The sequence below is a fragment of the Bos javanicus genome, chromosome 19, assembly GCF_032452875.1.
Source record: "Bos javanicus breed banteng chromosome 19, ARS-OSU_banteng_1.0, whole genome shotgun sequence".
Classification (NCBI taxonomy): domain Eukaryota; kingdom Metazoa; phylum Chordata; class Mammalia; order Artiodactyla; family Bovidae; genus Bos; species Bos javanicus.
The window spans coordinates 52069877-52131421 of record NC_083886.1 but is presented as its reverse complement, the minus strand read 5'-3'; the positions used below and the strand labels follow the sequence as shown (position 1 = coordinate 52131421).

The 61545-nt window shown below is 53.6% G+C and overlaps 2 protein-coding genes across 12 annotated transcripts; one reads left to right on the top strand and one right to left on the bottom strand.

Annotated features, from left to right (window-relative positions):
- The first annotated feature begins 6868 nt into the window (after positions 1 to 6868).
- On the top strand, positions 6869 to 18922 carry SLC16A3 (solute carrier family 16 member 3). 6 transcript variants are annotated; one of them, XM_061392479.1, is made up of 6 exons: positions 6870 to 7019; positions 13994 to 14130; positions 15155 to 15401; positions 15834 to 15977; positions 16255 to 17019; positions 17871 to 18922. In XM_061392479.1, the coding sequence occupies exons 3-6, from the start codon at positions 15179 to 15181 to the stop codon at positions 18122 to 18124; spliced, it is 1386 nt and encodes a 461-aa protein (XP_061248463.1). In that variant the 5' UTR covers positions 6870 to 7019; positions 13994 to 14130; positions 15155 to 15178; the 3' UTR covers positions 18125 to 18922. The 6 variants fall into 6 exon arrangements, with proteins under 6 accessions (XP_061248465.1, XP_061248463.1, XP_061248461.1 ...); XM_061392477.1 differs by lacking the exon at positions 6870 to 7019 and adding an exon at positions 7412 to 7515; XM_061392478.1 differs by lacking the exon at positions 6870 to 7019 and adding an exon at positions 7439 to 7515 and having other exon boundaries at positions 13936 to 14130.
- Positions 18164 to 55880, bottom strand: CSNK1D (casein kinase 1 delta). Of its 6 annotated transcripts, none has more exons than XM_061392484.1 (10): positions 55487 to 55870; positions 48597 to 48707; positions 32493 to 32641; positions 31995 to 32223; positions 31494 to 31664; positions 30889 to 31037; positions 28827 to 28998; positions 28156 to 28295; positions 19035 to 19188; positions 18164 to 18313 (listed from the first exon to the last, which is right to left on the bottom strand). In XM_061392484.1, exons 1-9 carry the CDS (start codon positions 55560 to 55562, stop codon positions 19099 to 19101), a joined length of 1287 nt encoding a protein of 428 aa, XP_061248468.1. In that variant the 5' UTR covers positions 55563 to 55870; the 3' UTR covers positions 18164 to 18313; positions 19035 to 19098. The 6 variants fall into 6 exon arrangements, with proteins under 6 accessions (XP_061248468.1, XP_061248469.1, XP_061248470.1 ...); XM_061392486.1 differs by lacking the exons at positions 18164 to 18313; positions 19035 to 19188 and adding exons at positions 23948 to 23982; positions 25102 to 25166 and having other exon boundaries at positions 55487 to 55868; XM_061392485.1 differs by lacking the exons at positions 18164 to 18313; positions 19035 to 19188 and adding an exon at positions 21837 to 23982 and having other exon boundaries at positions 55487 to 55880.
- Positions 55881 to 61545: the final 5665 nt, after the last annotated feature.

Genomic DNA, 61545 nt, shown 5'->3' with positions numbered 1-61545 from the left:
GAAGTTATGGGACCTGATGTCATGATCTTAGTTTTTTAATGTTGAGTTTGAAGCCAGCTTTTTCACCCTCCTCTTTCACTTTCATCAAGAGGCTCTTTAGTTCCTCTTGGTTTTCTGCCATTAGAATGGTGTCATCTACATATCTGAGGTTATTGATATTTCTCCTGGAAATCTTGATTCCAGCTTGTGTTTCATCCAGCCCAGCATTTCGCATGATGTCATTAGTCATAGGGAAATGCAAATCAAAACAATATGACACCACTTCCATAAGACACCACTTCACACTTACTAAGATGACTTTGATTTTTTAAAAATGAAAACTAATAAGAGTTGTCAAGGATGTAGAAACATAAGAACTCTTATACATTGCTGGTGGGAATGTAGAATGGTAGGGTCAGAAAACAATTTGGCAGCTCCTTAAATAGTTAAACACAGAATTATCATATGATCCAGCAACTCCACTCCTAGGTATATGCCCAGGAGAAACGAAAACATAGGTCCACACAGAAACTTTATAGGAAAGTTCATAGTGGCATGACTCACAACCTCCAAAAGCTGGAAGTGACTCAAATGTCCATTGACAGATGAATGAGCAACCAAATGCAGGTTATTATTCACTCATAAACGGGAATGAAGGTATAAAGACAACAATGTGGATGGACCTTGAAAACACTGTGCCGAATGAAAGAAACCAGACACAAAGGCCACATACCGTGTGATGCTTTTTATGTGATAGATGTGAGACAGGCAAATTCACAGAGACACAATGCAGGTTAGCAGTTCCCAGGAGATGGAGGAGGAAGAAAATAGGAAATGATGACTTAATGAGTACTGGATAGGCTTTTTATGGGGTTTTATGGGTTGATGACCCCTAGAGTAGGCAATGGCACCCCACTCCAGTATTCTTGCCTGGAAAATTCCATGGGCAGAGGAGCCTGGCAGGCTACAGTCCATGGGGTTGCAAAGAGTTGGACACGACTGAGTGACTAACAGACAGATGAGCCACAGAATTAAAAGACACCTGCTGCTTGGAAGAAAAGCTATGACCAACCTGCTGCTGCTAAGCCGCTTCAGTCGTGTCTGACTCTGTGAGACCCCAGAGACGGCAGCCCACCAGGCTCCTCCGTCCCTGGGATTCTCCAGGCAACAACACTGGAGTGGGTTGCCACTTCCTTCTCCAATGCATGAAAGGGAAAAGTGAAAGTGAAGTCGCTCAGTCGTATCCGACTCTTCGAGACCCCATGGACTGCAGCCTACCAGGCTCCTCCGTCCATGACCAACCTAGACAGTGTACTAACAAGTAGAGACATTATTTTGCCAACAAAGATCTGTATAGTCAAAGTTATGGTTTTTCCAGTAGTCATGTACGGATGTGAGAGTTGGGACTATAAAGAAGGCTGAGTGCCAAAGAATTGATGTCTTCGAACTGTGGGGCTGGAGAAGACTCTTAAGAGTGTCCTTGGATGGCAAGGAGATCAAACTAGTTGATCCTAAAGGAAATCAACCCTGAATATTCATTGGAAGGACTGATGTTAAAACTGAATGTCCAAATACTTTGGCCCCCTGATTTGAAGAGCCAACTCATTGGAAAAGACCCTGATGCTGGGAAAGATTGAGGGTAGAAGAGGGTGACAGAGGATGAGATGGTTGGATGGCATCCTCGACTCAATGGACATGAGTTTGAGCAAACTCTGGGAGATAGTGAAGGACAGGGATGCCTGGCATGCTGCAGACCATGGGGTCACAAGGAGTCAGATGCAACTTAGCAATGCAACAATGACAATAACAACATCTCTCACCTATGGGTACAGAGGGGACCTCAACACCAGGCTCCTTGTCTTCTCTTGTTGAGATCTACCCCGGAGCTGAGTCTCCACATATATATATAGATAGATAGATATAGATACAGATGTGGGAAGAGGGAGGCAGGGCATTTTGACACCAGTGTTTTGACAGAGTCCTGCAGAAGGGAAGGCATGGCTAAGTACCGGGCACTTTGGGACAGCTCAGACCTGCCTCCCCCTGGCCAGGATCCTCCCGAACTCACCTGGCCCCTGAGCTCTGGCCCCAGTTCCACCTGGGGAGGAGCCACATTCCAGGTAACAGATCCACAGCAGGCTCACTGATCTCCCCTGGGAAGAGGGCACAAACAACACACGCAAAGGTACAGAGGCCTGGACAGAAGAGTCCCGGGAGCCTCTCAATCTGGCAGGGTCAGGGCGGGCGCTGCTCTGCCACATCCCTGGTCTCTACCTCTCACAGACATGCCATCCATACCTGGCCAGGCCAGTGGCCTTGTGCCCACTCCCCATGCCCTGCCTCTGCCTGCGCTGCTTCCTCTCTTCTACATCCGGGCTCAGGTCTGCACTTGAGTCCTTCCTCCCCCAGGGCCAAGCCCGTTTCCTCATCTATGATGGGGGAAGGGCAGAGGAGAGCTCCTGAGAGCATCACAGGGTACCACAGGGTGTGGCAGTGGCCTCAAGGCTGAGGCTACTGTCCTCAGAGCCCATGGCCTTAAGAATTCCCCTGTTTGTCTGCTGCGGATGCCCCAACCTCGATGCCCTCACTGGCCACCCAAGGCAGAGCTCAGTTGAGATGGGGGTGGGCATCAGGGATGCAGGGTGATGGGCGGCTTTGGGAAGAATGGAGGGAGATGCCAGGCTGGGACAGGGCTCGATCTGAAAGCCAGCAGATAGATGTTGGTGCAGGAGTGGGTGGGGAAGGCTTGTCCCCATGGAAGCCCCAGCCTGGAGCCAACCAGTCCCGCTGGACGACAAGGCAGGAGGGTGATGTCCCCGACAGGTGAACTGGGTGAGCTTTCAAGCCCTCCTAAGAGTGGTCACTTTACAGGCAGGACACTGAGGCCAGAGTGTGTCAGGGTTGACCTGGGCCACCTGCACGGCTCCCTCTCTGCTGGGCCCCTTCACCCCACGAGAAGAGTCTTGGGCACCACCCACCCAGTGGCCCCACTGACCTTGGGTTCTGAATGCTCTGGGAGCAGCATCCACCCCATCTCAGTCCTGTCTCTTAATGGCATGGGCACTGTGGCCACCGAAGAGAGGGGCCATTGGCCCGCCTGAGCCTGCTACCCCTGCCTGGACCCAGCCCCCCATGATGTGCTGCTGTTCCTCACCTCTCAGGTGATACCCTCCCTTCCAGGCCGTTGAAGGGTCAGGAGGAGTAGGCAACTGGGCAGCCCCTCTTGGGACTGAGCTTGGCCCAAGGAACAGCAACCAGCCAGGTCTGCAGGAGAAAGTCAATGGCTGTCAGGGGGATCACCCACCAGGACCCAAGGCAGAGCCCACCTGACCCCCAGTCACATCCCGACCTCAAATTCCTGCTACGGACACCCCAATTTTCCTATAGAACCCCACTTCAGACATCCCCACCCTGTTTGTTGTGGTTCAGTCGCTAAGTCATGTCTGACTGTTTGCAACACATGGACTGCAGCATGCCAGGCTGCCCTGTCCTTCACTATTTCCCAGAGTTTGCCCGAGTTCATGTCCATTGAGTTGGTGACACTATCCAACCATCTCATCCTCTGTTGCCCTCTTTTCCTTTTGCCTTCTGTCTTTTCCGGCATCAGGGTCTTTTCCAGTAAGTTGGCTGTTCCCACCCCCACAGACACCTCCAAACCCTACCCATACCCTCACCCCTCATTCCCAACACTGGGTGGGGAGGGCAGGTGAATCTGGCTGGACTGGGCAGGGGTCTGGCCTCTGTAGCCTGTTTCTATCTCTGCCCACAGCCTGGGCCAGCCAAGTGGTCAACAGGTTAATTTTTCAGGGCTCTTGTTCTGAGATAAAGCTGAGGGGCAAGCAAGGAGGAAGGGGAATGGCCTGCCTCAAGGAGGGGCCCGTGCACCGCTGGCCTCGAGTCTTCTGGAAAGGTGGGCTCCCCACCCTGCATCGTGGAAGGTGTGGCCCAGGGGCGCTCTGAGTGAGGACCGGCTGTGACAGTCCTGTCTCCAGGTCCCTAAGAACGGTGGGGTACAGGAGCTAGACCCCACAGCAGGGGGCCCCGGCTCAGCCATCAAGCCTGTCCCGTGACTTGGCTTTCTTCAACTGACCCAGCCTGTGCTGGCCCCGATCCTGACCACAGGGTGGTGGCAGCCAGTGCTGGGTGGCACAGGCAGGCCTGGGGCAGGACGAATGGACTGGGTGGGGCCTGGAGTCGGGTGGGGTGCACCCAGGGCTCAAGAATGGGCCATCTGCATGGCCCCATCAGGCTCAGGAAGGCTTCCCCTCACCTACAATCAGGCTCTGTGTAGGAGCAGCAGGCCTGTCCCACACTCTCCCTGGGGGTGCTGCTGCTAGGACCCTCAGAAGTCTCTCCAGGTTTCAAAGATCATTTTCGGAGATAGTGGCACAGTGGAGCCTGGTTCCCACCCACATAGTGGGTGGGAACTGGAGCTCAGACACCGGGATGAGGATGGGCCGGGTAGACTTCTTCTCCCCTTGGGGACGGTGGAGCACAGCCCACCCCCAAGGAGCTGCAGCAGCTGGGGAGGGGGTGCAGGCAGCCTTGGATGCTCCTCGGTACATGTTCCAGGGCCTGATGGGACCTGCAGCTGTGATTTGGAACAACTGGAAGAATTAGAATCCAGGAGATGGAGCAGGTGGGGGCACTGGCAGGGGCGTGGTGGGCCGCTGGGGAGGGCACAGGTTGGGTCATGAGTGACAGCGTCCCCCCACCTCGCCAGGAGTGGCTGCACCTCCTCGGGTCACCTACTCACTTCCCTTTCCACCCACTCCTTTTTCAGAAAGGGGCAGCCTGGGGTCGGGGGCTAGCCCAGGGTGACTGTGGGGGACCAGGCACTGGAGCCAGGCCTAGGGTGGGTTGCCACTGGCCTTTTCTGCTCCTCCACTGCACTGCAGAATGGCACCCATTCCTTCCCTCCTGTGCTCAGGGCTCCCGGTCCTGGAAAGAAGACTGAAGCACCATGGGGGAGGTTGGGGCTTGGAAGGCCGAGGGTCTCAGGTGGCGGAGGTTCCTGGCCCTCCGTTCCAGGGCCCCGGTCCAGGGGAGGGCCGGGGAGGAGTCTGCTCTGCCCTTCCACTGACTGGCAGCAGGTTGGTTTCCCATGCAGAGCCACACACAGCAGCCATCACTCTGCCACCCCACTTTGGTCTTCCTTCGCATCCCCAGTCAAAGCCAGGGGGGCTTCCAACCTCTGGGTGAGACAGTCCCTCTACTGCTAGAGGGTAGGGGGCAGGGGCTGGTAAGCAGGTGCCTGATCAGCCTGCCCCCTCTCTCCCCTCTGGTCTTCCATGGGAGACCATGTCTGAGGGGCCCTGGGTCTGGGAAACTGTTCTCTCCCTCCTTGGGGCTCCTGCAGGACCACAGCGTCCCTGGATAACCATCCCCAGCCCTCCCAGATGGACCCTTGGGGTCTCTCTCCTTCTGCAGGAGCAAGGGTGGACCCCAGGAACTCTCTCAGAGCACTGGGTAGGGGACTCAGAGTCCAGAGAAGACCCAGTCTTCTCTGAGTTCTCTGAGAACTCCCCGGTCTCATAGTTCAGAGAAGACCCAGCCCTAGTCTAAGGGGAGCTGGGAGAAGTCAAGAAGACCCCAGCCACCCCACATCTGTCTTCCTCGTTGGCCACTCTGAGCTCTTTCATTTGGGGGCAGGAGTCGGGGGTTGGAGGCTGTAGGCCTGGGGCTCTGGTTCCTGTGGTGGTGGGGCACCAGCTCCCAAGTCTTATGAAGATGGGGTAGGGCATCCAGGTGATGGCAGGAGGGGCCCACGCAGGGCAGGGTGTGGGTCTAAATGATCTGAGGCAGAGCAGGGAGATGCCCCACCCCAGAGGTTGGAAGTCTCAGTACAGGGGTGGGATTCTCTTCTGTAGCTCTGCGCTGCACCCCCACAGATGCCCTCCCAGGTTGGTGTACCTTCTACCTCCAGCTGTGAGGAAGCCAGTAATCGTTGTTGGTTGGTGCAGGCAAGTGGGGGTATCACCTGAGACCCTATGGGGACCCTCTTCCTTCCCAAGGGCCCCTACAGACACCCAGGGTCCAGGCCAACTCAGTGGGTCTTCGCCTGGAAGGGCTAGGCAGAGCTGCTGTGGGAGGGCTTGGGCTGGGCTGCCTGCTGTCTTGTATATGCATGCCTATGTGGCAACCTCTCTAGCATGTGGGGGTGAGGGTGGTTGGGCCCCAGGCCAGGGTGGCAGCAACACCTGGCCCAGCCTCTGTGATTGCCAGGGCTCTTTGGACAGGGGATGGTGGTGGGTGGTCTCCCAGCATTCAGAAAAAAAAAAAGATCAGAAGTCCTCAGTGGACTTGGTGTCTCCAAAGGAGTGGTTGGATGGTGAACTCTGGACTAGAAGGCCCACACCACCCTCTGCCCACCCCTCTTTACTGTGCCAAGGCAGGTGAGCCACCCCACTGGCCTCTGGAGAGGGTAATCCTCCAGAGGATGCACCCAGGGATGCTCACCCTGTCACCCTGTCTGGGATGAACAGGAATCTTTGAGATAAACCCAGAGACACCATTGCTTGGCCTCCTGAAGTCCCTGACAACTTGGGTGTCTCGGTGGAAAGTGTCCTGTGACTTGAGACCAGTCACCAAGAGGTGTCCTGGGCCCAGGCCACTCTGTGGTTTCTCTTTAAACCTTAGTTCTTTCCATGTTGCAGATGAGAAAACCCAGGTTTGAAGCACCTTGCCTAGGACCAGCTGCGATTAAATCTCCCCTTAGGTGAGGGTCTGCGGAGTATGGGGATGGGGAACACGCCTTGGGGCCCCACCATCCCCCAGCACAGCCAGGTTCTGGGAGCTCGAGAGGAGGAGCAGCGGTTGTATTTGGCTCCACAGGGGAAACGGAAGTCAGAGAGGATGACATCTTTGACCAAGATCACTCAGGCGGGGTCGGGGGACGGGCGATGTTCGCCTTCTCCCTCCTCCCGAGCCCAGGAAAAGGGGCGCCGGCCGCCCTGGAGAGAGCAGAGGTTTGGGTGGGGGCGCAGATTCCAGGGCGCTTGGCTAGGGTGACCTGCAAAGTCCCAGAGCTGAGTTGAGAGGTGAGAGTCCCACGGGTTCCGCGTGCCCTTGGTGGCGTGGGGTGTGGCGGGGTGCGCGCGCTCACTTGTCAGAGCGAGCGGCCCCCGGGCGCGGGGGGCGACAGGGGTCGGTGCCTCGGAGAACGCGGGACCCAGTCGCGCTGGGTACCAGCCCCGGCAGAGAGAGGCGAGAGCGTACAGAGTGGGAGACGAAGGGGCGGGAGGGGGCTGCGGGCCAGGGCTCCCAACTCAGCGCCAGGGGTTGGCGAGGTTGGGGGGCCGGTCTGAGGGCGCGGGGCAGCGGGACTGATCCGGCGAGAAGGCTCAGCCCGCGCCGCTGTCTGCGCCGTCGGGGAGCACTGGGTCGCCCCTCCCGCGGGGTCCCGGCGGGGCGGCGCCAGGCAGCGGTGACGTGCACTGGGGAAGTGCCGCGCGAGCGGCCGGAGCACTGAGTCGCCCCCGGCGCGGCGCCTGGCAGCGAGGCGGGCAGAGGCGCGCGGCGACCGAGCGGCAGCAGGTAGGCATGGCCCGATGCTCCGCGGCTCCGGGACCGGGAGTCTCCCAGCCGCCCCGGTGCTGAGTCTGCGTCCGGCCTGGGGGCGACCTGGGGGTCCGCGCTTTTTGCCTTTCACCCTTCTGGTTCGGGGGCACGCCGGGCACATACGAGCCCCCCACCTCCGGCGGCCCTCACTGAGGAGCCCAGGGAGCCAGCCGCACCCCCTTTGAGCCCTCGGACCTGGGTTGTGCGACCTCGACTTCCCCGGTTCCTCCGGGCGCCCCTCCGTCGAGCGACCCTCGGGGGCTGGGCACCGCCAGGAGGCGGCTCTGTGGGGTGGAGGAGCGGGTTCCGGGTATAAATAGCTCAGTTCGCTGCGTACGGCCTGGGCGCGCCGGCTATATTTGGTGGAGCTAACGCCTGGCCCGGGCCCCTTCCCGGGGGGGAAACGGGGAGCACGTATTCTCCCGGCCGGGGGGGTGGGGTGGGGTGGTGGTGCCCGAGGGCTCACCTCCTTCCTCTTCTCACGCCGCCCTAAACACTCACCAACCCACACCTGCCCTCAGGCAATGGGTTCTGATGGAGACTCTGGGTAGAGAAATGGGGAACCCGCTCCAGGATCAGACTGGACTCCCCAAGCTCACTTCACCCCCCTCCCAGGTCCTGGGCTCTGGGAAAACCAGGTGGGGCCTCGGGGCCTTGGTTTATTTATCTGAAAAGTGGGTTGACAACTCACCCACCTGGATGCTGGCCCAGGCCAGTGGCCAGCAGGCCTGTGAATGGGAGGGAAGCAGTGGGGGTCATGGCCGCCAGGCAGGGGCAGGGAGTGCTGCCTGGATTCTGGGTGAGGGGCAGGCACAGCCCCTGGGGTCAAAGTGCTTCTCTGTCCCAGAGGCACTAGGCTATACATCCAGAGGTGCTTGGGACGACAGGATCACTCTGTGTGATGAACACGGCCAGGCTGAGTGGTCCGCAGGACAGCTGATGGCAGCCGGACCCATGGCCTTTATGCAACCCAGGTCAGAGAGGTTTGTCCAAAGTCAAGAGGAGGAGTGGGTGTGGTGAGGGTTGGAGGGTTCTGGGGTCCAGCACTTCATTCTGAAGGCCCAGGAAGTGTTCGGCTGTCAGATGGGTGCTGGGAGGGACGGGCAGATGGAGGAATGTGTCCTGGAGGATGGACTCAGCCCCTTGACTGATGGACAGAGGCTTGGGCTCAGCTTAAGGAGTTGCTCCCATGGTGGGAGGTCTGCCCCCAAGGGGCTCTGAGGATGGCGGTGGCAGTGCCCAGACAGGTGTGGCACCTTCCTGCCCAGTCTGTGGTATAGTCAGTGCCTAGGTTGGATATTGAGAGGCCCTATCCCAAGGCAGGCTCTGTAATGACCCCATGTGACCTTGGGCAGGACCTGATACCCAGAAGGCAACTCAGCTCTCACTCACTACAGCTGGACACCTCTGCTTGAAGGGCAGCAAGGAGGGGCAGGCGTTCATGCTCCTCAGGAAACTGACCAGGGAGACCGTGTGGAACAGGGTCTGTGGGGTCCCACTCACTGGCTGGTGGTGTCTGCAGGACAAGGCTGGCTTGCTCCAGGGCAGGACTCGCAGGGACCTAGCAGGTGTGCAGGGGGCCAGTGCCGCCCCTTCGAGTTGAGGAGCCCAGTAGAGCGACCCCAGGGCCTCCCGCGGCCCTTCTGGGAGGAAGCCAGTGGAGAAGACAGCCACGCAGAGCCATCAGTCCATTGGACGCGTCTCCGGATCAGGCGGGATCAGGCCTCCGGCGAGTCGGGCACTGGGCCCGGACGCAGGGGCGGGGCGGGGCGGGAGCGGACAAGGCCTGGGGCTCCTGCCGGCGTCGTCTCGGCGAGCGCAGACCTCCCGGCTTCAGTCTCCATCTGTGCGATGGGCCGTGCGAGGAAGCCGGTCACGGAGACCCAGCGTTCTCAGTCAATGTTTCGAGCGCCGGGCCGCGCCCACTTGGCCCAGCTCCAACGCGCGGACAGTGAAGAGTGCCTCGCCCGGGGGGAACCACGGGGTCCCCTTTGGCGCTCTGGGATGCCCAGTGCGGCTTAGGGGTTCGTTGACCCTGGTGGCCTTACGTGTTGGTCTTGCGCTCTGGCCAATACGGTAGCGGACAGGGAGGGCTTCTACTCCAGGCAATACGGCAGTGGCTCCTCCCTTGGCGCGGTCACGTCCCCCACGTCCCGCGCGCTGCCTGGCAGCGGGGCTGGGGCGGGGCCGCCCTGAGCATCCTCTCTTCCCACCCCCACCCGCCCCCGGCGCCCCCCAGGGTCGGCCGGATTCCCACCTGCCCAGCCGGAAGCTGAAATAGGAAGGATCATCCATCCTGCTCCCTGGGGTGGAGATTGGGGTGGGGGTGGGGGATGGCCGGGGTTCCACTTCCCCCTCCCCAACCGTTCTGATCTCCTCAGCCAACTCCCCCACCTTCTACTTGCTCCAAAGCCCCCAGGTGGTGGTGGTGGGAGCTAGGAACCCAGTTTTGGTGGAAGGGTCCCTTCCTTGCTGGTGGGGCTTGCTGACACAGAGATCACCTTCTGGGCCTTGGTCTTAGGTACAGTTTAGGGCTGGGGTCGGGGGGGGCGGCGCGGGGTGGCGGCGCTGCAGGGAGTTGAGTGGGACAAGGTGGCCACGTGGATGGGCAGCCCAGGCAGGGCCAGGCTGGACAGGGTTGGGTCCAGACCTGAGGGGGGTTAGCTTGGGCCTGCTCAGCTACCTTCAGGCCCCTCCTCATTGCCCTCTGAGCTTCCTAGAGGAGGGGGCCCCCCAACAAGGTAAATAAAAAAACATCCCCGGGGCAACTCTCAAATGGCCTTCTTGTCATAACTGGGTGATGGAGGTGGAGAATGACTCAGAGCTAGGGGCTGGCCTGGGCGGCAGTGTCCAGTCTGGTGAATGAGACCATTGTTTCCACCCCACTGGCCCCTACAAGACATGAGCCTATAGGAGAGCTTGTGGGAGCACTGGGCATGTGCGTGGTCAGACAAAGTGGGGTGGAGGGCCCAGCAGGCTCAGAAGGCCTGGATTAGACTTTCACCCACTGCCCAGCTCCCACCTCCCCAGAAAAAGCCCCAGGCACCTCCCTCCAGTCACAGCTCCAAACACCGATGAGGGCAGGGCTGAGATGTGTCCTGTCCCGCCTCTTGGAAAGGACACAGGCACTCTGATCAGAGTGTCCTGAATCCTCTGGTTACCTGTGCACAACAGGAACTGCAGGCAAAAGAAGAAGGGGAGCCCCTCCCTCCTCCAGAGGGTACAGCCACCCCTATGGGTTTCAGGGGCCTTGAGGCCTGAGGAGTCAGGAGATAGCCTCACTGGGCTGTTTCCCTGTTACTCAGGCATGTCTTCCAAGCCTCCTGGTGCGGGAAGAGTCAGGAAGGAATGTAATTGCCCCTTTCTTGCCCCGCCCACCTGGAGCTGGTCTCCAAGGACTAGAGGTCCAGTTAGGTAACTGGCCAGGCTGGAAAGTGCACCGACTAAGCACGTGGGACAGGCTACAGGCTCTGGGGCTGGAGGCCCCCTACACTGAATGCCCCTTTCCTGGTTCATGGCCTGCCCTGGAGGCTGACAGGCCACAGACCCAGGACTGAGGTGGGTGAGGGAATTGCCAGTACAGAGGCCTAAGGGGCAGCAAGCCTGTGGCTGGAATGGAGTGGCAGAAGGGGCCCAGGAGGTGGTGAGGCCACCAGGACATGGTCAGAGCTGGCTCTGAGGTGGGGGCGTGGGGTCAGGTTGGGAACACGCTGGTATGAGGTTTGCACTAGCTCTTTGGGTGCAGATGTAGGGTTGGGGGTGAGGCTGGGCACTCTCGCCACCAAGGACATTCAAAGCCGGTGAATGTAGGCAGAGAAGGGGGCCACGGAAAGAGGGGTGATGCAGAAGTTTGGAGCCTCACCCCAGCTAGGACCCTCACCCAGATAGCCAGTGGGCCCCTGAGGCAGCAGCTGGCAGGGGCCCCTGATGTAGGAGGGCATGAGGGATGGGTCATTCAGAGGGATCTCTGTACATGTGCCTCTTTGGGCCAGGACCTGGGGGCACCCCCTGGAGCCTCACCTGACCCAGAAGTGGGCACACATACCCACCTGGGAGATCAGCTTTCCGAGGCCTGGAGGGCGGGTTATTTCTGGGCTGGGAACGTGGTTTACGTGCTTCCCTGTGAGAGTAAATGTCACTGAAAGGACAGCCGGCCGGCATGTGCTAACAGATGTGCTGGTGCCACCTCCCTCTGCATTGTGCTGAGGGTCCCCGACCAGTCCCTGAGGGGGCCGCTCCTCCCACTCTAGGTTTCCCTTGGTGTATCAGCCAGCCTGTGCCCCAGCCTGCCTCCTCCACAGGACAGGCTGGGCTGATGAGGCCATTTTGCTCTTGGAAATTTTAGCTGCCCCCACCCCCCGCCATAAATACACAGAGCACTTCTGGGTGAAATCCCTTTGCCCCCAACCTAGAGACCCCTGCTCTCCATCTTCCCCTGCTTGCACACCCTTCCCCATTGCAAATTGAAGTTCACTAGAAATCTCCCTTTGAGAACCATCTGGTGTGGGGAACAGGGTGGGGGTCATCTCAGTGTGGCTGCAACCTGGGCTGGGGGGTTAGCCGGGAGAAAGCAGTGTCTCTGGGGTGTTCAGGGGATGGTGGGAGAGATGACCACACAGGACCTTGACCCAGGCATGTGAGATGGCCCCCTCCTTGTGTGAGCCTTGACCCCTACAGGTCCTGGAACACACTGTACCCTCCTGCCTCTGGGCCTTGGCACCTGTCCCTCTGTCTCCTCACCCTCCCCGATGCTCTTTCTCCTCAAGATCCTGGAGGCCTCCAGGGAGGACCCAGCCCTGGTGGGCAGAGAATAGGGCTTCAAAGGTTGTGGTGCCCATGATTCCCCTGGTGCCCCAGGTCTGGCTGGTGGAACCAGGGAGATCTTAGATGGAGGCCCTGTCTTATACCTGTGGGTTTGTAAGTGTCCAGCTATTCCTAATTGCTCACCCCCCACACACTCTCCTCTTTGGCCTCCACATGATCCGTTTGATTTACTTTACAAAGCTCATAACCCCAAACAAGCCAGGATACTGAGGACAACCAATCCCGCAGTGTCCCCGTGACCACAATCACGACCACTGTCCGGGGTCCTGGGTCAGGGAGTCCTGTGTTTTCTGCCTTAGTGTCATCGCATCGCAGAGCATTCACATTCCTACGAATATACTTAGTTGTTTTTTGTTTAGTATCAGTCAGCTGCATGTACCTTAGAGACCCTTTAAACTTAATGCTCACAAGGGGAAGGGCAGAGGCTCAGCCTCCACGGCCTCCAGTGAGTTTGGGATGGCATTTGTCCACCTGTCCCCTACCAGGCTCAGGCATGTGGCCATGTGACCCACGGCAGGGCTCTGGAGAACCTGGGGTGGGCCACTCTGAAGCTGTGCTCAGACTGTCGGGGCGCAGGGGCCCTTGTCTTTCCTCCAGTCCTGTCCCGGGTTCTGTGTGGCCTCAGATGCAGAGGTGGCCACCCAGGGGGCTGCGCTGGGTCATGGGGCTGTGCCTGCATTTGCAGGAGGATGAGGGCTCCCTTGACAAGGGTGCCCCCGTGCACCTTTTGGCTGTGTCCCCAGATGGCTGCATGGCTCTTGCCCTCAGACATACCCTCCATCCTGTTCACTGAAGTCCAGGTGTCTTCTGAGCACTGGGGTCTGAGTGCAGGGAGAGGTGAGGGCTTCTCTTGGGTTTCCCAGTGGCGCCTGTGGCCCTGGCCCAGCTGAGAACCAGCGCAGGCTCTGAAAGTGGACCTCTGGCCCAGTCTGTGGGTGACGGCAGGGCTGCTGTTCTGCTCCAGTGGGCTGTATCTGCCTTGTCATCACCCTGATAGCCAGCTGGCTCCTGGGGTCCAACCATCAAAGGGTGGTGCTCAGACAGCAGCTCCTGCTTGTAATCATCTACAAAGCCCCTAACCCTGCCCCCGCCCAGACACCCTCTGAATCAAAGCCCAGGATGCCCCCCTCCTCCACTGCTGGATCACAACCTGGATACCCCTTCCCCATACTGAATCAGAGTCCAGATCCCTCCAGACTACTGAATCAGGGTCCCTGGAGGGCACAGCCCCTGTGGCCAGGGTGCTGGGGGGCAGGCTGGAGGTGGGGGTGGGTGGGTCTTATTCCCCACATTCTTTTGCTCTGCACATTGAAGCTGTGCTCTGACAGGCCGGGCACAGAGGCCCTTGTCCTCACTCCAGAGTCCTGTCCCAGGTTCTGTGGAGCCTCCGATGCAGGACTGGCCACCTGGAGGGCTGTGCCAGGTCAACAAGGATCCGAGGAAAAGGGGAAAGGGGTGGAGCCACAACAGATTACGAAACCCAGGCGGGCGGGCTGATAGGAGGGCGGCTAGGAGGGCGGCGGTGCTGCCTGTGCAGCTCCCCTGGTCAGGAGGTCCTTGGGCGTCACGCAGGTGGAGTATTTACACCACGGAATCGGCAGATACTACATATCAGGGCTTCCTCCACCAGGGAGCTGGCTTATAGCTCACCACGGGTGGGGAGACAAGGAGCTTCAGTGGGCAGCGAGTGGCTGGATCCAGCAAGCCTTCCCTTCCCCACGCCTGCAGCAAAGAGGCCTACTCTGTCCTTGGAACAGCCTCTGTCAGGTGAGGCTGATTTCTGGGATTTGGGGATTTCTGGAGCGAGGATCAGGGACGGGTTGGGGATGAAAATGGGCGGGGAGGGGAGGATCTTCAGGTGGAAATCAAGTTCCTGGGCCTCAAATGAGCTAAGTTCCTGGGGTTTAAAAGAGGGAAGTTGACCCCAGGCTTCCGCGGGTTTGGGGCTGACAGTGGGTGTGGCCAGCTTCCACTGGGGAGCCTGGGGGCTGCAATGGTTTGCTCTGGTGGGTTGGATGGAAGCGTGTTCTTCCTGCCGTTCCCTCACCAGAAGAGTTAAACTCCAGCAGCCGGACAGAGGTAGGTGGGTGATAACAGGATGGGACAAGTCAGGGCCAGCACAGTGACCCTCAGCTGCACCGTCTGCTCCCCCACTCAGTCCCTGCACAGCACAGCCTTGTGTGTGCCTCCTCAGACTCTCACTTCTGGTGCAGTGCAATCAGAGTGGGAAGGACGGGGAAGCCCTGTCCTCCTGGGAGTGGGAGAGCAAGGCTGGCCACATCTAGACTGAGGTCTCGAGGGACAGCACCGCAGACCGAGCCCCAGGCCCCCACCAGGCCTGGCTTCACTGCCCGAGGTGCTGGCGGCTAGAACCACGCAGCTTCCTGACACAAGGTCAGGCGGGAGGCCAGAGCACAGCTGATTTCCCCACTGGGGTCTGCCCTCCTCAAGAGGTAACCTGAGACCTGGCTGAGCCCAAAAAAGCCACTGCCCTTTAGAGCTAGTTGTGTGGGAGCAGGCCAGGCCTGCGCAGGGGAGGGAGGAGGAGCTGCAGCTCTGGTCACCCCACACCCTGCTGCCCTGCACCCAGCGCAGGTGAGGGGCAGAGGCAGGGCTCTCAGGTATCATCAGGTGGCGGCCCGGCCCAGAGCTGAGCTCCTACTGGGGGCTAGGGCCTGAAGGAAGGGGCAGCCCTTCCGGGTGCCTGCCCTCAGCTACATCTGTGTCCCCATGCTGCTGGGCTGCAGCTGGGTGACTGACAACTGAGTCAGCCTGGCTTCCTCTTTCTCAGGACGCAGAATCAGCCCTCCTGGCCATGGGAGGGGCAGTGATCGACGAGGGCCCGACCGGCATCAAGGCCCCGGATGGGGGCTGGGGCTGGGCCATCCTTTGGGGCTGTTTTGTCATCACGGGCTTCTCCTACGCCTTCCCCAAGGCGGTCAGCGTCTTCTTCAAGGAACTCATGCGAGAGTTTGGGATAGGCTACAGTGACACGGCCTGGATCTCCTCCATCCTGCTGGCCATGCTGTATGGGACAGGTGAGCAGGGGCTGTCGTGCCAGGTGACCACCTCTGCAAGTTCACCAAGTTCATTTCTGGGCAAAAAGCCCTGGGGGCTGGGGGCTGGGTGGTGCATCCAAGTGTCCGCAGCCCTGGTTCCCCAGAGACAGCTGGTGGGAAGCCCTCGAGGGTGCCATGGTCTCCAGAGGGCAGGTTGGCACGGCCAAAGCTGTCTGAGACCCTGTCCAGAGGGCCGTATCCGCACAGCTGTGCTGGATCCCAGAGCCGTCCTCGCTGCCTGCACAGACCAGTCAGGAGAGATGCCTGGGGACCGTTGCTTTACTTAGGAAGACACGCGAATGTGGTCCTGTGTCTCCTGCGCCGGGATGAAGGGGCATCGGCGAGGGGCAGGTCTCCCTGGGCCTGGACAGCCTTGGTCCCGTGCCTTAGCTGCTGTCCCTCACCTGCCAGGCCCACTCTGCAGCGTGTGTGTGAATCGCTTTGGCTGCCGGCCAGTCATGCTTGCGGGCGGCCTCTTGGCGTCCCTGGGCATGGTGTCTGCGTCCTTCTGTGGAAGCATCATCCAGCTCTACCTCACCACAGGGGTCCTTACTGGTGAGTGAGGCCCCGCCAGGAGTGGAGTGGCCGGGTGGCAGTGGTTCCTGTTGAAGAGACAGGGCCTCCCGGGGGAGGCCAGCTGTGGGGTGGCCCTGCCAGGCTCCCATCTGTCCCTTGCTCCCCGTCTCTCCCGGACACGTGGGCTGGTGTCGGGGACACGCTGAGTCCCCTCACTTGGATGCCTCAGGTCCACACAAGAATCGTTCAGGCGGGTGCCCGTGCCTGGGAGAACCTGGGCCGGGACACCTGCACTCACCTGCCTGCTCCCCTCCAGGCTTGGGTTTGGCGCTCAACTTCCAGCCCTCACTCATCATGCTCAACCGCTACTTCAACAAGCGGCGCCCCATGGCCAACGGGCTGGCGGCAGCAGGCAGCCCGGTGTTCCTGTGCGCCCTGTCCCCGCTGGGGCAGGTGCTGCAGGACCACTATGGATGGCGGGGCGGCTTCCTCATCCTGGGTGGCCTGCTGCTCAATTGCTGCGTGTGTGCCGCGCTCATGCGGCCCCTGGAGGCGCCCCGGCAGAGTTCAGGTTCGGGGCCTGCACCCCAGCGGCCGCCCCGGCGGCTGTTGGACCTGAGCGTCTTCAGGGACCGTGGCTTCGTCATCTATGCCCTGGCCGCCTCCATCATGGTGCTGGGGCTCTTTGTACCACCTGTGTTTGTGGTGAGCTATGCCAAGGACCTGGGGGTGCCCGACACTCAGGCGGCCTTCCTGCTCACCATCCTGGGCTTTGTCGACATCTTTGCTAGGCCCACCGCTGGCTTCATCACGGGGCTCAAGAAGGTGCGGCCCTACTCTGTCTACCTCTTCAGCTTCGCCATGTTCTTCAACGGCTTCGCCGACCTCACGGGGTCCACTGCCAGCAACTACGGTGGGCTGGTGGTCTTCTGCATCTTCTTCGGCATCTCCTATGGCATGGTGGGGGCCCTGCAGTTCGAGGTGCTCATGGCCATCGTGGGCACCCAGAAGTTCTCCAGCGCCATTGGCCTCGTGCTGCTGCTGGAGGCCATAGCTGTGCTCATTGGGCCGCCGTCCGGAGGTGAGTGCTGGGGGTTGGCAGCAGGGGCGTGAGCGGCCTCACCTCCCTGGGCCTGGCTAGGCCCTTGGGCAGTTTTCACAGCTGCTCTTCCTGGGAAGGGGACTCACCATGGGGAGCTCTTAGCTGGAAAGGCCTCCACCACCTCTCCCAGCCCTGTGTAGCCAGGTCACCATGTACCTCTGCACATGGGCAGCTGACCTCAGTGGGGGAACACAGCCTCTTATACATCCCAGGACCCACTTGGTTTCATTGTGGGAGGAAGCCCATGGGAAAAGAAAGCCCTTCTTTCTGGCTGTCCCCACACCCCGGGGACACTCAGAGCTGAGGCCAGGGTTGGCTTTTGTTACACTGGACTTTTATTTTTTGATAGCTGAGAAGATAGGGGTTGGGGACGTGAGACTATTGTGGCCAAGGCCCTGCCAAGTCTCTGCACCTGGGTTTGGGTCTCTCCAGCCAACCCTGTAGGCCCTCTACCTCCCACTTGACCTTGGGCCTTTTGCTCTTCTTGCCTGGGGTGGGGAGGCAGGGTTCTGGTGTGAAGAGGTGCCTGAACTGGGGTCCCAGGGTCCTTCTGGAGTCCAGGTGGTTCCTGTGAGGGCCACTGTGGCAACAGGCAGCAGGGTCAGACCCCTCAGGAGGCCTTGGATGAGGCCCCCATTCAAGGCTCTGCTCTAAACCCTTGTCAGATCCACTCTGCTTTAGCCTCTGGGTCTCTGCTGCCTGGGGCGGGGTTGGGGGGTGGTGGGTGGTGAGGGTGGCTGCCTCAAGGGTCCCAGGCTATCCTGGTGACTGGGGGTGGGGTTTTGGTGGAAGCTGCAGCCCTGGGCTGACCCTGTCTCCCTGCACTGCAGGCAAGCTCCTGGATGCGACGCACGTCTACCAGTATGTGTTTATCCTGGCGGGGGCCGAGGTGCTGGCCTCCTCCCTTGTGCTGGTGCTGGGTAACTTCTTCTGCATTAGGAAGAGGCCCGAGACGGCCACGGAGGAGGAGCGCCACAAGCCCCCGGAGGATGTCAGGGTGGACTCCCGGGAGGTGGAGCAGTTCCTGAAGACAGAGCCTGAGAAGAACGGGGAGGTGGTTCACACCCCGGAAACGAGCGTCTGAGCCCAGGGAGGACGGCAGGGGTGCAGGGAACCGGACAGAGACCGTCAACGCTCGTATTTATTTCACAAACAGGACCAGCTTGGGCGGGGCCTTCGGCTCTGCGCCAGCTGCCCGGGCAGTGGATCATCACCCGATCAGTGTTTTTCAGGGGAAGGTGGCGGGGTGGGAACGTGTCATTCCGAGGCGGATCTGTGGTGAAGCCAAGCCGCGAGGTTATGAGCCGTCTGCACCAGGGAACCCACCTGCTGACCCCAGGGAGCCCAGTGCCCACCGCTGGGCTCAAGGACCCAGAGACCCGACGCTTTGGAGACAACACGACTTTAATCAGGGGGCGGGGCCGGGGACAGCTACGGAGCAGGCACTGCCACAACAGGCCTCCCCATGTGCCCATGAGTGCCCTGTCCTACCGGGTCTCCTGTGTGCCCCAGCCCACCCCTTTTGAGTGTCTTAGTGGACAAAGCTCCCTCCTTCGCCTCTGAAAGGTTTGAGATAAAACTGCTCGCTCTTAGGGACAGCGGTCTAACCGTTGACCCCAAATCTCTTTCTCAAAAGACAGCCTGCTTATTTTTACAAATTGGTTTCAGTCCTCATCAGCTACGTCAGCCCTCTAAGTACTGCTTGTTCTGGACCCTGTCCTGCTGGACCTCAAACGGCTCAGCGTGTTCACACAGCACCCTGGTGGTCGGCAGGGAAGGGGCCACACTGCGGGGATGTGGACACCTAGGCTGGGATGTACATGTGGTTTCTGTTCACTGGTGTGTGTTTGAAGAAAATGATCTGCCTGCTTTTGTTTATTCACCCCTTGGTTAGCTGACAGTCATCCCACGTGGTCAGCGCCCAGGGCTGGTGTCTGGTCCCTGTCCTTTTGGAACAGCCCTGCTCAGCCTTGCCCTGGGTACCTCACACCCACCTGCCCTTGTGGCCAGCGGTGGCCTGTGTGGCTGGGAGCCCGGTCAGAGGCCGCTGGGGCCGCCTCAGTAGGTGGTGCGTCGAGGGCGCTGGGGACGGCAGCGGGCACCCTGGCGGGCCGCGTGCAGCCGGAGAGATGCCACATCCCTGCTCCTCTGAAACGAAAAGCAAGCAAGAGCTCACGTCCTGGGCCCCCCTCCCCAAGAGGTGTTGCCCTAAGGGGGCTGCTGGCTCCCTCCTCCATCTGCCCCTTGAGCTCTATGAGGGGGCTGGGCGCCTGCCTGCAGCACCCTGCCCCATCTCATCCTTTCTGTCCTTCTCCTCTGCCAGGGGCCTGAGCTGTGGGCAGTGCTAGCAGCTGCAAAAGTCAGGTGGTAGCCCTGTATCCACGCACCTCACCCTGTGCAAGGTGGGCCAGGCAGGGGCCAGCCCCTGGGAGAGCTGAGCCATGAGCACCCAACTTGTCAGCCCCACCTGTGGTCTCTGAACTGGAGGGGAACAGGAAAAGGCCACAAGTGGGTGGCCTGCCTGTGCCCTTCCCCCAACCCCCTCCCAAGCCCTCATCACGACACCCCCTTCTCTTCTGGCAAGAGCTCAGCCTGGCTGTCGCCAGTCATTCAGTTTTCTTGGGTCTCTTGGAACCAGCTGTGGGGATGACCAGGGCCCCTGTATTCCACACCACCACCCCTTCACTCTCACCTGAAGCTGCCTCACTCGTCCCCACTCCCTACTGGGACTCTCTACAGCCACAATGGGTATACCGTTCAGTGACTGAGATGGTGTGGGAGTCCCTCCCCTGGGGGTGGGACCCACGGCTGGTCTGGTGCTGGATCCATGCAACCCAGGGTGCACCTGAGGCCCCCTGCCCCTACATCAGCTGGTTAAAGCATGCAGGGGCTCTGCCCAGATTGGAGACTGACCTGCAGTCTAACCCTAACCCTGGGGAGAAGGTGACCAGATAGTTTGGTCTGCCTGGTTTTCTGGTTCCAGATGTTTCCAGCTATGCCCAAGACACAGTCAAAGAAAACTTCCTGTCCTCAGGAAGCTGTGGCTGCCAAGGGCCAATGGCCCTAAAAGCAGTTAGGAGAGTGGTCAGTGCTCTGGAATGAACAGGGCTCTCCCTAGTCCTCCAGACGTCCCACCGGAGGAGGCTCACACCCAGCTTCCCATGAAGACACAGATGCCTGTGCTAAGCCCACTCTCACAAGCCATTAGCACCTCCTTGGAGGACACATACACATCAGCCTAAATCAGAATTGGGGGTACATGAGCCAGGCGCCCTGGGGCACTACCCAGCCCTGCCAGAACTTGGGGCACCTGCCATCCTGTGTGGAGAACACCCTGGCACACACGTGCAGGCCCCCACTGGGAAAGCCTGGCAGGAAGGCAGCCCCTGCTGCCAGTGACTGCCCAAGGGTTCTGCCAATGGCAGTCTGGGAGGCGGCTCCCTACACCTGCAGGGCCCCCTCAAAGTTCCCCCCAAAGGACACTCCCCTGTAACCCTAAACACTCTTGCAAACAGCGGTGCCAAGGGGTGTGCTGCTTTCATAGCTCCCAGCCAGTGGGGGTGGGCATGGTCCCTAGGAGGAGCTCCAAGCACCCCATTCAGAGGCGACAGGGCCTGGGGGCAGGGGGCAGGTGGCAGGTGGAGGCTTGGACCCAGAGCTTGCTCTCCCGAGCACGGAGCCTGTCAGGCAGGTCAGGGGGTACAGTTCTCCATGTTGGGAAGACAGAGGTGGTGAGGGGGCTGGAGAACAGGGCAGGCAGACTCTGAGTGAAAGGGGCCAGGGTCCCTGTTCTGCCTGTGACCTCCCTCCTGGCAGGAGAACAAGAGGTGGTTCAGGGTTCACCTCATCACCATTTCAGCTGAGTCCAAGTGTCAGCAGGCTTAGGGGAGGAGGGGGAACCCATAAAGAAGAGCTCAGGCTCTTTCACATCCTCAGGGACCACCTGGCACAAGCCTGGCACACCTGGCTTGTGAGCAGTAAACACAAACCAGTGGCAGCTGGGAGATCCACCTGCCCCACCCGTTTACCATGCATGCGGGTGGCGTCACTAATTTCCCTGGAGTACACGCAAAGCTGGCATACTCTGCTCAGGACAAGTGGGTGTGGACCAGAAGGTGCTTAGTTACCACACATCTATGGGAACACATCTGTGGTCCCAGTTCAACAGGGAGGGACTTTCCTGCGGGGCCACACCTTCTCACTCGGCTCTGCCTGGTGCTCCCAGGGGTAGGGGTGTCCTGGTCTCCAACAACTCCAGGGGCAGAGGGAAGCAGAGGCCATGAGCCCAACAGCTGGAGAGATGATGCCCTCTTCCAACACTGCCTGCCTAGAAGGGACAGCCCCTGGGGCGTGAGGGATGCAGACTGGTGCTCACACTGGGATGGTGACTGCTGGGCCCAAGCCCCTGGGTCCCAGCAGGGGCCCCCCTGGGAGCCCTTTCATGGGTACCATGAGCACCCCCCACGGGCAGTAGGAACAAGGCTACGGGCCAAACACCACGCTCTTCACTCCCCAGAGAACACAAGGTGAGTGGCAGCACGCCCTTCCCACAGAGGTGGTTAAAGCAGGAGACTGGCGTGTGCGCACGGCCCACACCGGCAGCAGCTCAGCCACATCCCCGCCACAGCCCAGAGGCTCATCCCACCTGCTCCTGATCAGCTTACAAAAGTACATGAACAGGCTTCCAAAGGACAGACACGAATGCCCAGTCTCAGAAAATTAGTTTCACAAAGTTAATCTACACAAATCAAAACTCAAAACTGATGAAATAAAGACCACATGGCAGGGGCAGGGAAGAAAGGCAGAAGTCGTCATGAATTTATTATTTACATGGTGGTTAAGGACACAAATACAGTGGTCATACAAAAGCGCAGTTCAGAGACTGGCCGCTGATACACAGGTTGATACAGACATTCCAACTATGTTTCCTGCAAGTCAGGATGGGGAGTTAAATACGGGGGGGCGGGGGGGACACAACTGTCCACAACCACACTGCTGAGGACTCGGGGTTGGAGTCCACTTCTAAAATGCCATCTGGCAATTTCAGGTGAAAACCTGGATGCAGAACATCGGGGCCGCAGCTGCTAACAGCTCTCCAGGAGGGGGACGCCCACCTCTGAGGAAGGCACTGGGCCACGATGAAAGCCCCCAACTCACTCCAACCAACCCGAGCTCCCTTTACACTCCCAGAAACACAGCCCCACCTGGCCAAGTGCCCATACCCTGAAACACTTACAGAGTAGCCAGCTCAGGATTCAGAAAGAAGCAACCAGCTGCATTCTGCGCCATCAACACAGCAGTTGGGGCATCCTAGGACCAGTGTCCCTGTGCTGGGACTTTGGGGGCAGGAAGGGAAAACACAGACATGGACACCTTTCAGGTCCCTAGCTTCCTACCAGTGCCTATTTCTAAACAGAACGCACTGCAGGGCAATGACAGGGAGAAATGTGGAAGTACCTATGAACATATATATTGCACCTCACTTCCAGAGACGGAGGCTCCTGTCTACCGGCCGCCACTACCAGCTGGTGCTTCTGTTGCTACTGCTGCAAAGCGAGGGAGGGTGTCTCAGGAACCCACCTGGAGCCTGGTTGCCCCGGAGGGTCTTTCTGGGGAGACTCGGCCCTGCTCTGCCTCTTGGCCTCTGTGGGGGTCACTATGTCTCAGGGAAGGTCACAAAAGCGTGTTATCTTTCACTCTCCTGGACATCAGGTCGTCAGAATCACCTGTTTCTTGGCACTTCAGAGTGGATTCCCTTGGGCCCGCTGGCCTTTCTGGGCAATGCTGGCACACAGGGTGGACACCACAGCCCTTGGTTTTGAGCAGAGATGTTAACCCAGACTGGGGGCCAACCTGCACTGGTAGTATCAACAGCCTATTTAGAAAATCTCCCAAGTTCGAAAGCACTGGGGCAACCACCTCCAACATAACCAAACATGACTCCATGGAGGAGCCCAAGTCTCTGCTTGAAATCCTCTCCCGAGGGATCAGCAACATGACGCGAAGCCGTGGCTTCTGCAGTCTTCAGGCTCGGCTTCCTTCTCGTTGTGTCTGGGAAGGTCAGATCCATGGGCTGCTCTGTCGGGAAGCACCCGCTGCGCCTGTGCGTGTGGCCAGCACTTTCTAACTGCCCTGATGATTCAAGAATCCCAGCGGGTCTGCAGTGAGCAGGCATTTCAGTTTACAGTGGGGAAGGGAGCATGACAGCCAAAACTAGATTAATGAAGTCACGAGACACACGGCACACAGACACACACGTTACTTACACACGCGTATATACGTGATAGAATTTCTGATGAGAAAATCCCTTCTCCACAGTGGACCACATAACAAACCACGAGACGCAGACCACAGAAACCCACGTGTGCTCTGCTCCCTGCCTCGCTCCTACACAAACTCCACACCAGCACCTGCTTCAGAATTCTTTAAGTCAGCATCTTTAAGACCGCAAAAACAGACATGAAAGAAACAATAAAAAGACAGATTTCTTTACACAGATTTAAGCCAATAATTTTTAGCAAAATGATACAAAACTGTCTTAACCAAGTAGAAGATCGGTAGTTACAGTAGACTCGGCAGGGACACGGGTGCGCCACCACGGAGGGGACTGAAAGGCTCTTGGATGGGAGTTTGATTCTCTCTGCAACCGTCTCACTGCTTTCTTCCCAGCCCCGCTAGAACCGAGTTCATGGGGGCTCAGTGCAGCCCCGGCGATGGCAGCGCTTGGAGTCTGTCCGGTTGGGTTTGTGTTTTGTTTCCCCCATGGGCGTCGCTGGGTGGGTGGCCTGGAGAGCTCCCGGTGTTAACATTTCGGTTCTAGACCGGGGGCGTGTCACTAGTAACAGAGTAGATCAGCCATGCATTGTCTGCCCTCAGCAAAAAGGAGAGTTCTCATCGGTGCACGACAGACTGCAGACCACTGGACGCCACCCGACCGGGAATCTGTCGGAGCCAAAGCACAGGAGAAGGTCAGCGTGAGGCCAGAGGAGTGGAGCCGGTCAGGCTTGAGCACAAAACACCAGTGACAGCGCCCGGGGAGGAGGAAGGACAGATGCCGCCTAGCCCTTTGGACATGTGCCCCCAGCCGCTCTGGAAGGTCCCTTGAGGCCAGGACACGTGCAGCAGAAAGAGTGACAGGAAGACGGGGAAGGAAGAAGAGCCATGCAGGCAAGGAGGCCGCGGAGCCGTGAGCTCATGATCAGTCAGACCGGACGGAGTCCAAGCAGGCAAGAGATGCCCAGCGCCCCCTTCCTAGAGAGTAGCCTGGTGTTCCGAAATAAAGGACCAGGCCCCGAGTGGGCACCGGGACTCCACTTGGGGGAAGACGTGAAAAGCACTTCCCATCAAGATGTCCCCAAAGAGTGCAGTCACGTTACAACTACAGCCGGTCTGCCCTGCGGTGCCGAGTGGACAGAAGCTGCAAGCCCTCAGCTGGGAGGAGCCACAAGAGTTGCCACCGAGAGGGGAGCTGGGCTTGGGAGGCCCAGCCATGCACCAATGGCAGGGAGCAGGCGGCTGTGGCTGATGGGTTAATACAGACGAGAGCGTGGACAAGATGCTGGGCAGAGACCAAGTTCAAAAAGAAAAGCAAACGAGGACAGAAATCAATGCTAAAGGAAGAAAGACGACAAAGCCAGGACAGCAGAGACCATCAGGAGTGTCTCACGCAGCGAGAGCGCAAGAGCCCCCACCAAGCGCGGCCCCCAAAGCCAGCAAAATACAATACACGTCCGGCGACCAACCTGGGGCCACAAGGCCCCGAGCCTTCTGGGGCCACTGGAGCCGAGACCGGGCTCCTGCTCCCCATGCCAGCTCCTGACTAGAGACCACGGCGAGGGCCAAAGGCCAACAGAAAGGATTCTGGGGTCACCCCAGACTGCACAGCCCACTGTAGCTGCTCTGGAATCCATGTAAGGAGACGACCTGGGCCGGGCCCTGACTCTACCTGGGGCACCTGGCATGCAAGCCCGACCCCCTGCGTGCTCCCTCAGGCCGGCGAGTGGGCGGCAGCTCCCACCCGGCCCGGCGCCTGCCGAGGAGCCCCGCCGTGAGCACACTCACCCAGTGCTGCCTTCCGACGGGGAGACGTGCAGCTACTTGCCGTGATGTTCGAAAGGAATGCTATTCTGAGGTGGGGGGAAAAGACAGCTGTTGGTAAGGGTTCCACTGGCTGGACCAGCACGTAAGGCCCTCCTGTTTCCACAAGTGCTGCCTTGCCTCAACCAGGTCCAGGACCCCTGGCTGGGACTGCTCGAGGGGATCCCGGGACCACACAAGGAACTGGGTCCCACCTTTCCAGAGTGGCCCCTGGACACGTGGCCGCTGCTCCTCGAGGATGGATCCATCAGGGAGGCCAATGAGGGAGATCCTTCCCAACTCCTCAAGCAGTAAGAGAACTGGATGCCAAGACAGCAGCCCCTCCACAGGGTCTTGGCATCAGGGGCTCCTGAGGCTTGTGCTTGGGAGGTGGAGAGGACACCACCTCCCCGTGACACAAGGACTGACATACGGAGAAGGACAGGGCTGCGGACCTCACTTGGAGCCAGAATTAAAACAAGCTAGCCCACCTGAAGGAAAAACTGGCACCACGGGTCAGTATTATGTTCTATTAACAGCACTGGATGAAGAAGACACTTCTCACAAAGAGAAACATCACACACAGGTTCAGCCACCAGAAGCCTTTCAGTCTCCATGACACTCCAGCAACAGAGGCCAGATTCGCAGGCTGGGGTCGGGGATATGGGGACTGCAGTCCCTGGAGAAGGACAAGGGGGTGAGGAGTGGTGGCTAGGGCAAGGGACCTGTATGTCACGTCCTCCCACCCCCAGCTGGAGAGGGTCGGCAGGGTCGGCAGGGCCGTCCCCCAAGCAGGCAGGGGGCTCCAGGCACTTGTATGCTGACGATGAGCTACCTCCTTGGCCTGGGTACACGGATGCAGGATGCAACCTCCCCTTGTGGAAGAGGAAGCTGGTAAGAAGAGGCCGCGGTCTGTGCACATGTGGCGCTGCCCCCTGGATCACTGTGTCACTGGCCCTATTCCTGATTGCATCTTTTGGCGGGGGTTGGGGGGGTGGGGGGTGTGAATGGAGGCCAGTCATAAAAGCTGGAGCAACTCTGATCACACCCTTGGTGGACAGCAGTCTTTCAGAGTCTCTTAAGGAAGAGCACCTGGGGGATGATCAGGAAAACCTGAAGCAGAGAGCTGTCCAGCTGCCCTCAACATGAAGATCATAAGGAAACTCCCAGGGTAACTAGAGTGCTTCTTTTGGAAGGGACACACACAAATTGAATCTCTTCAGAGACCGGCCCCCCCACCCCAGTGTTCAGGCCCGTTTCTTTGAAGGGAAAGCAGAGAGAACCAGAGGGCGAAGACATGCAATTGTGATGGAAAGACTTGACAGGAAAGGTCCTGAAGCTGTGTGTTGTCCACGTTCAGGGGTCATGGGCTGAATGAAGATGGACACAAGGTGGTGAAGAGGCTGGATTAAAACCCATAACTGCCTGGCACTCTCAGGACTCTCAGCCTCTTCCACTTTCCTCAATGATCCTCAAAGCAAAACACATTTTCTTGTGTTAAAAAAGAAGTTAGCCTGCCCCTTCCTCAGTCCTTGCTGGCTGAGGTGTTCTGGAGCCCTCTACCAGGCCCTCCTGGCCAGGCATGGTGAACACCTCCAGGGACCTGCTCCCAACTGCTAGCTCATGCATTCCAGGGGTTGTGGGAAGAAACCTGTTAAGCCCCTTCTGTGCCCTGTGGTGACAGAGGACGATTGTGGGGCTGGGAGCCCTAAGAGGCCCAATCTCATTACTGACCCACTGAGCCACACAATTTGAACTACCTGCATCTTCAGTCTCTTAGAGAAACTTACCATATAAGAAAAACCCATTTCTAGTAGACTTGCTAGTAAATTACTAGTAAATTTGGCAGAAACATTATTTCACTTGATTAAAGTGTGCCTGGGCACACCTTGTTCCTTTGCCACAAGACCGGCTGGATGCCACAGGACTGAGGTTCTGGGAGTTCTCACAAAATGCTCGACCCACCAAATTCACCAACATTGTACGCCCACAGCCCAGAAAGCACCGAGGAGGGCAGGACGCAAAGTGTAAACGTGAGGCATAGTGGTGAAGCACAGGGCCGCTGCCCCAGCACGTGGCCGGGACCTGGGCTTCGGACATTCCTCAACCCGCCACCTACCCACTGAGTAGACACCAGGGGGTAGTCCCAGTCCCCACAGGACACTGGCTGAAGCAGGAGAAATGGTCCACTTCAGCTGTTCCTGACCCGTACGCCCCTAGTGCCCTGACTTCAGGAGGAGACCCTGAAGCGACTTGAGGAAAAACGTCCGCATGTGGGCAAAGAGCTGCTCTGCTGAGGGAGGCACGGTAGCAAGCACAGAAGGACAGCAAGGAAAGCCACAGTGGGAAGAGGACATGGGGGGAAAGGGGCCTGGAATCAGGCCCTGCACCTCTGAGCACACTTGCCTTGCCAGACAGAAGACAAACATCAGAAGGGGCACCAGAAGACAGGAACCCTCGCCCCAAAGCACACTGCCAAGCGCTGGGCTCTAGAAGGCCTCTGCCCATAAACTAAACAGTGATGGCCGGCAATATGCCACCCCTGCCACCCCCCGCGCCCCCGGCACTCTTCTGGGGGAACACCTGGTCAACAAGATCGAGGACAGAGTCTCCAAGGCTGGATGTGCCCACAACAAATGGTGTGAGCAGGCTAGAAGCACCAGCCTGCACAGGGAAGATGGCCAAGGCTCCAAGGCTGCCTGGGGGCTGGGAGCCACGTGGAGGGCAGCAGGAGAGAGAAGGCCCCGTGGCACGTCCCAGCCTAGCACAGCCTGAGGGGAGGGGTGTAGAGCCCTCACCCCACACAGCTCATCAAGGAGGCTCTCAACCAAGGGGCCAAGCTGCATCAAGGGGTACAACGTTACCCCATCAGTTAAAACACCCCAATATGGGAAGAAAGGGAAGGAAGGAAAGAAGGAATGACTATGAAACTATGACCTCACTTTGTTTGGAGCCCATTAAGACCAGACCAAACATGAAGTCAGAGGCCCGCAGCACCCGGCCTGGGCAAGCTCAGGTGCTGGCCCATGGGGCGCGTACCTGTGAGGTGGACATGCGGGAGGTATCTTGCCGGCCCGTGAGGTCGGATGAGGAGATGTTGACCGGGGCACCGCGGTGCAGCCGCATACTCACTTTCCGCTCTCTTTCCATGCCGGACACGGGCCTAGGAGAGGTGTTCGCTGGAGGAGAGGGAGACAGGGCAAGCGTGAGGCCTCGGAATGCAACCCCACACTCCAGCACAGGGTCTCTCCCTGAAAACCATGTCTACCAAGCACCCTCAGCTGCCTCAGTTTCAGGCACAGGACAGCTTACTGCACCCTAAGGGTAGGCCGGCACCACGGGCTGATCCCCGGGAGTAAAGCACAAGGAGTCTAGTGGAGGCTGGCTGGGGCCTCTGCCTACAATGCCTGTCTCAACAGGCAAGGAAGAGGCTAAATGTTGTCATGAGACCAAGAGGCAAAGCAACAGAGCTCACAGGGAACACAATCCTTCAACAGGCCCACTTCTGAGAAATAGATATTCTGGAAGGCACTATCCCAGGTGGTTCCCCGGCGTGTCTAATTTCGGAGTAAGAAACGAACAGAACGAGGACGCGCACGCTTCACCCACGAGGCACACCGCCGAGACCCCATGAGGTCACACACTGGAGTGTCCAGAGCAAGCGACACACAAAATAGAACCCTGCTGCCTACAGCACGGGGACCACTCACCAGTGTGTGAGGTAGGGGTGAGGGGGGTGGGAGGAGCCACCTCCTGTGTCCCCCTCAGCCGGCCCGAGGCCGTGGAAGGGAGGCCGCGGGTGGCTGGATTTCGGGAGTGTCTCAATCGCTCCTCTCGGTCCCGGCGTTCCCGCTCAGCATCGTCAGCTGCCCGGCTGGCTCCCTATGGAGGAAAGAGGGCGACACCAGAACTGAACTGGTTTGGTAAAAAACTACCTGAGGCCCTTGGCCACCACTCGAAAAAACACGGGGGCGTGTGGAACAGTCCCCCTGAAGTCTGCAGCCTCTGACAAGTCAGGCGTTCCTCCCTCCAGGGGCACACTTGACCCGTCCCACGACCGAGGGGGAGCGGAACCGGGCTTGTCTCCTTTCCCAGCAGAGGAAATCTCCACCCAGTCGCATTCTCACTCCTCAGAACCCAACCATCAACAGCACCTGGCGGCCCTCTTCTCTGCGATTATTCATGTGGGGACAGGAACCAGCCTAGGTCAGAGGCGGCCCAACGTGGCGACAGCCGGGGGAAGGCGCCCATGTGACAGGCAGATCAGCTGAAGGGTCCAACCAGAGCCCAGACACCTAGCTCGGGCCCATGTCCTGCTGGTGCGCATGAGACGAGGCTGGCAGGCAGGCTCCTCCCGGGTGGCGAGGCAGTGGGCACCACCTCAGCTAAACCAGCTGCTCCCAGAACAGTTAGTCGACACTTTCAGTGAGTATCAAACCAGAAGCACAGGGACACTGGATTTTAAGTGGTGACGCCAGGGTACCTGTCCTAGGAGAGCTTATGTCCTAAACACCAGCGCCGTAAGTCAAGAGTCTGCAAACTGCAGCCCATGGGCCAAATGCAGCCACACTCATTCGTGCAAATAGTTTTCTTGGCACAGTCATGCCTGCTCACTGACGCACTGCTTTGGCGGCTCTCCAGTTACACACAACACAGAGTTGAGCGGTCACAATGCCATACAGATGGCAGAGAGAAAACCATTTATTGTCTGGCCTTTTATACAAGAGGTTTGCCGAATCCCTGTGAGGGGTGACGATGTAAGAACAAAAAATTTGTTACAGTAACTCTGACAGGAAGTGCACCCTGATGTGCAGACTCCAAGGAACCTGCAACACCACCCCCAAAGGTTGTCCTTCGAAGGCCATCCTAATAAAGAGGTCTGGCAGGATGGCACGGGTCAGGTCCAGGGCGCTGGCCCCAGCTTGAGGAGGCTGCAGTTATCTGCCCCGACCTGGTCTGTGTGAGCACCCATGCACCCGTGAGGCCACGGGATAAGGGTTCCTGTTTTGCACTCTGAGGAGGAGGTTCTGTTCCTCCATCAGGTTTTGTTACCTTAGAAACATGCCAATTTTTGTTTTAAGCTCATAGAACACATTTTTAATGAAAGAGGAAGTGCAAATTAAAACAAAAAACGGGGATTCTGGCTGTAGTGTCAAAGATTAAACAAACTTCTACAACAAACTCAGAGACAGGTGGCCTGTTTTAGAGGAAACAAATTGAAGTCCAAGCTCCCATCCTATCCCACCCCAAGTCCTGACAATGCGCATGCACACAAACACAGGCTCATACTTAATGAACAAACTGGGTGACAAAGGAAATCAAATGTTAAGTCTAGCTCCTCACAAGGCCAAACGGAGACCTAACACACAGCACCTCCCAGGCCATTCAACCCCTGGGAGGCTGGGCCTCGGCACGGCCAGGTGAGGGGAGGAGGGGAAAGTCTTCACCCCACCCGGTGGGAGTCACATCCCCTTGACAAGGAATTCACAGACCAGTGCAGTCACAACATCCCAAGGACTGCAGAGTTCAAATGAGAGCCCTGGTCTGGGCAGACCTGCACTGGGGACTCCGTCATGGCACTGAGGCGCCTCCTTGGCTTGCCCTCTGGCATTTTGCTTCTCAGAACCCCTTGTGCTCCCCATGTGGCAGCCATGCCTCCTGAAGCCCCAACCCCGTACAGCTCCCAGAAAGGGATGGCAGCAGCTGGCAGCCTTCTGATGACAGGCAAGCCCCTTCCACGCTGAGTGGTCAGTGAGCTGGGGGCACACTTACAAATTTGAGCATGTTCCAGTCGAACACGTAGTCATAGGAGAAACCCTGGCGATGGAACAAGTTCCTGAAGAGCTGTCTCAGGTATGAGTAGTCAGGCTTATCGTCAAAACGCAAGGAACGGCAGAAATTTAGGTACGTGGCGAATTCAGCTGTAAACACCAGAAGACTCAGAGGTAACCAGCAGTATTCCTGACTGAGAGCCAGAATGGTGTCTGTCCACAGAACCCTTGACCACCCACAGCCACAGAGAGAGGCTGTGAAAGCTGGAGCCTGATACATCAGGCATGCTTTGAGGAAAGAGGATAAGACTGAGCATCACAGAGCATAACAGTTTTACCTGAGACATTTACCCCAGGAAAAGTCTCACAAAAACAAAAGGAAAACTCCCTGAGTTATGGCTCAGGAAGGCAGAGAAGCACTAGGGACAGAGGCTGTGGCCACTCGAAGGGCAGGTCACCTGAGTTAGCTCAGCTCCCTAACTCTGCAGGACGCTGAGGGGGCTTTGGACAGCCAGCCTCTGGGGGACTTCCCTGGTCCTTCCAGACCTCACAGGCCCCTGCCCTCCCACAGAACTACAGCTGGCCCACTGTCCACCGGACACTCACAAGGGTAGCCTTTGCACAACACCTCGATGGGAGTGGACATCTTCTTCTCACTGATCCTCTCATACTTCTGCCTCTTGGTAGCAGCCTTCAGGCCCTGCCAGGGCAGTGAGCCCAGGTTGAAGTACATGAGCACATAGCCCAGAGACTCCAGGTCATCCCTTCGAGATTGTTCTGGATAGAGAGGAGAGCAGGTCAGGGCAGCATGCCTGAGCATGCACAGCAACACCCCAGAGATGCTGCCTGGGGATAAACTCAGAGCCTCAGAGAAGGACACTTGGAGTCTTTGCTTCTGCAGAAGCAACGCTGCTGTGCTGTTAGGAGATGCACTGCCACCCATTAGGAAGCCCCAGCACATGCTGTCCCCCATGCCTCACAAGGTCTGCAGGCCCAGATGCCAGCCTTTGCTATGAAGGTTTGATGCCAGCCTCCATACCCAATGTGCCACAACCAACCCTCAGGGCCCCCAAGAGGCTGCAGGACAGCCAGGGCGGGAGGGCTCACCGATGCCAAGGTGTGTGTTGATGGAGGCATACCGCGCCGTCCCAGTGAGGTTCTTGTTCTCGCGGTAGGGGATGTGCTGGTGGGTGCGGGCGTCCCGGTACTTCTTAGCCAGCCCGAAGTCAATGATGTAGACCAGATTGCCCTTCTTACCCAGCCCCATGAGGAAGTTGTCCGGCTTCACATCTCGGTGGATGAAGTTCTTCGAGTGTATGTATTCAATACGACTAATCTGCAGGTGGAGAAGCAGGGGTGACAGGTTGAACCCAAGGCTGCAGCCTGGCAGAAGGAACCAAGGGAACCCTGGCCCACTTGCAAACACCCACTTCCCTCCACAGGTCACTATCTCTTGCACAGTTAACAAGCTTCTGTTTTCTCCGTATGCACGCATGGCACAAAAAGGAAGCAAACAACCCTGAAGGCCTCATCAGATTGATGAATCAAACCAAGCCTGTGCTTAGCATGTGGGCTGCCCTTCAGTGGAGAAAAATGAAGTCTTACCATTTGGTCAGCAAGGAGTAGGACGGTTTTGAGACTGAACTTCCTAGAGCAAAAGTTGAAGAGGTCTTCCAGGCTGGGTCCCAACAGTTCCATCACCATGACGTTGTAGTCCCCCTCAGCCCCGCACCACCGGATGGTGGGGATGCCCACTGCAAGAGAGAGTGCGTCAGTCCCCCTCCCGTGCATCTGCACTGAGGATGCCAGTGCCTGTGATGCTGATGGGGGGCGGCTGGGCAGGAGCAGTGAGAAGTGACATGCAGAGAGGCTGGAAGGCCAATTTCACAGTGGGGGTGGGGTGAGGGGCTCAGGCAGAAGAGCCCCGCTGGCTCCCACAACCGGGTCCCAGTCTCCCTACGACTGACATCCTGCACCAGTGTGGGAAAGGTGTCACAGCTAATGACCCAATGCTGATACGCTGTCATTAACTGAAGTGTATACTACTCAGGCTTCCTCAGGTTTAACCTCATGCCCTCTGGCTGCTCCAGGACGTGTCCCAAGATCACATGACGAGTAGTCGTCATGTCTCCTTCAGCTGCTCTTGGCCAGGAGGGTCTCTCAGACTTTCGTGGTCTGAATGACCCTGACAGTTTGGAGGAGGGCTGGACAGTGATACACAGACTGTCCCCTCTGCTGGCCTCTCTGATGTTTTTCTCGTTATTAGTCTGGGCTTGTGGGTTTGGAGAGGAAGACCACAGGGGGGAAGTGCCCTTCTCATCATGTCCCGCCAGGGCTGTGCTGCAGTATGACTCCTCACCATGGCTGTACCCTTGGTCACCTGGCTGAGGTGTATCTGTCATGTGTCTCCACTGGGGAGTTTCTCTTTCTTCCCCTACCCATGCCGTTCTCCCTGTGGAGATGTCACCACACATGGCCCACACTTATGAGGGGTTTTGGGCCCCCTTCCCAGAGGGCAGAGCATTCATATATACGACTTGGAATGCTTCCACACAGATGTGTGTCTTCTCACTTTTTCACTATTTTTCCCATCAGTATGAGCCCACGAGTGTCTGTGTCACATTTTGGTCTGCACTCCAGCACTGTATCACTTATTCTGTTGCTCCAAGCATCCTGGCCTTGCATGCTTCTCAGCGAGCAGCTCCTGGGGCCCTCTAACACCCCATCCCTGCAGGCTGTTTGAGTACTGCATTCCTTTCTGGCACTATAAGATGCTAAATACTTTTGATTTTGATATCAACAGGGCAACTTTTCATTTTTGCAATTAAATATTTAAAAAATACATTTTACACGTGACATGAGAACAAACTTAACAAAGTCCATAGGTTATAAGGCATAGCTTGTGGCCTACCATGAACACAGAAGCTCAATAAGCTCCAAGCACAAGAACCATAAATAACACAACACTGACATACGTGACAGTCCAATTGCTCACTAGTGATAAACAGAACACCTTGAAAGCAGCCAGAGGAAAAAGCAGAGTGGAGGAACATCTTCCAAGAACTGAGAAAAGAACTGACAATCTGCCGAAAAAACCTCAGCAGAGACAAAATGAAGATATTTTCAGATATAAAAGGGTGATGAATCAATCACCAGCACTGTGACACGTTACAGGATGTCCTTCAGGCAGGAGGCAAGCGATGCCACATGGAAGTGTGGGGCTACAGAAGGAATGAAAAGCACTGGAAACAACAACATGAGTACATAAAAATTATTTAAATTTAAAAAGTATGACTGTTTATGGGACTTCCTTGGTAGCACAGTGGTTAAGAATCTGCCTGCCAATGCAGGGGACACAGGTTCTATCCCTGCTCCAGGAAGGTTCCACCTGCCATGAAGCAACTAAGCCCGCGTGCCACAACCATTGAGCCCATGCTCCAGGGCCCGGAGTTGCAACACCTGAGCATATACGCCACAACTCCTGAAGCTCAAGTGCCCTGGAACCCTGCGCCGTAACTACTGAGCCCAGAATTCTGTAACCGCTACTGACACCCGTATGCTTAGAGCCTGTGCTCCACGACAAGAGAAGCACCACAATGAGAAGCCCACGCAAGGCAATGAAGAGTAGCTCCTGCTCACCTCGACTAGAGAAAGCCCACGCAAAGCAACACAGACCCAGAGCAGCAAAAAATAAAAAATTAAGACATGACTGCTTAAACAAAAATAACAACGCACTGCAGCGTTTACAACATGCAAATAAAACACACGACACTATCACACAGGCAAGCAAGCAGCAGTCCACGAGGTCAGGTTTCTCTGCATCCTGTTGGCGATGACAGACCCTAACTGAACCACCATTGTGACACCACAAAGATAGTGAAAAAATTCAACAGAGGAGGCCATCACAAGAAAAATCATTTAGAAATGTTAAAAAAAAAAAACCCACAAAAAATTTAATTCAAAATAAGGTTAAAAAGGAAGGAAACTGAAGCAAAGACCAGATGGCACAAAAATAACAGCAAAGCCAATCCTGTCATTAATCACACTGAATGTAAACACCACAGGGAAGGCACACTTTCTCAGATTAGATGGAAAAGAAAGGATCCACACCAAACACTCCTCAGGTCTAACTAGGTCACAAGGAGGACTGTGCACCACACCAACATCAGACGAGAAGGGCTGTGTCAGCATCAGACATGGTAGACTTGTGCAGAAGAGTGTTTCCAGGGATATTATCAGTCATCTCACAGTGATAAAGGCATCAACTGATCAAGAAAACATATATTCTAAGTGTTCACACAGCTAACAACAGAGCTTCAAAATACATGAAGCAATACAAGGAGAGAGACAAATCCACAACCTGACTAGAGATGTCAATCACCCCTCACAGCAGCAGAACAAGCTTTTTTCCCCCAGGTATCACAGGGCATTTATCAAGATACATCACATTCTTGTCAGAAAACAAGCTTCAATAAAGTTACAAGGATTCAAGTTATACAACATATTTTCTCAGAAAACAGTGGAATTCATTTAGAAATAAATAACATGGAGAAGGCAATGGCACCCCACTCCAGTACTCTTGCCTGGAAGAGCCCATGGATGGAGGAGCCTGGTAGGCTGCAGTCCGTGGGGTCACTAACAGTCGGACACAAATGATCGACTTCACTTTCACTTTTCACTTTCACGCATTGGAGAAGGAAATGGCAACCCACTCCAGTGTTCTTGCCCGGAGAATCCCAGGGACGGGGGAGCCTGGTGGGTTGCTGTCTATGGGGTCACACAGTTGGACATGACTGAAGCAACTTAGCAGCAGCAGCAGCAGGTAGAATGAAAATTGTCTATATATCCCAATAATTCACATTATTACTTCATGAATGTGCATTAGGAAAATCATTGCCAAATAAACTCTTACAACATATCAATGTAATTCAAAAGACAAATAGCCCTTGTTGTTGTTTAATCCATACTTATCTCTCTCTCATCATCTATATAAGAAAAATTCATTGAGTGGAAAATCGATCCAGTTCTCTGCACATTTATTAAAAGAGAAAGTGTATTGAAATTACAACTTAGTGTGCATAACACTGTTAGATTGTATGAAACACTATAATATTTGAATATAAAAGATTATTCCGATGTTAAAAGTATGCTGTTAACAGGACAAGTCTCATTTAATGAACCAGAGTATGCATATCTTTTTTTCCTTGTGCTATACTGTTACGGTTCCATTTATTTCTATCTTCTGGGCACTAAAAATTTATTACATGAAGGTTTTTCATGTAGGGATATTGGTAAGGAATAAATTTGGTTTGTAACTACTAATAAATAGTTGATGCCAAAAAAAAAAAAAAGAAATAACAGTTCTATGGAAAAAAATCCTCAAATATCTGGAAGCTAAATAATACAGTTCAAAATAATTTATGGATCAAGAAAGAAATCAAAAGGGGAATTAGCATTTTGAACTACAGGAAAAAGAAAACTCATCAGGATTTGAAATGTTGCTATGGTAGGCGAAAACTTTATAGCCACTAAATGCCTATACTATAGAAAACACATCAATGATCTCAGCTTCCACCTTAAGAAAACAGTTAAACCCTAAGCAGTCAGAAGTGAAATAAAAGATCACAGCAGAAACTAATGCAACAGAAAACTGAGAAACAAGAGAAAATGACTGAGACCAAAGCTGGCCCTTTGAGCAGACTGTTGATAAATCTCTAATGAGACTGATCCGGGAAAAACCAGAGAAGACACAAATTATCAACAGCAACAACGAGGGACGTCCCTGGAGGCTCACTGGTTAGCACTCTGTGCTTTCACTGTTGAGGGGCCAGGTTCTATCCCCGGTCCGGGATCTAAGATCTCACAAGCTGCATGGTACAACCAAAAACAAAACAAAATGAAAAACACAACAAAACACGCAGGAATGAGAGACAACATCACTAGATTCAGGCTTCCCAGGCGGCTCAATGGTAAAGATTCCACCTGCAATGCAGGAGACACAGGAGACGTGGGTTCAATCCTTGGGTTGGGAAGATCTCCTGGAAGAGGAGATGACAACCCACTCTAGTATTCTTGCCAGGGTTTTGAAAACCCCACGGACAGAGGAGCCTGGGGAGCTACAGTCCGTGGGGTCACAAAGAGTCAGAAATGACTGAGCAATTGAGCACGCACAAACATGGGGCAATATAAATAGCTTTATGCCAATACATTCAGTAATTTAGGTGAAACAAACAAGTTATTTGAAAGATACGAACCAACAAAGCCCTTGTATGCTGCTGGTGGGAACATAAGTACAAGCGGTCTGGCAGTTTCTTCAAAGAGAAAAAACATTCACTACTTTTGGTTCAGCCATTTCATTCCTAGTCACTTACCCAGAAGTAAAAGGATAAGAATGTCCATATCTACACGAAAGTTCACAGCAGCTTTGTTTGGAGTGCCTGACACCTGGAACAAATCCAAGTGCCGGTGAACAGGTGCAGGGATAAAGAAACTAGGCATCCAAGGGAATAATTCTCAGCAATAAAAAGGAGTAACCATGACACACACACACATTCTCAAAAGAAAGGACACACAGTACTACTCCTTGCACAGGAAGCTCTAGAAAGTGCAAACCAGCCCATAGTGACAAAAGCAGATGACAAAAGGCGGGGGTAGAGGAAGCACAAAGGGACCCAACAAACTTTGAAGAGCAACGGATATGTTTGTCACCTTGATTATGGCAATGGTTTCTTGAGAGGACACGCGTGGTAAAATTCTCAAATCACCACACTCAAAACACATGCAGTTTGATTCCTCTCAATAATGCTGATTAAAAAAAAAATAAACCAGAATGTTTTAGTTTTCTTTTCACGCTAAAGTCACCTGAGCCATCTGAAGTGGATTTTGGGGTGAGGGGAGGCAGGACTTTCAGCAACCTTGGCCACGTGTGTTCACAAGGCCTCGCTCACTGACCATTACACCTCCTCCACTGACGTCAGAATCCGGTGCCCGAGGGTCTTTCTGCAGCTGGAGTGTGGGTGGCACAGCACTGCAGGTGGCACATGTGACGCAGTGCAGACACAGTCCACATTCACACTGGCCCAACCGCCTGCCCCAGTAATCTCCTTCACAGAAGTCCCCCGCCTAGGGTACAACCTAGGACCATGCACTGCCATGTAGTCACCATGGTTAAGTCTAGAACAGTTTTTTAACCTTCCATCAAAGAGAAATTTTTGAAGAGTTCAGGTCAATATTGAATGGTCCTCAATTTTGGATTTGCCTGATTGCTGGTTCTCATCACCTGACAGATGGAAATCTGCCAGATTTCTCCAACAAAAATTACTTTTTCTTTGTAAGTTATTTTGGCTGTGCTTCAGGGCATGTGGGATCTTAGTTCCCTCACCAGGTTCTGGACCTGGGTCCTAGGCAGTGAAAGCGCAGAGTCTTAACCAGGGGACCACCAGGGAATTCTCCTTTTTATTATTAATACATAATCTGCAACTGATGCTGAAGCTGAAACTCCAATACTTTGGCCACCTCATGCGAAGAGTTGACTCATTGGAAAAGACCCTGATGCTGGGAGGGACTGGGGGGCAGGAGGAGAAAGGGACAACAGAGGATGAGATGGCTGGATGGCATCACCAACTCAATGGACGTGAGTTTGAGTGAACTCCGGGAGTTGGTGATGGACAGTGAGGCCTGACGTGCTGTGATTCATGGTGTCGCAAAGACTTGGACACAACTGAGTGACTGAACTGAACTGAATCTGTGAGGGAAAAAAAAGTAATCTGTGGATGAAGCTTTGAGGGCAGTGTCAATACTTGAACTTGTATCAGGTTGGTGTAAAAGTAACTGTGGTTTTGCATTGTTGAACTTTGCTGTTTAATATTGGAATACATTCTTCAATGTGGTTATACTACACATCATTTTAATGTGCATTTCTCACTTTATGTTTTTTTGCTAATGTATTACTTGCTGTTTATTTTACATTTGTTTTAGACCATGGAAATGATGCTAGACAAAAAACAAATTCAAGCAATCTTATTTGAGTTCAAAATAGGTCGGAAAGCAGCAGAGACAACTTGCAACATCATCACATTTGACCCAGGAACTGCTAATGAATGTATGCGAAGTTTTGCAAAGGATATGAGAGCCTTCAAGATAAGCGTAGTGGTTGGCCATCAGAAGTTGACAACAACAAACTCAGATCATCATCGAAGCTGATCCTCTTAAAAGTACACGAGAAACTGCCAAAGAACTCAATGTCAACCATTCTATGGTTGTTTGGCATTTGAAGCAAATAGGAAAGGTGAAAAGGCTTGCCAAGTAGGTGCCTCAAGAGCTGACAGAAAATTAAAAAAAACTGTCATTCTGAAGTGTCACCTTCTCTTACTCTACATAACAATGAACCACTCTCAATCAGATTATGACATGCAATGCAAAGTGGATTTTATACCACAACTAGCGACAACTAACTAGCCCAGTGGTTGGACTGAGAAGAAATGGAAGTTCCAGAGCACTTCCCAAAGCCAAAATTGCACCCCCCCAAAAAAAGTCATGGTCACTATTTGGTGGTCTGCTGCCTGTCTAATCCACTACAACTTTCTGAATCCCAGTGAAACCATTACATCTGAGAAGTATGCTCAGCAAATCGATGAGATGCACTGAAAATTGCAGTGGCTGTGCTGGTCAACAGAATGGGTCCAATTCTCCAAAAGTTGAACAAATTGGGCTGCAAAGTTTTGCCTCACCCACCATATTCACCTGATCTCTGGTCAACCAACTACCACTTCTTCAAGCATCTCAACAACATTCTTTTGCAAGCAAAATGCTTCCACAACCAGCAAGAGGCAGAAAATGCTTTCTAAAAGTTGGTCCAATCCTGAAGCACAGATTTTTATGCTACAGATTTGAATAAACAAACTTATTTCTTGTTTGCAACAATGTGTTCATTGTAATGGTTCCTGTTTTGATCAATAAAGATGCCTTTGAGCCTAGTTAAAATGTTTTAAAATTCACAGATGGCAGTAATTTACTTTTGTACCAACCTGATATGTTTGTATCCATCCAGTTACCCTTTAAACCAATCAAGTAACAAAACAGTGTCCACAAAGTGGCGAGTTTCCATTTGATTGTTCCTTCTGCCCCTCTGTAGAGCTTAACTTCACACCTGCGCCTGTGTATAGAGCACTGTAGACTCATGAATTCTCTGTGTGTAGAGCATTGTGGACTCATGAACTTGCCCCTCTTCCATGCGTCATATAAATTTTAGGACTGTGTGTGTGTGTGTATGTGTAGAGAATTCTGGACTCATGAATTCTCCCCCTTCCATGTGTCATATAAATCTTAGGATTGTGTGTGTGGGTATGCAGAACATTGTGGATGCGTGAATTCTCCCCTCTTCCATGTGTCACATAAATTTCAGCACTATTTGTTCTGGTTCTGTGAAGCATGTCATGGGTAATTTGATAGGGGTCACATCCACTCTGTAGATTGCTTTAAGTAGTATGGCCATTTAAACACTATTCATTCTTCCAATCCAAAAGCACGGTATATCTTTCCATTTCTTTAACTCATCTTCAATTTCCTTTATCAGCATTCAATCGTTCTCAGCATATGTCTTTCACCCTCCTCGCTTAGGTTTTTCCTAAGTATTTTATACTACTTGATAGAATTTTTAAAAAGACTGTCTTTTTACCTTCCCTTTGTGTTATTTCATTGTTAGTGTAAAGAAATGACATAGATTCCTGTATGTTACACTTGTATCCTGCTACCTTGATGAATTCATTATCAGTTCTGGTAGTTTGTGTGTGAAGTTGGTACACAGGGTTTTCTGTACACCTATGTGCACATAAAGACAATTTTACCTCTTCCTTACCAATTTGGATACCTTTTGTTTTTTTTTGTCCAAAAGAACTATGTTGAATAGAAGTGTTGAGAATCTCTTTCACATATTACAATCCGTTATTCATGATGAGGCTTTAATTGAAGCCACTTCAAGCTCGTTCCTGTGTCCTCGGGACTCCTGCCAGAGTACCTGTTTCCTTTCAGCCACATGCTTCAGACTCACCTTCCCTCTTCCCGGCTCACCCTGGAATCTGGGCTCCTCTTGGTGTGGAGTGATACTAGAAGCTGCCACCTGGGTGCCGGCTTGAGTGTGTGGCATTTACGTCTTGGTCAACCTGGCCCTTCACCGTTCTTCAAATCTGTCGGCCTGTCCTGTGGGAGGAGGGCCCTGCTGGACTGTGAGCAGAATCCCCTGAGCCCTCTCTCTGAGCAGCTCTGGGACACAACATCTTGCCAAGTCGTTCTCTCCATGAACAGAATGTCTTCGCTTGCTTGAATCCTCATCAGCATCCTCCGATGCGTTTTCCACATACGGGTCACACCTGGCTTAGGGTTTATTCCTCTGTACTTATGGTTCGTCTTTCACTACTGTAAGCAGTATTATAAGAACACCACTTTGGCCTCTGGACTTCTCTGGGGCCAACAGCCACCTGACCAGGGATCTTGGTTCTCTGTCCGACGAGATGTTTGCAGGTGGCTGTGCCAAGGAGCCAGTGGAGCTGCTGTGCAGTACTGGCAACTGAAAGTGGGTCGCTATGCTCCAGGTTCAGCTTCCCATCCATGACCCCTGGGGTCATACCTGACCTCCAAGTGGATGTCTCTAAGCCCTAGAGTGAGCTGTACACAGAGGGCTTACGGAACTTAAAGGAGGGCAAAGCAGTGGAGCTGACCTTTGAGAAGTCCCCCAAGGGCATGGAGTCTCTCCAGTCACCAGGGGGCTGAAAGCAGCCATGGGAGGGGCTATCTTTTCACAACCCAAGGTTTGAGGAGCAAAGAGGCAAAAGCAGGGAAAGGGTGGGTAGGGGCACTGCCATGGACCTCAGGCAGGGTCCATGGCATCCCCCCACTTCCTTCTTGGCAAGGGGAGGGGTGAGACAGAAGGCAGCAGCTCTGGGCAAGTGCTTGCGGGCGAGGAGGAAACACCTCCGGAACCTGCATACCTCTTGGTCTCTACTCCCAAATTTCCAGCTTTTCCAAGTGGCCAGGACATGGAAGTGTTTTCCTGTGGAAGGCTATGTAGTAATAACACTTCCTGTGTCGGAGAAGGCGGAGCACAAGACCACAGGACACACCACTGCTCTCTGGGACCCCCTCTCTCAGGGCTGAGGCAGGGCTTCCCCTGCTGGCCTCCTCCTGACCTGTTCTTGGGATAGGACACGGGACTGAGGACAGGCAGAGAGATGGCTAGCAACAGCTGCAGACCTGCTAGCCCTCTCCCTCCACCGAAGCCAGCACCACTTGTTTACTGCTCCCTGGGGGCCCACTTTCTCAGGATGCCAAGCTGCACTAGCTGTGTGCAAATGAACCATCTGTATTTTAACTTTTTCCTTCATAGAAATGCTCCACTGTGTATTTCAGTCTAGAGCAGTGCATTCTCTACCATCAATGCTCCACAGGAGACAAGGTTTTAACTCTTGCCCCATCACTTGATCTCCTACTGGAAGGATGGAAATCAGTTTGAGCAGGAAATGTGGTGTAGACAGGTCAGGAGAGGCAGGACCAGGTGACAGCACCAAGAGGAAGCGTGGTTCGGTAAGGGCTGTCTCTACGTGTGATGAGGGATTCCCGTTTCGGACCTGCGATCCCAGGCACAGACTTGCTTCACCTCCCTGAGCCTTCACCAGGGTTCCTGTGTGTCTGTAAAAAGTGGATTCAAAGGGTACCAGCTCGAGCCTCCAGGTGAAAATGAAGCAAAATCCTTACGCTTTAATAACGCTGAGCTTTCTCGCCCTGGCTTCTCACGACCACAGGCAAGGGCTTCTTCCTAGTATCTGGCGTCAGCAACCTGCCCCCAGCAGCAGTGGTCAGTGTTGTGGCAGCTGAAGGACAAGGGGCTCAGTTCACAAGCTGGGACTCAGTGCTGGAATGGGGTAGATACACTGGAGCACATGGAGGGACGTATGTCTGATGCTGGGTTCTGTCACCCCAGTGTCTGCTCATCTACTTACTATTTGTGGGGGCTTCACAGGACTTCATGAGTCACTGATCTGGAAATAACACGAGGTAGCCTAGGTGGTGTAAATATAAGGCAGTGGCCTTTTCCCATGTTCTTCTGGGGTTTTGTTGTTTACAAGCTTCCTACTGTATTCAAAGAAGAGACGGATAAAAGGTTGTGCACCAGGCAAAGGATCTGAGACACAAATTTGGGGGTACCCCACCCCCCATCTCAAAACAGGGGTCTTAAGACCTTCTTTCGTGTTCCCTTCCCCCATTTCAGACCAAATCTTCTGTACTAAAAACTTGACTCCTATTCTACTCCCTTCTCCATCCTCACCAACACACCTGTACCTTTAGTCTGTGCGGGTATCTCCACAACTCAAAACGTTTGTCCAGAAGTACTGAAGCAGCTAGAAACATTCCATCCCTTGTCCCCAACTCCAGGTCAAGGCTGTTACTTGACATGATTCATGACAAACACACTGCTGCATTTGCATGGATCAAAACTACTTTAATCTCAAATCCTAGGGAAGAGAGAAGGTCGGTGGGGGTGCTTCTTTGTAGAAAGTGAGGTTGGGAGATCACTCAGGGGAAGATACATGTATCTCCAGGTCACTCAAGAGCTTTTGTGCAAGTGTAAGAAACGTCTATCCAAGTGGCCACACGACTGTTTAACAGGAAACAAATAGAACTCCATGTTCTCTGTTAGACACCAAAGCTTTGTTTGAAATCTTGAATTTATGAGGAAGGAGTAGTTTGTCCTCTTCTGGTTCCCCTTCCCCTTGCTCTCCAACTACAGGAGACTTCAGCCCTGGGGCTGCAGGGACTTCACCCCCGGAAAGCAAAGACTCAGTGGCTGACTCTGCTGTGCCCCCACTTCCTTTCTCACTCGCCATGTCCTGTCACATGGGCTGGCTCTTTTCCTCTTTTCCCTGTCAAATGTAAAGAATAAAGACTAGCTTGCACTGAGGAGAAAAAGAATTCTATTTCCTAACTGACTGTTGGTGGTGTAATAAGAGAACTAATTTTATACTTTGATCTGAAGTATCTGGCTCACCGCTCTAACTTGTCTTGTTGGTTTCCTATGTAGGAAGTCAGATCATGCACAAGTAAATTTTTTCTTTCTTCTCCATCTTTATTCTTTGACACTTCCCCCTTCTCTGCTAGCTGAGACATGCCAAGTCACACTGGAGAAGAATGATTAATGGCAAGGTTGAAGATGATGTGGATGTAACAGGAGCCCCCAAGACTTTTCAGGTGAAGGCAAATGTGGGTAAACACCTGGGAACACATCCCTGTGGCTGGGGTGCCACCCTACAGGCCGAGCACCTGCCTGCTTCACAGAATGCCTTTCCACCAACAGGCTCTGCACCAGCGGGTATGGGCGAGGGAGTCACTGTGGCACCATGATTAAGAGCAAAACCCTAAAAGCCAGCCAGGGCTCCTCCTCAACACAGGGAGGTCTGTTTATGGAGACACAGAGCCTATAAACTGCAATGAAATCCATCGAACCACAACTGTGTCAACATTGAAGAACCTCAGGAACACAGCAGGTCAAAGAGGAAAATTGTAGAATACACACAGTGTGACTGTATTACTCATGTCCAGAAGTGTGTGAACTAGGAGACGTGGGGCACGGACCTGCCACTCGTCTGCTCTGACGGTCCACTTCACTGGCAGCACCATCTCTTACTGGTGACCCCAACACACCTTATCACCTCAAGATAAGATGCAGTAGAAGCAGGGCGCTCCTCTTCTCGGTTCCCTGGCCAGAAGAGGAAGATGCTATGTAGCCTGCTTCATCCTTGGCAGACTGTCTTGCAAACTAAATGCTGAGGTCCAGGCAGCAATCAACTCTAAAGCCACTCACAAGAATAACCCTGCTCCCTGTGCACAGACAGCTGCCCCATGACCTCAGAGGTGTGATGCAGCGAGACCAGAAAGCTGAAACGCACCTGGGATGCCAGACTGCCGCTCCTGGGGCTGGGGCAGGACATGTGAGGCCGCAGGTGAGAGACACAGCCATCAGAGTGCTACCTGGTGACCAGCCATGCCAGGGACACTCAGCTGCCCCTGCCCACTTGCCCTTAACATGGGAAATGGGTCACTTGGACTATTATGTGCAGCTCTGGACACTTGATACTTTTTCCCTCATTCAGTCCAAAGATAACCAAAGCATATGCCTGGGGGTGAAACAGGAGGGATACCACCAGGTAAATGCTTTCCGTTGGATTTGCGGAAAGTTTCAATGTAAAGATAGGGACTCAGTATTAATGCAAATACAATAGTTCATTAAGTGTTTGGCAATTCAACCTTAAAACAACTGTAAATACCATGGCCAAATGTTTCTGGGCGATGTCATTAGATTTTAAAAAACTAACTTCTTGCAGAATAATGGAGGAAAAAAAAAATTAGAAACAAACTAAGCAAGGGCACGGGGAGCCAGGCTTTGGGCAGCTGCAGAGAAGTCCTGGGTGGGCACACGGGTGCAGAAGGCCTTCCTGCTCGCTCTCTCAAGCACATGGCTCTGGGGGTTCATTTTAGTATTCCAACAGCCACGAGCTCTACACGTTCTTAGGTACTGTGAAACCTTTCCTAATAAAAAAGATTATAACTGTCTTAAATATACTGTGGGAACTGACCAGGCATGTAAAATGAGAGTGAACTTCGGTGAGAGGCCACCTGTTTCTACTGCCACGTCACTGGTGGCATTCACCCACCATCAGCGCAGAGCTCCCACCCTTCACCCCTGGCCTGAATTCTCATACAAAGGGCCCACCCTCTCCTCCCACACCTGCCACAAGCCTCGACCAGAAGCAGCTGTGAACTAAACAAAATATCTCCACTCGAAGGTTTTCCAAGGAGAATGTGGTCTAAAGATACTTTGTGGGGTTATTAGGTCAGCCTCTAGGTTCTGCCTGGCAGTCCACTTTGTTTTGATAAAAACTGGGTGTCCACCCAAGTCCTTCACCAACATAATTAACTTAAAATTATTTCTGCTATTTCAAGTTTTTTAATCTATTGCACCAACTAGATCTGGGGCTCGTTCCTGATTGCTGACACGCAATAGAGGGCTGCTCTGCAGGAGTGGTCTGGGAGCTACAGTGCTCATGTTCAAACCTGTGTTCTTTAGAAACAGCCTCAGTTTCTTCATTCGTTATATGAGGGTGATGACACCTACTGCACACGACTGTGGTGGTGAACATGCTGGCACATGTAAAAACACTTTTAACAATACCTGACACTGGTGTGTCTTTTTTTTTTGCTTTTGCCTTTATTGAAGTAAAATTGGTATAAAACATATTAGTTTCATGTGTACAATTTCATCTTTGTATACACTAATAAAAGGTGATCACCACTGTAAGTCTGGTTGCCAAATGCTACCATACAACTGAAACTTTTCACCCATCTCATCCACACCCCCAAACATGTTGCTGTTGTTTTTTTTAAATGCCAACCCCTCCCTCCCTTAGGTGGCCTGAGTGAGCCAGCACAGCACCTCTCTCTAGTGGAGTACTGTAAGGCCACCATTACCAGGCAGCAACCCAGGCAACACTGTACTACGAGCTAGAGAGGGCAAAGCAAGCCCTGGGCTACAAGCTTTCTCCTATGATGATGTCAATTTATCAACTGTCTGCAAAGAAGCCCAGAGCTCAGTATAAAAAGAAAAAAAAACCATGATCAGAGATGTACCACCTAAGATGGATACAGCAGGGTGGCCAACAGCAGAGCTATGAGGTTTCCAGGCGGAGGCCTGTATTTCCTCTGCCATCCCAGCTTCGACAAGCTCACAAAATAGTACCAGCATGGAGCTCTCTGCTCCCGGACAGAATCAGTTTTCTAAAACAAACATTTACATCTTGATAGAATTCACCAAGTGTATATCTGAAGCAAGAGTAAAACCCAATCTACGTGTGGGCAGGGTCAGACAGCAGAATATCTTATCTAGAATTCTGGTGGGTTTCCATGATCCTACGGGAAGGGCATGGGAAGACTAAAGTAAGTGATCTTTTGCATTCTAAAATAGGGGGTCTAAGCAGAAAGTACATGCAGGGGCATTTAGCAGCATCTGCAGACATTTCTGATCATCCCAACTTGGGGGAGGGGGTGAGGGCCTACTGGCACCTAGGATGCTGCTCTCTGTCCTCCATGCAGGAGACAGCTTCCACAATAAACAGTAACGCTTTGGAGGAGAGACCCTGTCTAACCCAAATAAACTCTTTTCTGTTGAGACAGGATCTTAGTTCTCTGACCAGGGACTGAACCTGTGCCCTTAGTGGAGAAAGCAGAGTCCTAATCACTGGACTGCCAGGGAATTCCCTTTGTTGAGTCTTAATCTACTCCATATTAGTTCCTCCCTGGCATCAGTTCTTCTCCTTCCCTCTGTCCCTGGGCGCCCAGCTGCTGAGTTCCCAGAGATGCTGCTCCTCAAATGCACAGGCTTTTCAGTCAGAAGGTTTCATCCAATCCCCATTACCAAGCTCCTCCCACCATGAAGGCCATATCCCAAGTCACCTGTTCCTATTCAGCACCACCTTAAAAGCTGTGGAGACTGCACCTGGTGCCTGAGAAGCTCACCGGGGGCCTCCAGAGGGCAGACACACTGACAGGGTCCTCTGTCAACCTCTCCTGGGCACTGGAGGGGCCAGGGAGTCTCCTCTCTATGTGCCATCCGAGAACCTACAGCTTTTTCTGGTCTCATAATACTAGGGATGAGAGGCACCGGACACCCCACCTGCAATCATCTCACAGGACTCTGAATGTTGCTTTAAGATGTACCTGCTGCTAGAGACACCTTGTGCTACGTCAACAGAGCTATGGTGCTTTCTCGAAGTAGCAGCACAGATCTGGTTTCTGGTAGCAGCAGCACAAATTAAGCTGCTTTGTGAAGCAAAGATGACAAGAAGTCACCTCACCAGTCCTCCCTTTCCACCTGACAAAGGTGCCAACACAGACTCTGAAGACAAGCTTTCCTTTGGCAAAGTGCCAGGAGCCCACCCCCCATCTTCAACTCTCAAAGTATCATGGGGGCTTCTGCCTTGAAGGGTTTCCAAGAGGGAATAACACAGCTATTCTTCACACACAAAGCCCTGTCCCCAGAGAAATTCAAGACATTCAGGGTTGTGCCTAGGCTTTCCAAGCTCCTTGGGGAGCAGCACAGGCACATCCTTCAAAATGCTGCAGTGTCTTCAGGACTGAGACCCCCCCCTCCACGAATAAGACCCCTTCCTGCTCTATTAGCCAAACAATCTCAGAGTCTAGAGAATTCTAAAAGGGAGATTCTGAAATCAGGATGGGTGCTCTCTGACATCCGGTACCCTCAGGCCCAAGGGGAGGTTTCACAGAAGCGGGACGGTAACTGAGCTGAAAGGGATCTCACTCAGGAGGAAGAGTCCGCGGACCGTCCCAAAGCCACAGGCATGACTGAGACAGCACAGGAGGATCAGCAGGAAGCTTCAAGTCAGTGCTGACATAAGTTCGTGTTCAAAGACACCAGTACATAACATTCCCTAAGAAGGGAATATTCATGCAAAGAGCATAAAATGATGTTTGTCGAGTGAGGTCCTTTGCAGGCTTCTCAGATAGTATCTGAAGGAAGCCACAGGATGGGGTAAAGGCTATGAACGTTCCTGCCCCCTTTCCAAATCAACCAGACTGTGATTCATGACATCTGCCATCTCCGTTATCAAACACCACCTTGGTTTTCTTAATAGGTAAAAATCATACCTCCTCCCTGCATCATTTTGTAGATTTTGCTCTCAATGTGGAGCTGAGGGTGTTTGGTTTTGACACATTCAAGCTTGATGGCAACTTCTTCTCCTGCAGCAATGTCCGTACCTTGGCAAAGAAAGAAAACCACAAATGTTAATCATCTGGTATCTCCCACCTAACCCGACATTACAACACACTGGAGAGACAACGAGTGCTCTCAGAATCTTCTGAGGACAACCAGCTGATGGATGTACTCCACTTTCTACTACAAAATGGTGTCAGTGGTAGATAAACCCTTGTGGGAAAATAACCTTATTTTCACTTTTTAAAATAGGAGTATGTAATATGTATAGAAAAATTTTACATGGCGTTGTATCACCCACTTCCATATGGCCCTCCTCTGATCACCAGGAGACCCAGAGACAGGCTGTACAGTTCTCTCCACAGGATCCCTACTTGGTCTGAACCTTCTCATCCAGCCTGCTGGTCAGCCCTGCCTTCACCCACCCTAGGCTAGACCATGGGGAGTCCCAGGGCAACACATTCTATGTCGACCCCATTTCTCCATGCTTCCTTGATGGGCCTCAAGGGTGTACAATCCTCTCTCCAGAGGGAAAGCTGGGTTTCCACTGAACAACCACATGGCCTAAGCCCATCTCAGTCCATGCGGCCCAAGTACCAAGTCACAAACAGCAGGGTGGTTCTCAAGGGGGCTTGGTTCCCACGACACGGCAGGAGCCATCATTCGCCCAACACAGGTCAGGCCCAGGGAGACCCAGCACATCCCTTCCCTCCCAGGGACCAGGACATTGCTCTGTGTCTCCTAGGGACACTGGATCAGGACTGGGTTCTGTCCGCAAAGCCCTAATCACACCTACGCAACACGTACTTGTCACTTATCTTTTGCCAATTTTGTGTTAAAACTAGCAACATATCTGCTCACATCTCCTGATCACCAGCCTATGACTGAAGATCAGAGGTTTAACCTCACGATGCCACTCTCTTCTTTACTACAATGTGGACCTACATACGTGACAACCACTACCCATGCAGGCTTATCACAAAAATGTTCCTGAGTGCCAGTCTGACTCAAAGCTATGCTACAAGACCCCCCTCACCCTCCCAAGGCACATTCACTAGAGAGAATAGGAAAAGCAGTCTTAGAAAGCACATACCTAGGTCTCCCTTTGCTTTCCTCACCAGTTCTAAGTTAAAGCACTTTAATTCTTCCCAGAAGTACGGTTGTTTGTGAAGAAATTAACACTGGCTCCAGCAGCCCAGACGAAACCGAGACCCATGCTGGGCAAAGCAATGTTGCCAGTCGCTGGCAACTCAAGTTTCACCACCTGAGTTCAGAGGGGAGACCAGGAGGAGTCTGTTTCTTGGAGTTGTGGGGATGAATGAGTTGCTGGTTACAAAGCACACTGAGACTCCCGGACAAAAGGCAGAGTAAGGTCAGCAAGCATTAGAACAATGAAGACCTGCAGGAGAGTTGTCTGCTTGACATTCACGAACCCAGTAAATGCCCAAAAAAGAGAAACTGTCTCCTCTAGTCTGCTGGGACAGCTGCTTGAAATGTATCCATTTCTAGTGGCCCTAGGTACAAAGCTGGTCACCAGTGCTGGGGTTCCACGGGAATAACCACCATTTGATCACTGTTAGTGACCACCTTCAATTGAAGAGCTCCCTTTACCATGCCACAAAAACTCCTGGGTACTCAGAAGAAAGATAGGTAATACATTTTGTCCTTCCTGCCTCAGATTGGGATAATTTACCTAATCACAAGAGAAATGACTTCATTTTAAAATGTACTGTGTAAATGGAAAATGAACTCTGAGTTCCTGTGAGGACCTGGAACTCTGAACTGAACTTGCCAGCCCATGAGGAACAGATGACTCATCTTTCTAGTTACCTCAGCTACTCCCCCACCCCAAAGCAGGAGCATCAAAAAGTCTGTGATTATAGCACTCTTGCTCTTTCAACTATGTCTGTTCTGTCAACCTTGCCAAGAGGCAGGTTCTCAATGACAACATAGCCTGAGCCTGCACAGGCTACCTACTGAACTTGCACCTTCAAAAAGGCTGAGAACACTTCTAGCTCCACTGTATCATGGTTGATAAAGCTAACATCTGAGTCACCCCTGCAATACTGACAGTCTTGGGGACAAATGACCACAGGCAACTCTGAAACACAGTTGAATTCCAGTCTCCCCTAACATCACACCAGCAACAAAGCCAGCCTCCCCCAAGACCACACAGAGCAAGAGTCAGCTTCACCTAAGATTACACCAGGAAACAGCTCACCTCCTCCATGATTACACCAGCAAACAGCGTCAGCCTGCCCTAAGATTACACCAGGACAGAGTCAGCCTACCCTAAGATTACACCAGGACAGAGTCCACCTCCTCCACGATCGTATCAGAACAGAGTCAGCCCCCTACAGCATCACAGATGCAAAGGGTGCCCTGAGTCTGATGACTGAAAGAGGAAAGGCTGGACATGGGTTCTGTGCCAAACAGACTCGAGGGCAGCACCCACTCCAGGCTGTCTCCTCTGAGAGGTCTTCACCACTGGGTGAAGGAGCAGAGCTTCAAGTTCTGTATGTTCCATGGGAACTAAACAAGAGAGACCCCTGAGCAAAACTGGGGTGCACCACTCTGTAGCCCTGCAGTCCTATCCCAACTCCCCTGGCTGACAGCAGCCCCTGTGCTCTACCACCAGTGCTGGCCCACGTCTTGTCCCCAGACTGCCACCAGTCCACAAAGGGAAAACACAGGATAGCGAGGAAGCACCCAAGATCTCTGATGGCAACATGACATTGCTGCATTTTAATCTTATTTAACAAAAGTGCTGGTCTGCCACAACTGGAAATTACAAAGCTTGGGCCTTCACAACAGGTAACTTTTAGAAGTATTTCTAGATGCTGCTGCTAAGCCGCGTCAGTCGTGTCGGACTCCATGCGACCCCATAGATGGCAGCCCACCAGGCTCCCCATCCCTGGGATTCTCCAGGCAAGAACACTGGAGTGGGTTGCCATTTCCTTCTCCAATGCATGAAAGTGAAAAGTGAAAGTGAAGTCGCTCAGTCGTGTCCGGCTCCTAGCGACCCCATGGACTGCAGCTCACTAGGCTTCTCTATCCATGGGATTCTCCAAGCAAGAGTACTGGAGTGGGGTGCCACTGCCTTCTCCACTTCTAGATGGGGAACGAAAAAATCTGAAAGGTATTACTGAGCTCTGGGTTCCAGATTCAGAGCAAGTCAAAACCAAGCGGTACATCATGATTACTCTTAGTGTCTGTTTATAGTGAGATGTTTTATCCCCCAACAACCTCAGCTCTTTTGCGCAGTTCCACTGCTGGTCAGACAAGAGTTCCCTCTCACCAGGTAAAGATGTTAGTCTATGTTTAGACACAGGTTGATGCTGGTCCTAGGAAAACAAAATTATGTCCCTCAAGTTGAGAGCAAAGGCAGAGGATAAATGAAGTGAACTTAACCCTAAGCTTGGCCCTTTCCTGGAAGAGAAAGGTTAACTCCCACCGATGGCTGTCTTATCTTAAGAAATAGGGAGAGGCCTCTCAACAGCAGGTCAAAAGTTACTCTTGTAGGACAACCACTGACAAAGCAGCTGACTTGGTATCTAGAAACACTCAGGCCACCACAGTAGAGGACACAGGTGTGTGACTGCAGGAGCTCACACTGCAACTGCTTTCCTCTCCTGGCCTGTCAGCAGAATGGTAATTCTGGAGCCTCTACTGCGTGCCAGACACCCCACTGAAGAGAAGTGAAAGTCAGAGAAGGGAAAACATGAAAACCAAGTATGAACAGGTTACTAAGCTTTAGGTCCCCCCCCCAAAGTGTTTGTGTATATGATAAAGTCAAACTGCAAAGTCCACCTGGGTGAAGACTGGACAGATGAGGCCATCCTCTGACAAACCGATTGTCAGGATCAAGTACAAATGCCAACAGCTTGCAGGAAGAAAACCTCCTTCATTCCACCAATCATGAAAGGCGGTGGGTCCAAGGTACTGTAACCACCTCTACAAGACAAACATGGACAAGAATAGAGCTCCATGAGAACAGGGGGATCACAGTTTGGGAAAGACTGGAATAAACTGCAGGGCACAATGCTGAGTGCTCATGTTAGCACAGCAGGCCTCTGGAAAGGGAGGCCAGCTCTGGGCCTTCTTGGTTCATAAGGCATTTAGCAAGCTGAAGGATAGCTCTCAACCTTCAGCTTCAAACACCTAAAAGCACTAGAAAGTCCAAGAAGACCCCAAACCCCACGCTCAAAGCAAGGTGGAGGAGGAGGAGTCCAGAGTGATCTGACCTATAGCAAAGTGACAGCAACTGGAACAACTTTAATCGTCATCATACTGTAATTTGTAGGACGTAATTTTAAGATGAGAACCAAATTCATCATTCCTCAACTAATGACTAATTAATTGCCTAAAAAATGGAAAAAAAAACCAACCCAGAAACAACAGTGGTACAGATGACTCAATACATCCCATGGTCCTTGGACCATAAAAAAGACTGAGAGCTGAAGAATTGATGGTTTCAAATGGTGGTGGCTAGAGAAGACTCTTCAGAGTCCCTTGGACTGCAAGGAGATTAAACCAGTCAATCCTAAAGGAAATCAACCTTGAATATTCATTGGAAGGACTGATGCTGAAGCTCCGATACTTTGACCACCTAATGTGAAGACCCAACTCACTGGAAAAACACCCTGATGCTGGGAAAGACTAAAGGCAAAAGAAGAACGGGGTGCAGCAGAGGATAAGATGGTTGGATGGCACCATCAATTCAATGGACATGATTCTGAGCAAATTGTGGGATATAGTGGAGGACAGAGAGCCTGGTGCTGCAATCCACAGGGTCACAAAGAGTCAGACACAACTTAGCAACTGAACCACCTCTGACCCACTTTTCCAGTCACACATCTCAATCTAACAAGACCACGTCACATTTTCTCAGTGAGGTAGCATGTAGCCTGAAGCCACCACTACATGGGCCAAGAGCCATGGCTGATGAAAATAACTGGTTGTATCCAACCACACACAAGTAACTCTAAGTGTATTCCAAGGGCTGGGCCATGTGGGTACTCATAAGGAGTGCTCAAGAGCCACAGTGTATCCATCTTAGGATAAATGTGAAGGAGAAAACTGAAGACAGATCCCTCTGGGACCAGTCAGCATGATGATCTGTATCAAGCACCACTGGTGTGCCCAGAACAAGGTGAGGCCCAAAGGACACACTTGTGAATAAGCCTACAGGGTCTCCCACAAAACTCTCAACTTCTTTGTGAATGCCCTGGTGACAGTGTTCCACACTCTGACTGAACAAAGTTTTGGAAAGCAGAGAGCTGTCTGGCAAGGTTTCAGACCAGAGAACAAAAAGTTTCAAAACACTTGACTTTTTCCTATCAGTGTAAAGGTGGCTAATGGATTGGCTTTTCAGTATGGCTCCTAGGTCTTAGGTTAAAACTTTTGCCAAAATCTATTGTTCTATAAATAAGGCAAACAGCATGCATTTACCCAGCACTTTGCCTCCCAAAACACTGCTGAGAAGGCAACTGCTGACTACCGGACATAAATATTTAAACAGCAAAATGCAAGTGTCTCTAAAGTGTATTCTACTCAGCAGGGAAGTAAAGCACACACTGATGTGACACGTTTCCCCGTAGGGTAAGGCTACCAAAAATAGTTAGGAACTACCCTAAGTGTGGATTCCTCTTACACTGTCAGCCCAGGAGGTCGTGCATCCTTTTGCGAACTATAGCCAAGGATGCGGCAGTGAGCACACGGACTTGGGACCATCTGAAAGGCATAACCAGAAGCATTACTGACAAACGAAGCTATTCCTGACCCTCCCTGACACCAGCCAAACAAAAACACCAGAGCGGGCTGCGCAAGCACAGAGCATGTTTACCCCCAAACTTGCGCAATGACAGTCCCTCTGCACACGCACCGCGTGCCAGGCTGGACGTCCCCAATGTGGGGGTAGGAGTAACTTATATACAATTATTCCTCTGGGAAAACCCAATAAGGTATTTTTAAACTTTCAACTGTAAGACTCAAGACAACCTTTTATTACACACGTGTATATGCGCTTTCTTTCACTGGAAATCTGAAGCCATCCGGAACGTTCTAATCTTCGCCCCGCCCCCCCCCCCCCCCCCCGGTCTACCTGGAAGAATTTTCATAGCAAAAGGGCAAGCCAATGAGTAGAGCTTTGCCACTTTATTTGCCTCTAACTCTGCCAACACCCTAGCGCTGACTTTGTCCAGAATCACCTGAATGTCATTCTCGTTTAAGCCGAGGTACCTAGTACGGAACTTGGATGCGCAACATGTTCTCAACGACCACTCGACTGGCCCCCAGGCGACCCTGCGCGCCACCTGCGGTCCACGACCCAGGCTCCGAGCCAGAGGGGCTGGTCAGCTGAGGCTGCACCGTCACGAGGAGCGCCGAGGAAGCCTCGGCCAGCCCCGGACTCTTCTCGTGCCCGCCGCACGGGCGTAGGACGTGGGAGCCGCACTCGCTGACGGCCTTTGTCTGCCTGGGGGGGCCACTGGGAGTGGACACCAGGCGGGGCAGGCAGAGCGGGCAGCGAGGGCCTAACCAAGGCTCCCGGCCGCTGCCCAGAGGCCGCGAGCTCAGGTTAAGCAGGTGCCCTCGGAGTGGGGTGGTGGGGTGGAGGGGCGCTGGTCAAAAAGGCCTAAAGTTCCTGCCTGGGGAGTTGGGAGATCCGAACCAGCGGGGACCCGGCTCACCGCCAGCGGCGAAGAGGGTCGGGCCTGGGGTTCGAGTCGCCGGGGGCGGGGTCGCCGGGGCGGAGGCCGGAACGGAACCGGGGCCGGCGGACGCCGGTTTGGGGTGGCCCGCGCCGGGGGGAGGGGCGCCTCACCGAGATAGATGTCTCCGAAGGAGCCGCTGCCGATCTTCCGGCCCAGCCGGTACCTGTTCCCCACTCTAAGCTCCATGGCGGCGGCGGCGGGACCGGTTTACTCCTGCCCTCCCGGCCGCTTCCTGGGTCTGAGCTCGGGGAGGCGGCGCCGCTGCTGCCGCTACTGCGGGTCCGGCTGCCGGCTCCGCCCCCCTCACGGCCCCGCTTTCACCATCGCTTTCCGGTCGCCCCGCCGCTCCCAGCGCCTCAATACGGGGCGGATGGGACAGTTCGAGCGCCGCCGCCCCTGTCCCGGCCCCCGCCGGCCCCGCTCGCCCTCTCCCCGCCGCGGATGGACTCGGATCTCCCGGGCCTAAATCTCCCTTCAGCTGCCTGAAGGAGCCGCCGCCATCGCGCTGTGACGTCACTTCCCCTAGCAACCCGGTGGGGCGGGGCTGCGCTGGCCGAGGGGCGGGGCCGCGGCTTCGGGCGGAGGGCAGGCGGCGGGGCCGCGCAGCCTAGGGGCAGGGCTAGGGGCGGGGTTAGGGGCGCGGCCGGGGCCTCGGGAGAGAACCTGGGTGAGGGCTGGGCCTGGGGCCAGTGCTGTGTGGCGTAGTCGCGATCCACGGGTGTCCCGGCCAGTCCTCCTCTTTCCTTGCCCCCTGCCCACCCCCGCCCAGCAGTCCCTGGCCGAGAGCCCCCTGCCTGGTCCCTTTCCGCATGCAGGATCCACGTGCTCTCGCAGGGACTTCGTTTGTCCCCGCAGGTGTCTGGGAAGCCAGCTTCTCCTCGCGACAGGCATGGGACAGGCTTCCAGGCAGTGCCCTTTGCCGAAGGGAGAGAGGGGACAGCCTGTCTCTGCAGGCCCCAGACCCACGCATTCGGGACTCTCGGCGGCTGGGGTGGTGGGAGTGGGGACGCCCTTCCCTGCACAGGTGTCTGTAGGAAGTGACACAGGCCGGGACACAAGTGTGCACAAGTTTCTTGGGCTGGCCAGGGCGTGCACTGTGCAGTTCCCCTCCCACCCTCTGAGCCAAGCCCCGGGCCTACAGCAGGGTCAAGGGCCTACAGCAAGCTCAAGCCTCTGTCGGAAGGAGGAGCAGTTCGAGGACCTCTGGTGTCAGACTGAAAGGTGAGGCTGACGCTACCGTGGTTCAGAGGATGAGACCTGCATCGCCTGCCTCTCCAGTTCTGTCTCCTGGAAACTGGATCTCCGTTTTCATTTAGTCTGCCTTGGCTCTTCAGAGAGGCCCCTGAACCAAAAGGAAATGTGTTTCACCTGGATTCTTCTCTTGGCCTATCTCCTGCCCCAGCCAAAAAGAAGGAACCATGAACAAGCTGTTAATGCATATTTTTGGACAGCCAACAGACATACTACTCTGAGCACAGGGGTTACATAGAGGTGTGGGTGAGATAGCTGCACAGGCTGTTGATTCAGGATCATCTTCTCTAGTTGCAGAGGAGGAAAATGCCTGGTCTTTCCATTCACAAATCTTCCCTCTCCACTGCTCCACCACAGTAGGGCAGACCCTGTTTGAAAACTGTTGGCGGTCAGGTTGGAGGAGGAAGCATCAGTTCCTGAACGTTACATAGCAGTGCCTGAAGACAGAATGAGAGGCTTCAAGGCAAACTGGGGTCAACCACTATCGACTGGTGGGCAATCAGGACCACCTCATATCCATGCACAGAGGTGAACCTAGTTTCTCAGTCTTAGGATGTTGGGAAGATTTTTGGCAAACTAGTGAAAAATAGCCTTGCTGGCAGAATATGCTGTTGAGGTGCCCAGTCCCATCAGAGAAACCATGAGTGCAGGCTAGAAACAGAAAGGGGCCTGGCCCCAGCTTCCTGGAAATACTGGACTGGCCACTCCCTTAGCTGCCCTGGGGCTGATTGCTGGTCAGCAGTCCCCTGCTGGGGCCTCAGTGTCCTTTCTCAACAAGAAGCTGCAGCTCTTTGGGCTCCTCTCATGCCCCAGGATTCTGCCTGTTTCTCCTTTCCCCTCCGCCCCCAGAATTGGACTGGGTAATCCCATGGCCATCTGCTGTGTGTGCCTCAGTTTCCCATTTGTGAAGCACCCTTCCAAGGGCTAGGGCTTACAGAGGCTGTGCAGTGAGAGCTGCTTCATCACTTCTGGCCTCCTGGGACGGGGCCTAATACACCTTCGGGAATCACAATGCTCTCCTTGCTCATGTTCTGCCCTCTATCCCTGTTCTTGTGTGACCCTGAGAAGGTCAAAGTCAGTGCCCTAGACCATCCTTTGGGGCATGGTGTCAGGATCAGGAATAACATGGCCAGAAGGCTGGCATGTGGCCTGGACTCTGCCACATAGGTGAGTGTTCTTTTTGTTGGAAATGGCCTCATTAGCATCCCAGCTCAGGCTGATTCCAAGCTGACACCCAGGCTGCACCTGGCATATAGTAGGCACTCAGTAAACCCTGACTTCATGAATGACTCGTACGGATGAACTCCCAGCTCCTAGGCCAGGCCATTTCCAAGCAGAACTGCCGGGTTCAGACCCCATGTTCACAGCCCCCCTCCAAGACTCATGATTCTGCTTCCAGCATGGACACTGACTTGTACCAGCGCTCCAGCAAAAACTCACTCACACTCAGGTTGCCCCAGGTGTGTTCCCCAGTGGGCTGGGGCCCCATCTGCCTCTGCCTGGGGTCTTTTTATTTTAATCTAAAACTGCAGAAGGAAAGTCTTATCCAAAAGGCTGGGGAGTGGGGGCTGGAGGGCTGGAGGCCTTTCACCCGATCCTCTCCCTCCTGGCCTCTCCGCTGCCCAGATTTCCCCTCGGGTCCCTGACACCGCTTTCCATCCCCTGCGTGTCGCTGTCAGAGCCTTGCATCTCTCTCTACAGACCATCCCCTCTCCACCTGGCACTGCAGTTTTAATGCACTTCCAAACATGTAGTCCCCTTTGCTTTAACCCAAACTCCCTGTGACTTCCTGGGTAGGTGAGAAAGCTCCTGAGGGAAGAGGCTGCCCAGCCTGTCCCCTGCCCTCAAGTGAAAGCAGAGCGCGAAGGAAGCAAGCTGAGATCTTGTGTGTCCTGGTACCCAGAGGGTTCCTGGGCTTCTGCTGGGTATGACTGTGTGCCTCTGTGAGTGGCTTTATCAAGACTGAGTTCATAAACCACATTTCACCCTTTCAGAGTATACAATTTGTGTGCAGTTCAATGGTTTTTAGAATATAGCAACCATCATCACAGTCAATTTTACATTTTCATCACCCCCAAAAGAAGCCCGTACCCCACACCTACTCCTGCACATCCCATGCATGAATGAAGCCATTGTGTTCTCTGAGGTCAGACCAGGGCTGACATCAGGCTGCAAAGGTCTGCATTTTCCTGTCCCCTGAGAGCACACACCTCCCTTATCCCACCCTGGCCTCATGCTATGGGTTGTCAGACCCTTTAGGGGAGAGGGATAGATACTCCAGTCTCCAGAGACACGAGGCCTATGAATCTGCCTGTGTCCTTGGAAGGACACCTGATCTGGGCCTGGGCAGGACCTGGGAGATGCTCTGGGTCCTCTGGCTGCAGTATCTCACTGTAGCCCCTCACCTCCCAGCCACTCCCTCTGTTCTCCTTCCTCCTCTGGCTGGTTGCTCTGGCTTCAGGTAAATTTTTGTCCCTGAGCTCCCCTGACCTCCCTACTGTGCCTCCTCCAGCTGACTGGCTGGTCTTGGTCCCTGGTTCTTTTTCTGCCTCAGGTCACAGGTCACTGGCAAGAGTCAATTAATGGGTCAGGTGAGAGAGTCAGTTCCTAGGTAGCTTGATAAGAAGTCCAGGGTCCCCAAGGAGGAGAAAGGGGTCTGGGGCTCTCAAGGACAAAAAGACAAATGTTTTATTCTGCATTGCTTTGTTTTCAGTTCAGTTGCTCAGTTCAGTTCAGTTCAGTTGCTCAGTCGTGTCCGACTCTTTGTGACCCCATGAATCCCAGCACGCCAGGCCTCCCTGTCCATCACCAACTCCTGGAGTTCACTCAGACTCACGTCCATCTAGTCAGTGATGCCATCCAGCCATCTCATCCTCTGTCGTCCCCTTCTCCTCCTGCCCCCAATCCCTCCCAGCATCAGAGTCTTTTCCAATGAGTCAACTCTTCACATGAGGTGGCCAAAGTACTGGAGTTTCAGCTTTAGCATCATTCCTTCCAAAGAACACCCAGGACTGATCTCCTTCAGAATGGATTGGTTGGATCTCCTTGCAGTCCAAGAGACTCTCAAGAGTCTTCTCCAACACCACAGTTCAAAAGCATCAATTCTTCGGTGCTCAGCCTTCTTCACAGTCCAACTCTCACATCCATACATGACCACTGGGAAAACCATAGCCTTAACTAGACGGACCTTTGTTGACAAAGTAATGTCTCTGCTTTTGAATATGCTATCTAGGTTGGTCATAACTTTCCTTCCAAGGAGTAAGCATCTTTTAATTTCATGGCTGCAGTCACCATCTGCAATGATTTTGGAGCCCCCCAAAATAAAGTCTGACACTGTTTCCCCATCTATTTCCCATAAAGTGATGGGACCGGATGCCATCATCTTCGTTTTCTGAATGTTGAGCTTTAAGCCAACTTTTTCACTCTCCACTTTCACTTTCATCAAGAGGCTTTTTAGTTCCTCTTCACTTTCTGCCATGAGGGTGGTGTCATCTGCATATCTGAGGTTATTGGTATTTCTCCCAGCAATCTTGATTCCAGCATGTGTTTCTTCCAGCCCAGCATTTCTCATGATGTAATCTGCATATAAGTTAAATAAGCAGGGTGACTGTATACAGCCTTGACGTACTCCTTTTCCTATTTGGAACCAGTCTGTTGTTTCATGTCCAGTTCTAACTGTTGCTTCCTGTCCTGCATATAGGTTTCTCAAGAGGCAGGTTAGGTTCAGTCATGTCCAACTCTTTGCGACCCCATGGACTGCAGCACACCAGGCTTCCCTGTCCATCACCAACTCCTGGAGCTTGCTCAAACTCATGTCCATCAAATCGGTGATGCCATCCAACCATCTCATCCTCTGTCGTCCCCTTCTCCTGTCTTCAATCTTGCCCAGCATCAGGATCTTTTCTAATGAGTCAGTTCTTCACATCAGGTGGCCAAAGTATTGGAGTTTCAGCTTTAGCATCAGTCCTTCCAATAAATATTTAGGACTGATTTCCTTTAGGATGGACTGTTTGGATCTCCTTGCAGTCCAAGGGACTCTCAAGAGTCTTCTCCAACACCACAGTTCAAAAGCATCAATCCTTTGGCCCTCAGCTTTCTTTACAGTCCAACTCTCACATCCATACATGACTACTGGAAAAACTATAGCTTTGACTAGATGGACCTTTGTTGGCAAAGTAAAGTCTCTGTTTTTTAATATGCCGTCTAGGTTGGTCATAGTTTTTCTTCCAAGGAGCAAGTGTCTTTTAATTTCATGGCTGCAGTCACCACCTGTAGTGATTTTGGAGCCCCCAAAATAAAGTCACTGTTTCCATTGTTTCCTTATCTATTTGCCATGAAGTGATGGGACCGGATGCCATGATCTTCATTTTTTAAATGTTGAGTTTTAAGCCAACTTTTTCACTCTTCTCTTTTACTTCAACAAGAGGCTCTTTAGTTCCTCTTCACTTTCTGCCATAAGGGTGGTGTCATCTGCATATCTGAGGTTATTGATATTTGTCCCAGCAATCTTGATTCAGCTTGTGCTTCATCCAGCCCAGGGTTTCTCCTGATGTACTCTGCATATAAGTTAAATAAGCAGGGTTATTTAAATATATAGCCTTGACGTACTCCTTTCCTGATTTGGGACCAGTCTGTTGGTCCATGTCCAGTTCTAACTATTGCTTCTTGACCTGCATACAAATTGCTTAGGAGCTGGGTGAGGTGGTCTGGTATTCCCATCTCTTGAAGAATTTTCCACAGTCTGTTGTGATCCACATAGTTAAAGGCTTTGGCATAGTCAATAAAACAGAAATAGATGTTTTTCTGGAACTCTCTTGCTTTCTTGATATTCCAATGGATGTTGGCAATTTGATCTCTGGTTCCTCTGCCTTTTCTAAATCCAGTTTGAACATCTGAAAGTTCATGGTTTACGTACTAT

Excerpts from the sequence above, each read along its gene's own strand:
- SLC16A3 (XM_061392481.1), top strand. The coding sequence starts at position 15,179 with ATGGGAGGGGCAGTGATCGACGAGGGCCCGACCGGCATCAAGGCCCCG. Across the intron at positions 15,402-15,833 it reads GGCCATGCTGTATGGGACAG|GCCCACTCTGCAGCGTGTGT; the intron begins GTGAGCAGGGGC and ends CTCACCTGCCAG. Across the intron at positions 17,020-17,870 it reads CATTGGGCCGCCGTCCGGAG|GCAAGCTCCTGGATGCGACG; the intron begins GTGAGTGCTGGG and ends CCTGCACTGCAG.
- CSNK1D (XM_061392483.1), bottom strand. The coding sequence starts at position 55,562 with ATGGAGCTTAGAGTGGGGAACAGGTACCGGCTGGGCCGGAAGATCGGC. Across the intron at positions 32,642-48,596 it reads CAAAATGATGCAGGGAGGAG|TGGGCATCCCCACCATCCGG; the intron begins GTATGATTTTTA and ends TCTCTCTTGCAG. Across the intron at positions 28,296-28,826 it reads CACCCCTACCTCACACACTG|CGAACACCTCTCCTAGGCCC; the intron begins GTGAGTGGTCCC and ends CCTCTCCTCCAG.